The 72,089-nt window shown below is 41.1% G+C and overlaps 1 protein-coding gene across 1 annotated transcript; it reads left to right on the plus strand.

Annotated features, from left to right (window-relative positions):
- Positions 1-3,891: 3,891 nt before the first annotated feature.
- Positions 3,892-57,326, plus strand: RASSF6 (Ras association domain family member 6). Its single transcript, XM_075543558.1, has 12 exons — positions 3,892-3,914; positions 6,942-7,040; positions 40,576-40,654; positions 46,409-46,544; positions 47,241-47,244; positions 52,170-52,267; positions 54,739-54,923; positions 55,744-55,845; positions 56,314-56,365; positions 56,826-56,944; positions 57,053-57,150; positions 57,251-57,326. The coding sequence occupies exons 1-12, from the start codon at positions 3,892-3,894 to the stop codon at positions 57,324-57,326; spliced, it is 1,071 nt and encodes a 356-aa protein (XP_075399673.1).
- The last annotated feature ends 14,763 nt before the right edge of the window (positions 57,327-72,089 follow it).

Below are 72,089 nucleotides of genomic sequence, written 5' to 3' on the forward strand. Positions count from 1 at the left end.
CTTTGATTTCCTGTTCAGTACTTTTCATTATTTTTTCCATTTGTTTTAAATAATCTATGTTCAATACTAAGTTTAAGAGTCTATTCTGACACCTATCTTGGTCTTTCCTTTCTTACATCTTTTTAAATGATCTTTGCTTTCTTCACACATGATGTTCTTGATGTTATCACCCATCTCAACCAGTATTTGGTCATTAATGTTCATTGCATCAAATCTGTTCTTGAGATGTTCTTTAAATCAAATGGGATATACTCAAAGTTCTATTTGGCTCTCATGGATTCTTTCTATCTTTCAACTTGAACCTGACATACATTTAAGCAATTGATGATCTGGTCCACAGTCAGCCCCTGCCTGTGTTTTGGAAGATAATTTTCTTTATCATCTCTTTCCCCAGATGTAGTTGAGTTGATTCCTGTGTACTCATTCTGGTGAGTACCCTGTGTATAATCACCATTTGTGTTGTTGGGAAAAGGAGTTTGCAATGAAGAAGTTGTTGGTCTGTCAAAATCTTATCATGTGTACTCCAGCTTGTTTCTATCACAAAGACTGTATTTTCCAATGACTTTTTCTGCTTTTTTTCCCCCAACTTTTGCATTCTAGTCACTAGTGATTATCAATGCATCTTGATTGCATGTTTGATAAATTTCAGCCTGAGGAATTTGGTAGAATTTTTCCAGTTATTTATCACTAGCATCAGTAAATTTGACTCATAATTTTATCTATTGAACTTCCCTGTAAGTATATAGTTATTGTCCTACCACAAACAGCATTGTACTCAAGATAGTTCTTGAAATATTCTTGATGGTGAATGGGATACTATTACTCTTGAGTTTGTTATTCCCAGTATAGTATTATTGTCCAACTCAAATTGGCCAATACCTGTCCACTTCAGCTCACTAATGCCTATAATATCAATCATTCTGTATTTCCTTTAATTCCAGATAACTTCCAAATTTCCTAGATTCGTACTTTGTACGTTCCACATGTGAATTATTAATGGGTGCTGGCAGCTGTTTCTCCTCATTTTGAGGCATGCCCATTGGTAAGCGAATGTGCCACAAGCCTTACACCGTACATATCTCTGTGGTTGACTCCACTTTGGGAGGCAACTCACTCTTCCTTAGTCATATTTTGAGTGCCTTCCCATGTGAGGGGCTCACTTTCCTACACTATATCTTTTCAGTGCTCTGCTCCGTTCCATAACGTTTTCCATGGCTAATCCTTCAGAAGTCAATGGCCTCTTCCTTCTTGCCAGTCTTCCCTTCGTCTGGGAGCTTTGCTGAACCCTGTTTGCCAGGGGTGATGCTGATGTACTTGAAATGTCAGTGACGTAGCTTCCAGCATCCCAGCAATATGCAAACCACCACAGTATGACAATCTGACAGATGATTGGTAGTCTTACCCCAACCAAATTAACTGATTTTAAAATAAAAGGAGGAAATTTGATTTTTAATATAAAGCTACACTTTTCTATCCACCTCACCTATTTTTATTTAGACCTTGTTTTCTATGATTCTATAAAGCTGGATACAGGGTAATTATATACTCACTTTCTATGCAATGGACTGACTAGAAAATATTATATTTAAAATCTCTCATCATAGCCTAATGCTTTTCATATGAAAACATTAAAAAGTAAGTTATTCATGTCTGACAGAAGTTTCCAGAGCCTGAGGGAGTTTCAAACAATAAGACTTCATGATAAATATATTCTGCAAGTTAGAACTTGATTTTAGGGATTTAGAAATTCAGAATTGTGATTGCCTGACTGTGGCAGATTTCAGGCAATTTGGGTTGAGTTGCTGTAATAGAAAAATACATTCCCATGAACAAAATGATGACAATTAAATCATGCTAGAAGCACTACAAAAATAGATCTGCCCAACTGACCCATCCTCTGCTTTCCTTGGGCCACTGTCTCTGTAGCTTTCCAGCTTATATAATGCATATTTTTCTCTTTTCTGCATAGCTCCAATCATTACCCTAGGGTTTCTCTCTAACCACCTTGAATTCTCATGCTGTCTAAAAAGTTTCAGTGATTGCAAAGTGCTTTTATTGGATCATAGAAGCTTTGGGAATCTAATATCTTCTTGAAGAAAATAATACTTACCTGCTAAGTAAGCAAAACCTTAAAATGGACTGATATTTTTTCTAACTCTCTGGAAACTTTATTATAAACTATAATAATGTCAATACATCTGGGTTTTTTCCATACATTTCTGAAAATTGCACTATAAAATATAAAACCAGCAAGACCTCAGAGACATTATCCCAGCCAGGCAGGACTTCTCCCGTAGCCTCTGATTTCCTTGTAGGCTTCTCTCTCTACAAAAAGTCAGCCTTTCCCCAGGAAAGGGCAGCTGTGAGCCCCCCGAGCACATTTATGGATACATGGAACAGGAAAATGATGGTTAAATCATTAAAACTTGGCGGTGTCAGAATTGTGGATGGAATTGTAAACTAAAAAAATCCCTAGGCCGTATTCCATATCAACTGCTAAATATCCACACACGAAGTTTTGTCAGACTCTGCTTACCAGATGCATTCCTTACCAGGAATTTAGCTCACGCAGCTGTCAACCATACAGTGAGTATCAGCACAACTTTGACCCAGGATGTCACTTATAAATGTACAAGCATTTATCATGGTCAGCACTGTGACTAGGATTGTATTTTATTACAAATACGGTTTCTACTCTCTCTCTCTGCCTTTATCCATTTTTATCTCTATATCCATCTACCCGCAAATTACCAGTCTCTCAAGATAATTACCAAGAAGAAAGATATATATCAAGGTACAGATGAGGGGACTTCAAAAGATTAATGGAAAATGGAATTAAAAGATCCTGGAAATTTTCTACAAAATTTTTGGATGTCTCCTCATATTGAGGGGCCATCAGTGTTTCTCACCTTATACGTCCTCTTTCCCATCTCCTTTAGAGATTGTCAAACATTAAATACTTGTACATCAGTACTCACCGGAGCACTGTTCAAATTAGACAAAAGGTCAAATACAATAGTAATGTCTATTAAAGATGAACAATAAACAAAATGTGACATATACTCATTTGGGAATAATATTTCACCATAAAGAGAAATGAAGTTTTGATGCTTACTACAACATGCATAAACCTTCAAAATATTATACTATGTAAAATAAGTCAATCACACAAGAACAAATACTATCTGATCTTTATTGTATAAAGTAAACAAAATATAGAAACCAAAGATTATTCGTGCTTAATCAGGATAGGGAAAGGAGGAGGTTTTGTTTAGGAGACGTTGAATTTATGTTAATGGTAGTGCAATCATTTGAAAGGGGTAGCGATAATGGTAACACAACAGGAGGGACACAATTCATATCACTGAATTATATAGAGAAATTATTGAATGTTTTGTATATTTTCATTATAAATTTAAAAATTAAATTATGTCCTCCTTTCTTTGCTGTTTATTTCCCTAACTTAGAAGAAGAACATAATTTTAAGTTTAAAATACCAAATTGATGTCAAACCAGATAAAATGCATATGACTCAGAAGTTTATAAAAGGTGAGGAAAACACGCAAACATTCCCTAAAACTTCCATACGACGGTTGCTGTTGAGTTGATTCTGAGTCAGACCATTGTCATCAAGTCGACTCTGATTCATGGTGACCATATAGACCCCATACGACCTGCAGCATTTCCAAGGCTATAGTCGTCATGGAAGCAACCACCATCCCTTTCTCAAGAAGTGCTGGTGTATTTGCATCATGGACACTTTATTCCGCAGCCAAGTGTGTCAGCACGGTTCCTCCAAGGCTTCCCATAAGGCCGGAGTGGTGGTGGGGGTGGAGGAGAGAAAATGCAGCACATTAGTACTCATTTCCTAAATGAATTACCATGTAAGCCATGGATAATATTAAAAAACTCACGTAAGTGAATTGCTACACTTTGGAGTTCTAAGCTTAAGTTCTTGTTTTTGTTTTATGATCAAAGATTTACAGACGACTATTTCAATTATCCTCAATATTGATCTTCATCGCTGGGATGGAGAAGGAACTTTTCAAAGAACCTCGACACGGACCCATTTATAGACAAGCTAAAAAATTCCATTGGTATAACTCTACACTGGAAAAAAAGAGTTGAAATGAAAAAGCAGGATTTCTGAAAACATTCAGTCTTGTTTTAAATTTTATGTTCTACTACATACTGAGTACTTTGAAATAGAGGTAATATCACAGACACGGAACCAAAAGAGAGATCTGAGTGGCCAGTCCCAGTCCTGACTACATGGATAGCTCCCCCTCCCCACAGAAGAATTCATTTCAGAGAACAGCACTGAAGCTACAGCTTAGGGAAAAGGAAATGCCTGATCAGATGGAGCAAATGAAGGGGGAGGAAGAGAGAGTGGACCATATCCTGATCCAACAGGCCTGGAGGACGATATTCCTGCTCAGAGCAGCCAATGCACAGATAATATCATATAGCTGGCCCCACTATGAGACACGACATCCGTCACTGGCCCATAGCCCTACCGGGGACAACACTGGAGACACAGTGTGGAAATTCTGCCCAATCGGACCCCAACAGACTCGAACAGAAAACACTCCTAAAAGTCAAAAAATAGACCTTGAACAATTTACAGGCTTTTCTCTTTTTTTTTTGTCATTGGATTTTGTTGTTGTTTTAATTTTTTCCTTTGTTTTTTTTTTTGGTTTTTTTTTTTTGGTGCACATTATTATCTCTGCTAGTCTATCTAGATAAGATAGGCGGGATAAACAGTCCAGAAGAGAAAACAATGGTACCAATGGTTACAGGGGGACAGGGGAGAGGGAGAGGCAGGGGAAAGGAAGAGGATGTTAATGAACCCAGGGACAAGGGAACAACAAGGGATCTAAAATCAATGGTGAGGAAGGTGTAGGAGGCCTAGAAGGGCTTGATCGAGGGCAATGTCACTGAGGAATTACTGAAACCCAAATGAAGGCTGAGCATGATATGGGACAAGAGGAAAGTAAAAGGGAATAGAGGAAATAACTAGGAGGCAAAGGGGATTTATAGAGGTTTAAATACAGGCATGTACATATGTAAATATATTTTATATGATGATGGGGAAATAGATCTGTGTGCATATATTTATAAGTTTAGTGTTAGGTAGCAGATGGACATTGGGCCTCTACTCAAGTACTCCCTCAATGCAAGAACACTTTGTTCAATTGAACTGGCCTTTAATGATGCTCATCTTCCCGACATGATCACTGAAGACAAAGCGGGAGTATAAGCAAATGTGGTGAAGAAAACTGATGGTGCCCAGTTATCAAAAGATATAGCATCTGGGCTCTTAAAGGGTTGAAGATAAACAAGCAGCCAACTCAGAAGCATCAAAGCCCACATGACAGAAGCACACCAGCCTGTGATCATGAGATATTCATGGGATCAGGTATCAGGCATCAAAGAACAAACAATCATATCATTGTGAATGAGGGGGAGTGTGGGGTGGGGACCCAAAGCCCATCTATAGACAAACTGGACACCCCCTTACAGAAGGGCCATGGGGAGGAGACGAGCCAGTCAGGATGCAGGGAAGCAACAATGAAACATACAACTCTCCTCTAGTGCTTAAATGCTTCCTCCCCCACTCTATCATGATCCTAATTCTAACTTAAAATCCAGCTAGACTAGAGGATGTACACTGGTACAGATAAGAATTGGAAACACAGGGAATCCAGGGAGGTGATCCCTTCAGGACCAGTGGTGAGAATGGCGATACCGGGAGGGTGGATGGAGGGTGGGATAGAAAGGGGGAACTGATTACAAGGATCTACATATAACCTCCTCCCTGGGGGACAGACAACAGAAAAGTTGGTGAAGGGAGACACCGAACAGTGTAAGATATGACAAAATAATAATTTATGAATTATCAAGTGTTCATGAGGGAGGGGGGAGCAGAGAGGAAGGGCAAAAAATAAGGAGCTGATGCCAGGCACTTAAGTGGAGATCAAATGTTTTGAGAATGATGAGGGTAACAAATGTACAAATGTGCATTATCCAATTGCTGTATGTATGGATTGTGATAAGACTTGAATGAGCCCCTAATAAAATGATTTTTTTAAAAGAACTGGAAACACAGGGAATCCAGGACAGATAAGCCCCTCAAGACCAAGAATGAGAGTAGAGATACCAGTAGGGGAAGGGGAAGGGGAAGGTGGGGTAGAAAGGGGAAACTGATTACAAGGATCTATATATAGCCCCCTCCCTTGAGGATGGACAGCAGAAAAGTGGGTAAAGAGAGAGATCAGACAGTGTAAGGAATTAAAAAATAATAATTTATCAATTATCAAGGATTCATGAGGGTGGGGTAGTAGGGAGGGAGGGGGAAAATGAGGAGCTGATACCAAGAGCTCAAGTAGAAAGGAAATATTTTGAGAAAGATGGTGGCAACAAATGTACAAATGTGTTTGACACAATGGATGAATGTGTGGATTGTGCTAAGAGTTAAAAATGCCCCAATAAAATGATTTTTTAAATGAAAGAAAGAAAATAGAACTGTGCTAAAAAATTGAAAAATAAAATAACACCCACACCTTGCTGGAATGGTCTGAAGTAAATAAGATAATGCATGTAAAATAACTAACATTCAATGTATAGCTGTCTACTCCAGTAAAGAATTAATGTCTCAGAAACACAAAGGAGCAGTTCACCCTTACCTACAGGTTCTCTCTGAGTTGGAATCAACTCCATTGCAGTCGGTTTTTCAAAATGTAAGATTCATATGAATCATATAGAAAATACTCTTTCATTCCATACTCAGCTCTATCCTTATGGCATTTAAAAAATATTATTTAATTGGTCCCCAAAACATGTTTATAAAATATGGATACAGTGAAAATACCCATTTAAATCGGAACTGGTTGATGATCGCAGCTCAGGAAGAAATTATTGATACTGCTGTAATGTCCTAGAGCCTCCTCCGATGAGCTCCCAAAGAAGAGGGAGATGACTGCGAGCGCTCAAGGGGTCCCCTCCTGGATCTTCATCAACGAGAGAACATTCATGACCAGGTAGGCACATACTCCTATTTGATGTCCTCCGACTCACTCGTCATGTGTGGGTTTTGCCATTCAGAGTTTTCCACAGCTGATTCTCAAGACCAAAAATGTAAACCATCTCTTGAGGCAATCAGGAAGTATGCTCCCTAAGAATGCCAAACCATAGCTACTCATGGAAAAAAGAAATCACTAATTGTCCATTAATGGTGCTTGATTTTCACTAAAACTTAAATTTGTTTTTAATAGTTAACATGATTCTCAAGTGCAGCATTAAATAGTCTAAATTCCTTGTAAGTCAAACACCCAAAGAAAGAGCGTGCCCTGAATCAGGGGTGAAAAAAGTCATCTTTACCTGACCGTTCATCTTCTCGTTCCTTAGGACTTTTACTAGTTTCCTCTTGATATTAGGTTATGAAATAAAGCCAGCCTTTAGAGCTGTTTGCTTACGCACAGAATCTTATCTTGGTGTGAGAACAATGGAGCAGGGACTTGAAACTAGGAGAGTAAAGATGAGTGAGACCTGAAATCAGCCAAGGTAGGAAAGCAGCTGAGACAATGAATTAGCAAAGTGCCCCACGTCTGACAGGGGTGGGAAAAGAAGCAAAGTCAAATAAATGGCATAGGAAGGTGGATCTAAGAGATGCAGGATTGGACATTAGGAAATCAGAGACAACAAATATGGTCAAAGATTGAACTAAGGCCACAGATGGAGGATAAACTTGAAACAACAAAATCAAGAAGAAGACAGGAAGTGAGAGATTTAAAAGGTCATTTATTCGTGTATTTTTTTTTTAAAACGTATCTGTGGACAGATAGTTTCCTGGACCATAAGCATTTTAGAATGTCTTCCACATTCCAAAAGACAGATTTGGTAAGAGAAATAAGTTAAAAAATATACAATTATGTAACGAAAAGTACAAAAAATAAAGTCAGAGAGGTATTAGTCTGGGTAGACTAGAGAAAACAAATCCATAAAAACTCATATATGTATGAGAGAGTTTTATATAAAGGGTAAGTGTACATTAAGAAAACATCCCAGCCCAGTGCTGTCTAAGCCCATAAGTCCAACATTAGCCCAGGTGTCCCACACCATCTACAAAGTCCACCTCAATCTCACAAAACACACGCAATGACACTGACTATGGGAGGAAGGCCAAAATCAGTGGGCATGCAAGTATCTTGGCACTGGCAGGGGTTTCCACACAGCTGCTCCAGCACCCAGGGCTGCATCGGGGTAGGTTCAGGTGGCTTCTGCTCAGGGGTGTCTCCAGGAAATGAGCCTTGCCAGCTGAAGCGGGGAACTGGCTAAGGCAGCTGCACCCTGGTCTGACCATCAGAGAGCAAGAGGCCTGAGGTAAAGAAAAAAAGGTAAGGCTCACTGAGCCATTTATCTTTCCGCCCTTCAATTAATCCCACGTGTTTATAGGCTAGGTTGGCGCAACAAGCCTTAACTATCTCAGAGGGTAGAAATAAGTAATGGGTACAGAAAGGGTTGCAGTTTTATATAAATCACTAAGGAAGACTTCAATGAGGAGGTAGCATTGGTATTAAAACTTGAAGGAGGTGAGAGAGCTGGCATGCAAACATCTGGCTGAAAAGCATTTCAGCAGGAGCCCATGACTACAGGCCCATGAGGAGAAGGAAATGAGCAGGACAGGCGAAGGTGAGATCACAGGTAGAGGACTCGTGCGTGACTATGTAGGGAATCATAAGATTTTGTCTTTTCCAAAATATAAGATGAAAATTCATTGGAAGTTCTCTAGAGTAGTGTTATGATTTACTTACCATTTTACTAAGAGTGTTCTGGTGGTTGTTTTTTAAAAAGGTGGAAAAAGTGGAAGCAGAGCCATTTATCATCTAGGTAAAGATGCTGGTACCGTGGCAAAATGGCAGCCTGAAATTGGAAATAGACTGGATATATTTTGAAGGAATTGAAAAGGGAATTTACTGAGAAATGTATAGGATGTGAAAGAGTATAATCAATCATGATTCCGAGGTTGTTAGTCTAAACAACTAAACTAATGGAGGTAACATATCAGAGAGTGTAAAAAAATGACAAAAGAAGTGGGTTTGGCCTTTGGAGACCAACCTTGCTGTTTATTCTGACTGGTTTGAACAGTAGAAATAAACTTTAGATTGGGTTAATAAAAAGAAAAAAGAAGAAGAAGAAGAAGTGAGTTTGGGATGGATGGTTGGGAGTTCAGTCCTGGTCATGTCACATTTGAGATGCCAAGCTGAGATGTCAAGTCAGTCTACTGGGATCCAGGTAAGAGAATTACCCCAAAAACATGCTTCATGTTGGTCATAAGAATGACATGCCAGCCACAGTCGTAGCTAAGAATCATTTGGGGACTACATCGTCTGATAAAGACGATTAAAAGCCCACATTTAGCAGAATAGAATGATGTAGAAAAAGTGGGCAATGGGAAGGTCAGGCAGAGTATGTCCACTGAAATATGGCAGCTTGGATTTGAAATCTGGACAAAGAGGAAAAACAGTTATGTAATTAAAACATATACAAGAAAGACTTGTAACACTTGGAAGGGTTAAAGTCACTGAAGGGCAGATAAAGATACGAGGATAGGGGGAGGGGAATTGATGGACAGAGGTGGGAAAATGACATGAATGACTGTGAAAAGTTATTTTTAAAAATATTAAGATAGTATCCATGTAGGACCAAGTTAAGAAAGACAGAATGATCCTAGAAAAGATAAAGAGATACACCTGGTAATGAGACCAGCATTACTGAAGAGAGACCAGAGAGGTGACCATGGGCAACAGGGAAAGGGCTTTGTGTGATGCGAGAGGGGTTCGAGGTAACGAGCGTACATAGAAGCCTTGTGAATAAAAGGCCTCAGGGATCACCGAAGGGTGATAAAGATGCAGAACGGGGAAAACATCCCTGGCCATCCCCAAAGGGAAGGTCCTCTAATTTTCTCTTCCTCCCCAAGAAAATCATAAGAGCAAAAGGTGCCTTCAGAGGTAATAACCCTGGTCTCCATTAGTCATGGTCTCTTTTTGCCTATCTCCCTGTGTGCAGCATAGTGTAATAAGCCAGGCAAACGGCGGGGCCACACTGGGAAGGAATTTCAGAAAGGGACAGCTCACAGCATCAAAGAATCATGCACACACTTAGGTGCATTTGTCCTTGTGCCATAACTCTTGAAATGGTGATTTCAGTCCGGCATTCGGTAAAGACTAGCATGTGGCTAACCTTCTCCGTGGACCCCATCCAGCTGACCCAGCAATTCGCTACTTTCCAGATTCCTGGGAGAAGAAGGGCCCTTCTCTCGCAGTTCTATGGACCTTGCCCTTTGTGATCAGGCTGGAATACGCTATAAACAGGCACAAAGTATCCCGAACAGAAAGCAGTAGTCCATCTCCTGACTATCGTCATTGACAGCTTTATGAGCTGGGACCTCTCTTCTCTCGGAAAATCTCAAGACACTTCTCCGAGAGAAGCCTTGTACCCTCACTGACTCCAGTTGACTTCAGTTCAACTTCGGCACGCCTGCTATTTCTAACCTACCCAGTTTGTATGCATGTGTTACTGCATTTTCGTGAAGTTCCTAATGTTCTGATCATCCTCTTTTTAATTTTTTTTATTGACTCATACAACTCTTATCACAATCCGTACATATACATACATCAATTGTATAAAGCACATCCATACATTCCCTGCCCCAGTCATTCTCAAAGCATTTGCTCTCCACTTAAGCCCTTTGCATCAGGTCCTCTTATTTTTCCCCTCACTCCCCTCTCCCCCCTCCCTCATGTGCCCTTGGTAATTTATACATCGTTATTTTGTCATATCTTGCCCTATCCGGAGTCTCCCCCCCCCCCTTCTCTGCCGTCCCTCTCCCAGGGAAGAGGTCACATGTGGATCCTTGTAATCAGTTCCCCCTTTCCAACCCACTCACCCTCCACTCTCCCAGCATCGTCCCTCACACCCTTGGTCCTGAAGGTGTCATCCACCCTGGATTCCCTGTGTCTCCAGCCCTCATATGTACCAGTGTACAGCCTCTGCCCTATCCAGCACTGCAAGGTAGAATTCGGATCATGGTAGTTGGGGGTAGGAATCATCCAGGATCTGGGGGAAAGCTGTGTTCTTCATCGGTACTACCTCGCACCCTAATTAACCCGTCTCCTCTCCTAAACCCCTCTATGAGGGGATCTCCATTGGCCAACACTTGGGCCTTGGGTTTCCACTCTGCACTTCCTCCTTCATTCAATATGGTATATATATACATATAAACATATATACATATACATACACACACATATATCTTTTTTTTTTTTTGCATGATGCCTTATACCTGGTCCCTTGGCACCTCGTGATCGCACTGGCCGGTGTGCTTCTTCCATGTGGGCTTTTTTGCTTCTGAGCTAGATGGCCGCTTGTTCACTCTCAAGCCTTTAAGACCCCGGACACTATCTCTTTTGATAGCCGGGCACCATCAACTTTCTTCACCACATTTGCTTATGCACCCATTTGTCTTCAGCGATCCTATCATGGAGGTGTGCAGTCAATTATATGATTTTTTGTTTTTTGATGCCTGGTAACTGATCCCTTCGGGACCACTCGATCACACAGTAATTTTTGTTTTTATACAGCTTCTCTCTCACCTTCATAGAGCTACTGGTTCTGCTCTAAATGGATTCATGCTCATTTCATTTGTAGGCATGATGTGTCAATGGCAACTTTACATCCTGGGTCATTCTCTTGTTTTGCTAATTTGTGTAATGTCGACATTTTCACAGAACTAGACCTTGATTTACACACACAGGAAATCACGACCTCCTCCTGTTCTTTTTTGTAACACATTAGTTCCCCAATCTCAGTTCCTAATTTTTCTCTTGAGCTTCTCTATGAGATTTTGTTAGATTTTAATTAGTTCTTGTTTTCATTTTTGTATTTGTTCTTTAAGGATAATTCTGTCCTAATTATAAAAGCAACTACCTCCTCTTCCTTACTGAAAACTGAGAACGTATAGATACATGTAGATTGAGAATATTTTTTCAAAAATCATAAGAAAGCACAGTTTAATTTGATGTAGTCTTTAACTTCTAAGAATCCTATTTTACATATTTGAGATCATACTGTATCTTGCTGATACATCTGACATTATATTATAAAAGTTTCCTAATAACATTAAAACATCTTCCTGAAGATGATTTTAATTATTGAACTATAACATTCAATGATACATAGAAATACCATAAGAAAATAATTCTCTTATATTTTCTCTTCAAAATGACTCCAATGTTTTGAGTGTAAAAAAGCTTGTTCACAGAAATGAAAATACTGGATCAAAGTATACAAATAGATTTAATGTTATTGCTACAAATTAGCTTTATAAAAATGTTTTCTAGATTTTACCTTCTACCAACAGCTTAACGCCTCCTGATAAGCTTTTAGTGGTTCATGCTTAAAGGCTTGCTTTTCTCAGATGGAACGGAATCCTCTAAGCATTTTTGCATCAGTATGTCCTAACGTAGGGTACTTGGATGATGTTGGTACAGGAGATAATTTTAGGTAAAAGATAGATTTTTAAAATTTTAACACATAAGGAAAAGATTAGGAAATTATGACACATTATCTTTGACTTCACAAATGTTATTGCTAAGGTCGAATTTTTTAAAAAAATCAATGTGAAAAATATTAAGAAAGAACAGATGATATTTGGACTTGGACAAAAATAAAATTAATTCTAAAGTAACTCCATTTCAACATCTTTGCTCTTGTCCTGTGCCAGAATTTATGCATCATATTTTCTACAAAATAACTGAAAAGCCAGCATTCTATAATAGCTTTAATTCTGAAACCTAGTTTTAAAATACTTAAATATTAAAGATATAAAAAGAGGAGAAACTGACAAATTTTAAGAATCTTTATGCATTCGCCTTTTATTATTTGCCAAAAGTAAAATAGATCACTGTGGCACCACATTATGTGTACGTGAGGAGTCTAGGGTTCCTCACATTGTGTCATGCTTTGAATTGACAGTCACAAGAATAGAGGATGTTCAAAAATACATTCAAATATATGTACTCTATGATACTTGAGAACCAGCATTTATCTTCTATAATCCAGAACCCGTTCAGGCTCTACTAGCTATGTGCTGATAGGACCTCCAGGTAATACGACAATCTATTACAGCTGCTTAACTGCAATGCCAATGACCTTAAAGATAGTAGTTCTCCAAATATGGTCCTGGGACCACCTGCTTGTGATGCTCTGGTACATCCTGAAGCCTGAGAACCACTGCTTTTAGGAGCAAGGGACTGCACTTCTGAAATTCGAGACTTCCTGACAGATATAAAATTCCTGCAGCCTGGATCATGTAGGAAGGGCAGCTCTGGTAAAATGGGGATGCCCAAGATTCTGAAGCATCTACGCAAGAATCCTCAGATATTAAAACATCATTGACCAGCAATGCCATCGATCATACCAGGAGTCAGACTCCTGTGTGTCAGATAGAAATGTGCTTCATAAAATTTGCAATGGCTGGTTTTTCAGAAGTAGATGACCGGTCCTTTCTATCAAGGTGCCTGTGGGTGAACTTGAGCCATGGGCTTTTTAATGAACATGTTTTCATCACTTGACAAGTAGTTATCAAGCATGCCCTAGGTCTTGGCATTGTTCTAGTGAATAAGGCAGAAATGAACCACTTATTAAGGGATTTTTATTTTCCTACCCAGAAATGCATGAAAACATTGGATGTTAATAGGAAAATAGAATGTTCTTACTTTTTTAAAACATTTTATTAGGGGCTCATACAACTCTTATCACAATCCATGCATATACATACATCAATTATATAAAACATATCTGTACATTCTTTGCCCTAATCATTTTCTTTCTTTTTTTTTTTCTTTTCTTTTTTTACATTTTATTAGGGGCTCATACAACTCTTATCTCAATCCACACATATACATACATCAGTTGTATAAAGCACATCCGTATATTCTTTGCCCTAAGCACTCTCAAAGCACTTGCTCTCCACTTAAGCCCTCTGCATCAGGTCCTCTTTTTTTTCCCCCTCCCTCCTTGCTCCCCCCTCCCTCATGAGCCCTTGATAATCCACAGATTGTTATTTTGTCATATCTTTCCCTATCCGGAGTCTGCCTTCCCCCCCTTCTCTGCCGTCCATTTCCCAGGTAGGAGGTCACATGTGGATCCTTGTAATCAGTTCCCCCTTTCCAACCCACTCACCCTCCACTCTCCCAGCCTCGCCCCCTCACACCCCTGGTTCCTGAAGGTATCATCCACCCTGGATTCCCTGTACCTCCAGATCCCATATGCACCAGTGTACGACCTCTGCCCTATCCAGTCCTGCAAGGTAGAATTTGGATCATGGTAGTTGGGGGGAGGAAGCATCCAGGATCTGGGGGAAAGCTGTGTTCTTCGTTGGTACTACATCGCACCCTGACTGACCCATCTCCTCTCCAAAAGCCCTCTTTGAGGGGCTCTCCAGTGGTCGACACTTGGGCCTCAGGTCTCCACTCTGCACTTCCCCCTTCATTCACTATGGTATATCCACCCAAGGGGAGGGTATTGTTTATATCTCCACAGGGAAAGTGGGACCAGACTTTAACCCAGTGCCGCAAGGTGTGAATGCAATATCCTGGTGTGGAGTAGGGAACCAGTGGAGAGGTCTGGGAGCCTAGCCCCAGCACCAAAAATTAAGTGGATTCCTGCCCCTCCCCCGAAAAGAATGTTCTTATTTTTTTAAAGTTGGATTTTTGAAAATTTCACGAGAAATACATACAAGAGGTTATAAAAAAAACCAAGTGTTTTTTTTCAAAGCTATGTATTCAAATTTTTACAGAACAACTTTATCACCTTCAAAGTACTCTCTTTACATGTAATACATTTGTCAAATCTGTGAGTCCACTCCTGGAGACGTTGTTCAAACTCATCTGTTTGGGTGGTTGACTGCACCTCCCTCGTGTTTTTTTTTTTCTTCACCTCTTCTACGTCGTCAAATCGCTGTCCTTTCATGTCCCTCTTCATTTGAGGAAATAAAAAGGAGTAACACAGAGCTAGGTCAGGTAAGATGTGTGGGGCAAGAGAGTCATGCTGTTTTTGCCAAAAAACAACACATTGAGGGGGCTGCATTAGCAGGTGCATTGTTGTGGTGGCAAAACCAGTCACCCATCTGCCACAAATCAGGCCTTTTTGGTCGCACGCTGTTATGCAATCTTTTCAGAAGCTCTATATAGAAAGCTTGATTAACAGTCTGACCTGGTGGAACAAACTCAAAATGCACTATCCCCTTCACATGGCATCCAGTTTGGGAGGGTGGCAGTGCCCTGCGTACGATCAATTAAGTACAAAGGCAAATATTAGCAGAATTAGCAATACAGCATTTACATTTTACTGCTGCTTGAAAATTCTCTGAGTGTAGAAGCTCCCTCAACAGAGCATACGGGCCTGAGCTACCTTGGGTTGAATGACTAAGTTCTCGTTACTGCTACTTTGCCTGGCTCCATCACTGCGATCAACTTCCCAGGGACTCTGTTCCAAGCAAAAAGGGGATACAAAAAGGGATGCTCTTTGTGGCCGCTTTCCTTTGTGGCCCGAGGCCATAACCAGGGCACTTTAGAGGTGAGTGAATGCCAACTCTCTATGTAATTTTTAAAAAGAGATTCAAATGCCATTTTAGATTACAGGTCGGCTTTCACTCTAGATTTTTCTCTCTTACTTAGGAACCCAGTGCAAACTCTTTGGAGGTTGGAAACTCTTCTAACAGCGGCTCAAAAGACACATGTACCTTCCTGTTCTAAGGGAATGAATCTAATTAGCATGATGTAATCAGGTTCAGCAGAAAGTGCATTATTCCAAAGAGTTCCTCTGCACGCCTCTTGACTAGTGCACTTTGAAAAGAAAAGGGCACGCAACCACCGGCACCTCGAAGCCCAAAGTCAGCGCAAAGGGCCAGTGTACCAGAGACGGCCTCCTACCTGGCAGTCAGGTCAGAGGCAGCCTTGACCCAGGCTGTGTGTCCCGGGTCACATGGTCACAGGACAGGAGCCAACACTGCCTGCCCCAGTGCATCCTGGGGGCCATGTCTGTCTTCAACTAAGGAACAGAGACCCCATTTTGAAAGGTTTTTATAAGGAATCAGGATTCCAAGCACACCAGAAGCAAAAGACTTGGCACCTATAACCAAGCCCATCTCCTTTAAAACTAAGAAACTATTTCTATGTGGAGATTGTTCTGCAATTGTCTCAGCATTCACGTCTGCTGACCCAAGGAGAGTGAAACAAATTTCCACTAAGGAACATTGACTAGCACATCTGTTCCTCTGTCACAGGAAGATCAATATTGTCACGTCCGCATATGTGATAAAGGTTGCTTATTAAGCTATCTTTAGATGAGATGTTCTTTATTACCAACAAAAATTAACTATTTTGTCTAATTTAGTTATCCGCATTTAGTTTATCACTTCAGGTGGATAAAAAATATCAACAACAGTGAAACCATCTGTCTGCCCAAGAGCCACCCTCCATCTTTCCATGAGGAACCTGATGAAGTCAAAAGGCAAAGGCTCCAGAAAGTTATCACACACACACACACACACACACACACACACGTTACCCAGATTTCTGTCTACATTAACTCCTTTGGTGGGTCATGATTGTTTTCCTATGAATAGACCAAGAGTCAATTTTATAGATTTTGATTTCCTGAACAAATAATTATGAAGGACATATCTGTAGTCCAAGGTTGTGCTAGACGCTCGGGCATACAATTTAGAGCATAAACAGACAACATCCTGACTCTGGGAGCTGAAGGTCTGCAGCTGTGGATCTCCAGTTTGAGCCTTCAAAGCCTCACCTGTAGAGTTTATTAGAATGATGATTGCTAGACTCCATCCACAGAGTTTCTGATGCAGGAGGAGCCCTGGCCGCATAGTGTTGGGCTCCTAACCACAAGGCCAGTAGTTCAAAACCACAAACCTCTCTTCAGGAGAAAGATGAGGCTTTCTACTCTGGTAAGAAGTTATGGTCTCAGAATTCCTGCAGAGGCATTTCTAGCCTGTCCTAGAGAGCCACTAGGAATTGTTCTCTAGGCAATGGCGAGAAACTGTTTGTTTGTTTTAAAGTAGTTTGATTGGCATACACTTCACATATACAATTGAATTGTTCAATATTATAAAGAATATCTGTCATCACCACAGTCAATTTCAGAACATTTTCTTCACATACTCATTGTTAGCACCCCATTCTCTCCCATGTTTACCTGCCATGCCCGTAGGGAATGATCAACCAAGTTGCTGTCTTTTTAGATCTAGGGATCATGGATTTCCTACACAGAAAATCATATGAAACAGGCAGGAAGCAAATGAGAGAACAGACCAATGACTAGGCAAAATACAGCAAAACCTCAGTCAAAAATAAAGCAGGACACACTAAAAACTGAGAGCACTTTAGAATGGGTCAAGGAGGAGATAAACGGTGTAGAGTGTTACATTTTACCCTAGCTACGTCTACCATGATTGGAGTCACGGCACTCTGGCTGGTGACCAGGGTATTCCCATCCATGGACCATGTTCAGGGAGCATTCAGTCCATGCAAAAACCCTACAAGTGGATTTTAGGCTTTGGGATCACACTTAATTCTAGCCCCACTCTAAGAACAAGTAGCTCAATGTTCACCAATTAGTTAATGTTCACACTTCATTCTAGCCCCACTCTTGAACAATTAGTTCAAGAGTTCACGGATGATATGGGTGCTATATCAAAGTGATGTGAAGAAAATAAATGGCGCCCGGCTAGCAGATAGAATTGCATCTGAGCCCTTAAAGGCTTTTCTTAAAAAAATAAAATAAAATAATAAAGCAACCATCTAGGTAAGGGGATCGTTTAAGTCCACATGGAAGACACACACCAGCCTGTGTGGTCCTAGGCAGTGAGTTTTTGAAATCCCCAGTACACGGGCTCAGCATTTGTATTTCAAGTTCCCAGGTGGTATTGATAATGTGGGTCTGGCCATCACAACTTGAGAACAGATCTAAAGGACCAATGACAAACCTACCTTGCCTAAGGAAAGGAGTCGGTTCCTATTAAACAATAAAAATCTGGTTTGAGCCAGGGCCTCAGGAAGGTTGCTTTCTAAACATTGCGCTGAAGGAGCAAGGAGCTACCAAGTTTAAGGGGAGGGTGTGGGAGAGCATTCTTAACCCTAGAGACTGCCTGAAGGAGCACAGCTTCCCAGCCAAAGCGAAGTGGCCACTGTGTGTGCATACAGAATGCAGCAATAAATAACCCTTAGATGGAGGCTCCAAAGGGACCAAGTAGGGCTTCACCTGAAATGATAATTACTTGTGTTTCTACCCCAAAAGCAATGGGAAGATTTGATGGAAGGGGTTTTAAGCAGAGAAGTATATATTAGTCTCTAAATGTAGTGTGGAGAATAGATAGAGGATACTCTGAGGAAAATGAGATAACTGCTTAACCTTTTTTTCTTACATAGAAGGAGAATCAAGCTCTTTAGTGGCTCCAAGGATGCCAGGGCTCAAATAAATTCATTAAGACCATGGATAGATTTCTCCCCTCCCCAAGAGAACAAGGGCATCAATTGGAAAGAAGATAGGCATCCTCAATATCACAAAAGCTTGTAGCTGTTGATAGGCAACGGGTGTTATGTTACCACCAGCCTGCGGTAGCTCCAATTATGACCTTTATTGCATGGCACACCTGTGTTTACTTTTCAGCTGACTTAAAAAAATCACTCAGCCTTGTATTAGAAATATGTAAAACGAAAGACTACTTACCAGCGGCTCCCAGGGAGCTGAGGCTGTCTATTCTCATAACAACAGCCATGACTGGTAATAATGTAAATGAGATTCCTGGCACCTTTAGGGCATGGGATCACCCCAATAAAGTGCAAGCAATCCTAACATGGGGATTGGTTAGTTTTGCCATCCTGCTGGACTTACAACGAGCCATCCAGAGACAGAAGGAAGGACCTCCTGCTCATCAATAAAAATGGATCAAGTTCTTGTGCTGGGAACCTCCGCAATCCAGGAGACAGAGAGCTCTTCCACCAGAGATGGCAAGAGACAAGAGACAGCAAGGAGCAGCAGCAGAAGAGGCAGCAAAACCAAGAGGGCAACATGAGACTGAATCGTGGGGAAGGAAGCAGCGTGGCAAGCGCAGCGGAGGCTTGCGAACCGAGGGGCATGCCTCTGGGCACTCAATCATCCAACTCAAGAGAGCTCGGCAACACTTGTCCAAGCAGGGCAGAGGCAAGGGGCTGGGAATCTGAAAGGGACAGAGAGGTGTGCCTGTGGACATGACTGAGGAGAGAGGCTGGCCTAATTGAAGGACTGCATCCTGGGCATTCCTGAACTTGAATCGTAACCTGTCCTTTCCTAATACAACCCATCATTGTGAGTATAAAGGGTTTGTTTTTTTGGTTTTTTGTTTTAGATTTACAGCCTTGAAAAGCCTATATCGATTTGCTGTGAGTCAGAATAGACTCAAGGGCAGTGGATTTGGTTCGGTTTGGTTTAGACTAGAAGCTAAGAAAGACACAGAACCAGATTCTCCTTTAGAGTCACCAGATAGACCACAGATTTCACACTGTAATTTAGTCTAGTGATACGCACATCAGATTTCTGATCTGCAAAACTGGTTTGTTCGGTTTTTTAAAAAGAAAAATGAGTATTTTTGGAATCCTCTACATTATTTTCCAGCAATACGAAACTAAAACATACAACGTAATCCTTGAACAGTTTTTACAGGACACTAGTTTTCAGTGGTGTATGCTTATGCATTGGGCTGTTAACCACAACGTGAGTGAGCCGCTCTGGAGAGCCAGAGGCTCTCCATTCTCATGAACAGTTGCAGTCTCAGACGCTCACTGGGGCAGTTCCACCTGGTCCTACAGGGTCTCCATGAGTCAGAATCAGCCTGATGGCAGTGAGCTTGGATTATTGGATTACTTAAACAATATTCAAGAAGAAAGAAAATGTTTTGAAACTGATGGTGGCAGCAATTGTACAATTATGCTTGATCTAATTGAATTATGGATTGTTATCATATCTGTAAGCTCTTCCAATAAAACGATTAATATAATAATATTATTCAGAGAGAAGAGGAGCAGGCACGTTGATTGGCTGTGTATATGGTATCATTTTAGCTCTAATTGGAATGATCAGCTGCTTCAACCAGCAGCCTGCCAGTCGAGAAAATTCTCTTCCTCTAAAAGGATAATATCATTGCTTACACTTCGCATTCTAAAATCTGAAAGAATGGTTCTCAGAGGGTGATCTTTGAACTGAATGAGAAGCATGTCAGAACACGTCAGAACTCAGCACACTCGGGTTTCATGCCAGAACTACTGAATATGAGGAAGTCTCAGGGTGCAGCCCTCAACACGCAGCAAGAAGTCCTTCAGGTAATTCTACTGTGCACTCACGTTTAAAAATCACAGATAGCAAGTGCTGCGCTTCAAAACCTCCCGGGAACGAATACATTGTAATAACACACAATATCAGGGCACCCAATAAACAAGGAAGCTCAGGCATACTGGTGCTTCCTTACTAATCTGTAGTGAAAAATTTCACTTTTTTTCCCACATCTGTAACATCAACAAAAAACTCCCAAAATTTCTATTTCCAAACAGGATCACATCCACAGGAGCAAGGACCAGGAATTCAACAAATATTGAATGGTGGATGGAACACCATTCAATCCGTATCACTGATACTTATCCTCTGGAGAAAAAAAGCCTCTTTTAAAAATACTCTCATCTAAATCATATCCTTGCTTTCTTCACAAGCACCATCATTGGAGAGGAAAAAGAAGTTTGTTGTGCATTTTTCCTCTCTTTATTTTCCTACATGTCTATCTAGAGATAATCTTTTGAGCTATTAAGATTTCTATCATAGAGGGGGAAACTTTCATAGTTAAGAAAAATATTGCAGGTAAATTTCCTTATATCTGCAGAATAATTGTCACTTCAAGGTTCATTTAACATTGTAAAATTAATATTACTCTTTTTTTCTAATCTAAGTCCAATGAGGCACTGAGTTAAGTAGTACCTCTATTGTTTACAGCAGTGGTTCTCAACCTTCCTCATGCCATGACCCTTTCATACAGGTCCTCATGTTGTGATGACCCCCAACCATAACATTATTTTCATTTCTATTTCATAACTGTAGTTTTGCTACTGTAATGAATCAGGTAACCCCTGTGAAAGGGTCGTTTGACCACCACAGGGTTCACGACCCACAGGCTGAGAACCACTGCTTTGGGGTCTAACCAGTCCTCCAATATCATCAGTTTAGAGCCAGATTTGAGAAATTAAATGGCCTAGAAAATATGAAAGTTACAAAATGACCAAAATGTGTTGCTGCGGTGGTGGCTGGGTGCCATCAAGCAGGTTCAGATCCATAGCCATCTTAAGAACAACAAAATGAAGACCTCACCTTGCTCATCCTTCCAGCTGTTGCCGACCATTGCTGGAGCCACCGTGCCAGTCCATTTCATGGAGAGGCTGCCTCTTTGCCGCTGAACTCCTACTTCTCCAAGCGGTGTATCCTTCTGCAAGGTCTGGCCCATCCTGATAACTTGCGCAGATCAGTACTGTCCATCCTTGTTCGTATGCTATTTCCCAAAATGAGGGGACGTTTTGGTTTCGTGACTGTGTTCGATAGTCATCACCTGGCCTTGTTCTGACTGATGATGGTTTCTTTTTGCAGATGTAATTGATCCGATGCTTGTGTAGTCCATCTGGTATGATCCAAATGTCTAGCTGCTATTTACATTATTGGGAAATTTTTTTCTTTGAAAAACCTAGCAAACCTTTATCATGTGATCTCCACAGGCATTTCTATCACTATGGACATATTTTTCAGATACTGAAGTTGCTTGGTCTCTAATTTTTCATCCCAATCATCACTAATTATCAGTACACCCTGGGTGCATGCTTGATCAATTTCAGACTATAGATAGGGATTAAAAATCTTTTAGGTTTTTGCATCTTCAGCGCTAGTGGCTGGTGTATAAATGTGAGGAATCAACAGATTAAGTTGTCTTCTGTGTGAGCATATGGATGTTATCCACCACTGATACAGCCATACACCAGGATACATCATGAAAGGCTCCATTTTCTTTGTGGTGACCATGATGCTACTCCACTGCATGGTGTCACTCCTGGCAGAGTAGACCTCATGGTCTGTTCAAGTTAAAGTAGCCGATACCATTCTCTCAGTGTACTCATGCCTGGAAGATTGATCGTCACATGTTTTATTTCTCTTTGACAACTTCCAATTTTCCTATATCCATCTTAGCACATTCCTCACCCCCTCTACTAATAGGTGTTTTCAGTATCTTCTCACTTTCAGGCATGTCCTACCAGCAAGTGAAGGTCCCATAAGTTTTACTCCCTCCGGGTCAGTAAGAGCAACTCTATTTGGAGGAAACAGCTTCTCCCTAGTTGTATTTTGAGTACCTTTCAACCTGAGAGAATTATCTTTCAGCACTATCCCACTGGTATTCCTAAGTTTCTTTTCATTGACTAATTTTTTAAAAATCATTTTATTAGGGACACATACAACTGTTATCACTATCCATACATGCATCAATTGTGTAAAGCACATTTGTACATTCATTGTCCTCATCATTCTCAAACATTTGCTCTCCACTTAAGCCCCTGGCATCAGCTCTTCAATTTCCCCCTCCCTCCTCGCTCCCCGCTCCCTCATGAACCCTTGATAATTTATAAATTATTATTTTGCATTGACCAATTTTTTTAAAGAAATAGATCATCATGTTCTCCTTCCTGTCTTAATCTAGAAACTCCACTGAAGCCTGTCCCTTGTCGGTGGCCTGGCTAGTATTTGAAATCCTAGTGGCATAGCCCCCACCCAGCATTATAACAACACCCAGCTACTATGGGTGACAAACTGACAGACAAGTGGTCCTAGGAAATATGACCACAAGCAATGGGATAGTGGTAATAGACTAGAAAGTAAAAATATGTGGTCATGTTGGCTTATTAATTAAATCCTTGTGGGTTGTATGAAAGTCCAAGGTTCTCTTTTATGGTTAGTTCATAGCACTGGACCCAGAATTGGGTTCTAAAGATAGATTTACTTGAAAGGGTGGAGAAAAAATATAGGCATCCCCTCCCAATAGCATCAGCTGTGCCCCAAGCAGGCCCTGATTCTCTAGCACAGTAGCTTGCCGTCCACCTTTTCTCTTCACAAAGGGCAGTCTCTCGTGGACATGGGTTCCTCCGGAGAATTCTGAAATCAGAACAGTTAAACAATATTCAAAGCTCCCTGACAACTTAGGGTTTGCTTTCTCTTTTACCCACCCCCTTTAAAGATAACTCTCTCCTCCCCCACTTCTCCATTTTCAAATGTAGGAAACCAATCCCTTCATTTGCAATGGAAATGTTGATAACCTACTTTCCTGGCTAAGAAAAGTCTGTAGGCAAAGGTTGAAAAGTGTTCCACCCCCCCCCCCCCCCCCCCCGCATAGTTTTAACTGAGTTAGGTTGTCTAGATAGGAGAGGCTGGCGATTTTCATTCCAGGATCCAAGTTCATAGTTGTTAGGAACCGAGTGTGGTAAAAGAATTCTCCTATTCCTTGCTGACATCTGGAATGTGGAATGTTGGTTTGTCCTGAGTTACACTTCTAAAATGTCCTTATTTGTCCTTTGCTACTTTTCTCAATGCATATACCCTGCTGTTATCTTTCCAGACACAAGAATTCAGGTTTTATTATTTTTGAATTTGTAAAATTATGAAAAATTATTAGGAACATATTACGCAATCATGTTGTTGTTGTTGTTGGATGCTGCCCAGGTGGTTTCAAACCATTGTGAAAATGCTTGGAACATGATGATGGCAACATAGGCACAGATGTGGCTGATCTCATTGAAGTCAGAGTGGCTTGTTGTGAGAGTGGTCAGAGTCCCCAATAAAGTATTTTTTTAATTATTATGTTAGAGCCCATTGTTGCAGCCGCTGTCCAGTCCATCTCATTGAGGGTCTGCTTCTTTGTCCATGGACCCTTCACACCCATATCGAGTTCAGAAAATATACAAAATCGCAACATAGATGACTAACCACTTGTAACCTTACTTCTTGGGAAATAACTAATTTATGCCATCCTTACACATTCAAGTCACTGTTATTTTACAAAATCAGCACACGCCTAAAGCATTTCAGTTTAGACTTTTAAATGTAACGTGTAAAACTGCTAAATGAACTCAATGCTTAAATTCAGCAAATCTGAACCAAAATCTGTGAAAAAGAAACTAGCTCCATGCAAGAGCAAGCTACCTTTTTTTTAATATCGCCTAGTTTTCGATTTCCTTGCAAAGACTGTTCAATACTTAGGCTCTTGCATGTGGCAGTGCACCCAGAGCCCTGTTCCGGTCGTCACTGTCAAGGTGGCGTTCCCTGGTGGCCTGATCTGCACCCTACGTGTTCTGCAGGAGGTCTCCAAGCATGAGCAGTAACAGTCTCAGAAAGCATCGCTTTGGCCAAACATTCCTTTGCCAACATCTTTGGCTTGTGTTTCCCCTGAAGGTCATTGTGTGTCGCGTGGCAGGCGCTAGAGTCGATGTTGGGTACGGTTTCAACAATTGCCCTGCTTTGTTCTCGGTGAGCTCTAATTGCAAGAATCACTCAATAGTTTAGTGAGCCAGCGTTCCGATATCCCTTTAATGCTGTAGATCATTATAAGAACAATAGAGCTCACTCACCCACTGGCATCGAGTTGTTCTGACTCACAGTAACCCCATGTAAGGTTACTTATGGCAACGGAGAGCTTCAACTTTCTCCTGTGGATGGGCTGGTGGTTTCAAACAACCGGCCCTGGAATTACCAGTCTAGTGCATATCTGACAGTGCCACCCAGGCACCTTAAGACAATGGGACACTCTTATATCATCTAATATGGACAGGCATGCTATCTGTAAGTGTCCGTTTAAAATTGCTTTTTTCTGGACAGCTAAGTTGACTGATAAGATGAAGGAACTAATTTCCTACTAAATTCATTCTTCACAGCAGATATCAGAATGTGGATAACTCTCATCCGCTGTGCTAATGGAATTCACCTCAGAAAATGAAAAGTGCATCTAAGTGTTTCATGATGAACTCCGCCTCCTCTATTAGAGTCTGTAAGCAAACTGGGGCTTCAAGGGGCAGAAGCCGAATCTCCTCAGCACCTCTTCCCCATACCTGGCACCCCATGTTGATGTTCTCTGGCTGGCACTCTGCCCCTCTCTTGAGGCCTGTAAGAAGAATCCTGGCATCCAGCAGTCACTGTCAGGATCCGCCCCTTACCTTGCCACAGGCACCGTTTCTATGTTGCAGAAGCTTCTGTTACTAAACCTCGTTTCTTTAGAAGTTCCAATCATGTGAGAGTTCGTCATTTCTCGGTTTAGTAGAAACCTCATTGTCTTCTGGTAATGTGGGATGTGACCTAGGATTTCATATTCTGGGGAAGAGGGAATCAAACAAGTGTTTTCCTTAGAAAAATCACTTTGATATGAGCACACAATAAGCACAAGTAAACAGTGTTGATTCCTTGAGCATTTTTGTGGTTTCTTGACATCAGTTATTTTAAACTAAGAACGGATGTAGAACTCATTTCTTTGTTGAAGCAATCAGGTCTAGCCTGGATGGGGAGAGATTCACTGATTTTTTTTCTTTTTTCCCATATGTCACAAATATGTCACCAAGATACCATTGGCAGGCACAGTGTGTAGATTAGCCTAGGGGAGGTCCACATGGCAGGTGGCATTATCAGGTAAATATTGGATTGCTAGTTCAAACCTACCAACCACTCCTTGGAAGAAAGTTGAAGCTGTCCGCTCCCATAAAGATTTACAGAATTTAGAACCCTGGCGGCCAGTGGTTCTTATCCTTCCTATTGTCACAACCCTTAAATACAGTTCCCATGTGGTGGTGACCCTCCAACGATAAAATTATTTTCCGTGCTACTTCATCACTGTAATTTTGTTACTGTTATGAATCGGGCGACCCTTGTGAAAGGGTCGTTCAACCCCCAAAGGGGTCATGACCCACAAGTTGAGAACTGCTGCTATGTAGGTTCAACTGTGAGTCAGAATCAACCTATGGCAGCAGGTTTGATTTGGGTTTATTGGATTCCTTGGTGGGTTACGCATTGACTGCTAACCACAGATCAGGGGTTCAAAGCCACCAGCTAACTGCCCTGGTAACAATTTATAGCCTAGAAAACCCTATATAGAATCAAAATGACTTGGATTCAAATCAACTCGATAGCAGTTGGTTTGGTTAGGGATGGGATTCCCTAAATCATATACACTTTATCCTTAGACCTCTTAGAGTATTTAGACTCTCTGCATATGTAGAAGACTTTTCACCTTTCCATGGGTCATCAGCCTGACTTCGGTACCTCTAGTCAGAAAGTGTTGCAAACTCTTGCTGCTCAGCTCTTGCCTTGTTCTGCAATCTAGCCACCAGACTGTCCCTCATATCCTTTGTACATCATGTATTTCTCTTGCTCAGAACTACAGTGATTGTTCATTGCCTGTAAAATTCAATCTATGGTTCTTAAAATGTCTCAGAAGGCTCTTTGCCTTTCCTCATTTGACTTGCTGTTGTTGTTAGTAACTGTCAGAGATGCTGATTCATAGTGGTCATGTCCTACACCATCTTCATGATCATTGGTTGCCCTTAAATCCAGGGTTGTAACCAGTGTGTCTTCCAAGCCTTATCCTGGACAATGGCCTGTTTGGATTCACAAGGTTGTCACTGGCCGATTAGTCTGCTTTTGTCTGGGAGCGCGGCTGCATCTTGCCCACCATGGATAAGATGACCCTGCTGAAGTTGAAATCCCGTGACAGACCTTCCAGCATCAGAGCCACATGCAGGCCACAGTACACCTGACAGAGAGGCGCTGTATCTTGGACATGATGTTCTTTGTGTTTCGTCACAACAGCAGAATTAGCTGCCCGCACTTGTTAAATCTTCTTTTGCCAAATCAACTCTTCACACCTTCTTCTCTTGTTTAATTTCTACCTTTGAAGGCTCATTGGAAGATCCTTAGTGGCATGGTGGGATACACATGGGGTGCACTGCTAATCTCAAGGTCAACTCTTTAAAACCACCAGTCACACCTCTGGAGAAAGCTAGGGGTTTCTACGCCCGCAATAAGTTCCCATCTCAGAAACCCACAGGGGCCGTTCTGCTGTCCTGTAAGCTTGCCAGGAATCAGAATCAACTAGGGCAGTGTACGTTTATAGGATTCATTATAGTAACGTGTTCCTTGACACTTTCATTAATGCCCAGACTGGCTGAGGTTCCTTGACTGTACTCACTCAGCCAAGGGCTCTTGTGAACACCTGCTCCCTGTGCAGACCTGCTAGACGACGTGATTCGAATCAGTCAGCTGAACCAGGCGAGTTAGAGCCACGGCACTCAGTTTCTTGTCAAATCAACCACAAAAGTTGTCATTTGTGCTTTGTAATGGTATCCACCTAAATACCTGGGAAATATAAAGACATTTAAAAAATCATTTTATTGGGGGTTCATACAACTTTTATCACAATCCATGCATACATCCATCGTGTCAAGCACATTTGTACATTTATTGGCCTCATCCTTCTCAAAATATTTGCTTTCTACTTGAGCCCTTGGTATGAGCTCCTCATTTTTCCCCTCCCTCCCTGCCACCACTCCCTCATGAACCCTTGATAAGTTATAAATTATTATTACTTTGTCATATTTTACACTCTCCAATGTCTCCCTTTGTCCACTTTTCTGTTGTCCATCCCCCAGGGAGGAGGTTATATGTAGATCCTTGTAATCAGTTCCCCCTTTCTACCCCAGCTTCCCTCCACCCTCCCGGTATCACCACTCTCACCACTGGTCCTGAGGGGTTCATCTGTCCTGGATTCCCTGTGTTTCCAGTGCCTATCTGTACCAATGTACATCCTCTGGTCTAGCCAGATTTTTAGGGTAGAATTAGGATCATGATAGTGGGGTGGGGGTGGGGCAGGGGTGGAGGCATTTAAGAACTAGAGGAAATTTGTATGTTTCATTTTTGCTACACTGCACCCTGACTGTCTCGTCTCCTCCCCTAGACCATTCTGTAAGAGGATGTCCAGTTGCCTGCAGATAGGCTTTGAGTCCCCATTCTACACTCCCCCTTGTTCAAAATGATATGATTGTTGTAATTTGATTCCTGATTCCTGATCCCTTCAACACCTCATGATCACACAGGCTGGTGTGCTTCTTCCATGTGGGCTTTGTTGCTTCTGAGATAGGTGGCCGCTTGTTTTCCGTCAAGCCTTTAAGATCCCAGATGCTATATCTTTTGATAGCCGGGCACCATCAGCTTTCTTCATTGCATTTGCTTATGCACCTGCTTTGTCTTCAGCAATCCTGTGGAGAAGGTGAGCATCATTGAATGCCAGTTTAATAGAACAAAGTGTTCTTGCATTGAAGGAGTACTTGAGTGGAGGCCTGATGAAAGGAAATTTCATGTTTTCACTCCATCGCTCATTATAATAACTGCCAGTACACAACTTTTGGTGCCTGAAAATGTTGCATTGCACTTTCTATATCTTTACTTTGCCATGTTAAAACAAACTACAAAACTGAACTCACTGCTATCGACTCATAGTGACCCTATAGGACAGGATAGAGCTGCCCATTTGAATTTCCAAGACTGTAATTCTTTATAGACGTAGAAAGCACCATCTTTCTCTGGAACAGTGATTTTGAACTGCTGGCCTTTCAGTTAGCAGCCCAACACACAACCACTACGCTACCAGAGCTCCTTGTTATAACAAAAATAGGATAAATTTACTCATGTTCATTCTCTGCAAAAAGAGTTAAAGATGAGAAATGTGTTGATATATTTTTTAGCTGGTATCTTTTCACATAGAATAATCAAAACGCTGACCCTTTTAAGAATAATGCTTTAAGTATCTCTTTACATTGATGTTCTCACATGGTCTAATGCTTTTTTCCATACCTTTCTAACCATGATATTTAGAAGTTATCTCATAATGCTTTCTTTCATAATCTCTCTCCTATTTCAGAATGGGTATTTTTAAAATAATATCAATTGGCATCTAATTAATTATTAGCTTATTACCAATGAAGTCCCAGATGTCTACTTTTGGACTACATGTATACATTTCTGTCTGGGCACTTTATTTTCCCACCTCAAATATAGTATCCTCAAATTATTCTTCCTGAGCTGCATTTCGGATCAGAGCTCCAGTTTTCCAAAAGCATTTGGAATTCTAATCTTCCATCTCAGATGTGATATAGTAGAACATAAAACTTAAACCTTTGAATGGAGGAGACAGACTACCTTGGCTATATGACCTGGGGTGTCTTGATTTCTCTAACCCCAGTTTTCATGTCTGTAATTGAGAATAGGATTGCTATGAGTCAGAATTGACTTAATGGTAGTGAGGTTATTTGAGTCTTTTAAATTGAGAATTAGGCCTACATTATAGCATTATCAAGAATATTTAGATGGACAGAACAATTAACAGCGCTTACAACACTTGATATAACGTGGAAGCTTAATACATTTTAGCTATTATTTCTTTCGGCCCCAGATCATAAACTAAAACTCTCCATTTAGGGATATCATCTTAAATATCATCTTAAGAATCCTACTTTGTTTTGCATCCCCCCTACTATGCCCCAAATCTTATTGAATCACTGATGGTCAATTTAAGAATGATGCTCTAGCTCCCCACAGCCAACAAGTCAAATAAGAATGTTATAGGGTAACATTTTATTTCCAATGCCATAAGAGATCTATAGTTTCATCAAGTGCAAAAATGTATAATCTTCAAAAATTCCTCCAGTAAGGTACAGACAATGAATCAGTGAAATTCATTCACCATTATTATGGATATTTACTTAACTTCTGAATATTTCCCCTATTCTAATATGCCATTAATTTAACTTATTTTATGTCAACACCTTATTCTACTGTTTTAATCTTCTAACCATGATATTTCCGCACTCCAATATTCATAAAAATGCCATTAATAATCAGAACCCCTCTGCCTATAGGTAAGAAAAAATATGGAAGATTTTTGTAGTAACCAGCTGCTATGTGTTACACTGAAGTCAACAAGCTTTCTCCTGAAGCAAAGATAGCAAATATCTTAGGCCTGATAGGGAATGTGTCCTTTGGTGGTATAAAGGTTAAACACTGGATTACTCATCCAGAGGTGCCTCCAAAGAAAAGCCTGGCCACTCTTTCTAAAAGGTCACAGCATAAAACCCCTATAGAAGTCTACTCGGCAAAACATGAGGTCGCCAGGATCTGAAACTTTCTCAAACATCATTTGTGTCATTTGTGTTTTGCAAGTCTATAGTGTCTGTTGCAATAACTCCATTCTGTGGATATAGCAAGAAAGTCCCCATGGTACATGAATGAGTTAGTAACCATGGTACATGAATGAGTTAGTATGCCTGTGTTTCAACAAAATGTACAGACGCATGTGGCCCTGGGCCCAGCGGGCAAATGCTGGAGGTCACATGGACATTTACTGCAGTTAAGATGATTTAGTCAGGAGCTGTTCACATGCAGGAACATTTTCCCAGTTGCTTGTTTCTATGGACTAACCTTTCTGAGTGACCAAGGACCCAAGGTAAATCCTTTCCAACGGTATTTGTACCATAGTTTGTAACGAAGCTTCATCAGAAACAGGAGCTGAGGGGCTGAGTTTATATAAAGCTTCATTTGGTTTCATAACAACTCTCATTGCTCAGCATATCCAGAGTTGCATCCCAAGTGAACCTGGAATTTCTGTGTGCTGCTCTGGCTTTCAGTAATGAGAGCTACATAATTTACCAATATTATAATTTTTAGAAAACACCCCCCACAACAATGGCCCCAAGGGGAAAATATCAGAGTACACAAAGATATTTAGAGCAGAAATATTCATTAACATTCAAATTTTAAAGTAAGTCAGTTAGGAATGATAACATGGGGGAATTCTACAAAATCATTTTGTCATCGTGTGGAGTGTCATGATACTTGGGAACATGCACATTTAAAATTTAGAACTGAGAAAAAGGCAATATGAAACACTTAAGTATGTAATAATCAAGATGCATGAACTCTCGTTCAATTTTCAGAAAGTATTTATTTAATAAGTGCCTACACACAGTAAGTCTCTAAGTTAGCAGTGAAAAAACAGACTCAAATCTCTTTCTTAATGATATCGATATTCATATATGAGGGAAACAAGAATTAGGATCAGAGAGATCTTAGCTAGTAAAGTTATTTATATTTTAATATCATTAAGTTTTTCTCATAAAATTGCTCATGTAACAAAAGCTTTTTCCCCTTTGTTTGCTATGTTACATTTTGAGGGTTAAGAATTTTACTGATGAATTCCTTTGATAAATATTTGTTAAATTTGTTAATATTTGTTAAGTGAGCCAGCCACTCTTCCAGAAAATAAAAACATAACATAATTGCCGCCAAGTTGATTCCGACTCACAGCCCCCACGTGTGTGAGAGCAGATGAGTGAGCCACCAGCTGTTCAGTGGTTGACTTTTCTGGAAGTAGATCGCCAGGCTTTTGCCAAGGCACCTCCAGGTCGACCCACGCCCCTTTTAGTAAACAGTCAACACAGTAACAGTTTTCACCACCCAGGGACTTCATGTGGAATGTCGTGCCAACAGAACCCAGAAACGTTCCATTCCGGGAGCCGATATTCTAGTGCAGGAGACACGATAGGCAAGTAAAATACATATTATTTAAGAGAAACTGTGAAAGGTTGAAAATGAGGACCTGGAAATGTTCAGATAAAGCAAAATTGAATGTTGGGTGGTTGACTAGGACTACCTGAGACAGTCACTTTTTGTGTAAGTAATTGAAGAAAATAAGTTATCTAGCATTACCATAGGGGAAGACCATAGGAGAAGCAGGATCAGTGAACGTGGAGGCCCAGGGATAAGAGTGTGCTTGGAGTTTTGAAGGAACATCCAGGAGGCTATTTCGCTGGAGAGTGATGAGTGAAGAAAGGAGCAGTAGGAAATGAAATTGAAGAGGTGACAGAAGATCAGATCATGCCCCTCTTTTTAAGTCACTGTAAGGGTTAACTTTTCTTCTGAGTAATGAGAGGGCATTGGAAAGCTTTGAGGAATTGAGACAGTGATCAAGTTTCCACTAAAAGATTCCATGCTGTTTGGAGGGTAGAGGATAAAGGACAAATACAGGAAGCATTTTAAAAGGCTACAGCAACCATCTAGGGGAGAAATATTGGTGGCTTAGACCAAGACGGTACTGACAACAAACCAAGTCTTGGAGATATTTTTTATGTCAGCCAAAAGGTTTGATGAACTATACAAAGAATGCAAGAGAAGAAGGTATGTCATGTTGTTGTTGTTAGGTCTCATAGAGTCAGCTTCTAAACTAGTGATCATATGCACAACAGAACAAGACACTGCACAGTCCTGCAGCATACTCACAATTGTTCCTCAGCCTGAGTCCAGTGATGCAGCCACTGTGTCATGTCAATCCATCTCATGCAGGGCCTTCCACTTTTTCAGCACCCCTCCACTTTACCAAACATGATGTCCTCCTCCAGGGACTGGTCTCTCCTGATGATATACCAACGTATGTAAGACAAAATCAGCATCCTTGCCTCAAAGGAGCACTCTGGACTTACTTATTCCAATACAGATTGGTCTGTCCTTTTAGTAATCCATGGTGCTTTCAATATTCTTCTCTAGCACCACAATTCAAATGTCTATTCTTCCACACTCTACCTTATTCAATGTCAAACTTTCACATGCATATCATGCGAAGAATATTATGGATTGGATCAGGCATACCTTAAAGTAGTATTCTTGCTCTTCAATTCTCTGAAGGAGTCTTATGCAACAGATTTACCTAATGCAATTTGTCCTTTGATCTCTTGACTGTTTCTTTCATGAGCATTGATTGTGGATCCAAGCAAGACAAAATCATTGAAAACTTCAACCCCTTCTCCATTTATCATGATGCTACCTATTGGTCAAGTTGTGAGGGTTTGGGTCTTCCTTATATTGAGTTATAATCCGTATTAAAGATTACAATCCTCGATCTTCATCAGCACAGGCTTCAATTCCTCCTCACTTTCAGCAAGCAAGGTTGTGTGAGCTGCGCACCATGGGTTGTTAGTAAGCCTTCCTCCAATCCTGGTGCCTCACTCTTCTTTATATAATTCAGCTTCTCTGATTTTCTCAGTGTATAGATTTATCAAGCATGATGAGAGGCTACAATGATGACACGCACCTTTCCTGGCTTTAAACAATTCCGTATTCCCTTGTTTACTTCGCACAATGGTTTCTTGATCCACCTACAAGTTCCAAATGAGCACAATGGAGTGTTCTGGAATTCCCATTCTTCTCCAAGTTAGCTACAGTTCATAATGGTCCACACATTCAAATGTCTGCTTACTCACTGAAGCACAAGCAAACATCATTCAGTTATTCTCTACGTTGAGCCAAGATCCATGTGATCGCAGCAATGATATACCTTGTTCTATGTCCAGCCTGAACTTCTGGCAGAATGATATAGAATGATATCATTGATATCACACACAATATAAAATTTTGTTAAGAATGGCATGAAGACATTTGGCACAGCACTGAAAAGAATGAAGCTTCTATGAACTGAAATTGGAAAGCCTGGCAGAGGAACTGGTTGGAGGTGATGAAAGAGACTCAGTTTAGAACAGAAGTCATTTGGGATGCCTATTGTCCTCTGAGTGCAGGCGTAGGCTGTTGAATGGATGAGTCTAACATTAGGAAAAGACATCTGAGCTAGAGGTATTGAAGTCATCAATATAGTCCCAAAACTAAGGAGATAAATTAATGGAGAGTCCAGACAGGAAAGACAGGTGATCTAAGGGTTGAGCCCAACATATGTCAATAATTATAAGTCAGGAAAAAGTTTAAAAAGGGAGTAAGAAATAAGGTGCAGAAAATTGGAAAGAAAGGGATACCAGCGATCAACCTCATGAATAGTTAACTGAAAGTATGGGTGCTATAACAAAGCATGGTGAAGAAACTAGATGATACCTAGCTATCGGGGGCGGGGGGAAACTTCTGGGGTTTTAAAGACTTGTTTTCAAACAAACACACATCTAAGTGAGGTGTCAACTAAGTCCATGTGGAAGAACCACACCAGCTATGTGATCCAAGGATTGTATATAATATAATCCAGATTTGAAGGAGGGAATGGCATCAGAGCTTAAATTGTGGTTTGCAGAAGGTTATGAATGACAGTAGAAGCCCCAAATCCATTTGTATGGTTCACAAATGAATCCCTGAGAATCCCTTCCAATCATCATTAAGGGGTATGAATAGTCCTGTTATCAGACAGAGAACATTGTATTGATTATGGCAGACATAGGTCAAATGTAATATCTTATCATTTAATCTCCCTTTAGACCCATTTTAATGCTATTTCATTTTTTTAAGTGATGAGGAAATACATGTGGATTAAGCCCATGGTGAATATCCTTTGACAATGGACCAGGGATGCTAAAATGCAGAATGAATTGGAAAGTGGATTGTTTCAGATGCAGTTAGGTTAAAATTCAGTACCCTATAATTTGATCTTCCTTATGATTTATTTAAATTTGTCCTAGTTTTTCTTTCATATCTTCTACTTTATTTTCTAATGAGGTCTTTATCTGTTTTACTTTGTTATTATGGTTTATTTGTTGTTATTGTTTGCTTTTTCATGTTTTTCTGTATATGAAATCCAAGATTAGCCATTCTATGGAGTCAGTACCTGGATTATCCTTTAGGTATATGGCAGTCAAGGGTGGGAGGAAATGGGTAGCTAATTATAATGAGAACAATATTAAAGAATATGTTCTAAAAGAATATGTTCTATGGTGTTAATTGTACAGCTCTTCTTGGTGTGATTCAACTATTGAATTGTACGATATATGATTTCTATGCCAATAAAACTGTTGGGAAAAATGGACATCAGTGTAGTATTTTGCCTAATAGGTGAAGATATTTTAAATATGAAAGAAAAATCAACTGGACCAGATTCTGCTGATTTATCAGCACATGAGGACTGGTAAAGAAAGTCGCTGATTGAACATCACATCCTCAATTTCATGATACCCATGAATCCAGACTCTGTTAATCATGATACCCATGTTCCAGGTATCTAGTCTTATTTTCTCCACGTATTTGATTTTCACACAATATAAGTAAAGGAAAATCAATCAAGTATCATGATTATAACATCAACAGAAATGTTCAATGACAATGAATGCGATGGGATAGAAATTGGAATAAGTTCAAGAGATAATGTAGGGAGTGGATGTAAGACTCAGTTCAATTTTTTTAAATCAGTGCTTCAGTGAGAGTTCAGAAGTGGAATATTTGCCTTCTATGAGGGAAACCCAAGTTTGATTCCAAGCGAATGCATCGCCCTTTCCACAGTGGAGGCTTTTATGTTGCTAAGTTCTGAGCAGGTTTCAGGGGAGCTTCCAGACTAGGACAGACTAAGCAGAGCGGTTTAGGGATCTACTGAAAATCATCCTGTGAAAGCCCTGGGAATCATCATGTTTTGATCCTGTTATTTTTGGAATCACCAAAAGCTGTACGCTAACTTGATGGTCTAGCAACAATGTGCTGGCAGGAACACTACGAAAAAGAGGAAATTTTATGATTCAGAATTGAGAAGAGGGAATTCCCTTGAGGGAAAAAAATAGGATTTAGTAAGCAAGTGAATGAATCTGCCTTAGCTCTGGAAGACGCAGATAGGTACAGTTATGGCTTAGGAGGTAGATGTGGAGGTGAGAGGGAGATAGTGGAAATTCTATTGTGATTACTGCTAGAAAATTGCCCCTATTCTCATCTCTTTTTCCTTATCTTCATCACCACAACTAGTAATACCTTAACCCTTTCTTTTTCTCCATAGGACATGCTGCTGTCCCTCCCATGACTGCTCACTCCTCCTCCATTATCTTCACTATCCATACCCCCCTTTGGAACCTAGAGGAAGCCCCGCCCTCCTATGATTCCCTTGATTCATCCAGCTCACCAATACTTAGTATGCCAATGTAGCCTTTCTGCTAACTGTCCTACTTTCTGGACTTGGATCTGTACTGTCTCCTGGGATTCTCCTAAGCTAGTAACAGTGAACATAAAAACTTCTAATATTAACTAGAGTTTTGGATGATGATGTGGTCAGATCTTAACTGTGTCCATCAGGGAAGTGTAATAGCTTTGACTCAGCTTCATTTCTTTATTAAACAATAGTTCTTGGGTGCAATTTTACCCAAGGTCAGGCATGGAGCTGACCAATCGAATTTTGCAGACGCATTTCATGAGAAATAGCATTAATACAATTGTTCAGCTTGGCAAATGATTCTACTCTCTGAGATCAACAAAATTACTTTCTTTCCCTGTACCCAACATGCCAAAATCAGCTATCAGTGTATTACTGTCAGCACACCCTCCGTTGGTCATCAATAAACCTTTGTCCTTGCGATCTCACAATTTAAAATGGTACCTTTACCAAATATCAGAATAGAGAGAGTAATTTACTTTACCCAAGTCTGTTTTAATTCAAACTCTGGCCCACTAAAGAGTTCAGATGCTGCTTCTGTGTTCTCGGGGGTCATTTATCATCTGTAGATTTTCAAGCACCTTATTTACCTACCAGGACCTGGGAGCTAAGTGAAATGAAGGAACTGCATAGTGGATTGCGCATTGGGCTGCTAACTGCAAAGGTAGACACATCTGACCCACCAGCCTCCCCACAGCCAACACAGGGGTGGTTCTACTTCATCCTCCACTGTCCCTATACGTCACAATCAACTCAATGGCAGGGAGTTTGGTGAGTTTTATATTAGCTCTTGTGAACCATTAGTTCCTGGGTGTCTCCATCCAATTCTCTACCCCAGTTTGCCTAAGCACTATGAATCCCTTATAAAAGAAAAATTATAATTGGACAGACATAGACTGTGGTGGCAGGTAAATTATATCTTCAGAGGAAGAGCCTACCCTCTTTCCTCAGAAAGAAACTTAGCATAGTGGTTAAGATCATGGGTTCTGGACTTTGCGTTTCTTTAAGTATCATACAAGTCTAAGCAGTTTCCATGAGTATTAAATGAGGCCATATGTAAAAAGTGCATAGGTGTTCCTAAGACACATACCTGGAACTCAGTATCTAAATTGCCTTGATGTCTTTGTGTCCTCTAGAATGATACAAAGGGTGGGTCCCTAAAGGCTAGGAAAGAAGACGTCAGTGTAGAGTTTCTTAGCAGGAGAGGAAACGTGTTTTGGAGTTTCATTATATGGTATTTCCTGCAAGCATAAAGCCATGATTAAAATTTCTATGAGAATTGCTGAATAATTCTTGACTGATTTTCCTTTACTTATATTGTGTGAAAATCAAATACGTGGAGAAAATAAGACTAGATACCTGGAACAATCCAGACTCTGTTAATCTGTGGGGCCTAAACAGCGGTGATTTCCTTGAACATCACATCCTCAATTTCATGATACCCAAACCCACTGCAGTCCAATCTCTCTGACTCATAATGACTCCATAGGTCAGATTAGACATGCCGCCAGAGGGTTTTCAAGCCTGTAATTTTTTCCCATTTTTAAAAACAGATTTTTTTTTTTTCTCTCAGAGTTCTGGAGACTAAAAGTCTAGATCAGGGTCCCCACTGTGTTTAACTCTTCCTTGTCAAGAGCCTCAGGCCATCCCTCAGTTCTTTGGGGTTCGTTGCCATTCATTACCATTCATTGAATTATAAACAATCCATCTTCTTAAGCATGGGTTTGTGTCTGACGTAATTAGTTTATTGTGCCAAACTGGCCGATGAACACATGTGGGGTTAATTGAAAGACAGAGGGATAAATGACTCAGTGAGCCTCACCTTTCTAGTTCTCGAATTTCTTGCTTTCTGATGGTCGGACCAGGGAGCAGCTGCCTTAGCCAGTTCCCTGCTTCCACTGGCAAAGCTCACTTCCTGCAAGACATCCCTGAGGAGAAGCCACTTGGACCTACCCAGATGCAGCCCTGGGTGCTGGAGCAGCCGTGTGGAGACCCCTGCCAGCGCTGAGATGCTTACACACTCACTGACTTGGCTTTTCTCCTGCAGTTGGCATCATAGTGTGTGTTTTGTGAGATGGAGGGTGACTTTGTGGACTGGTGTTGGACATATAGGTTAAGGTGGTAATGTTGGACTATGGCCTTGGGCAGCACTGGGTTGGGATGTTTTCTGGTGTGCACTTAACCTTTATATAAAACTCTCTCTTATACATGAGTTTCTATGGATTTGTTTCTCTGAAGTACTCAGACTAACACAATGTCTATGATAATTGTGTGTGTGTGTGTTTGGCTTGGGTTTTGGGTTTTTTGGGGTAATTTGGGTTAAGTGTTCAGAGCAAATTGGATTTCCATTCAATCCTTTCTCATATTTTAATTTGTGATATTTTTAGCACAATCCCCACAATGTAAAAGCACATTGACTGTGCCCTCCCTGTGTTTGCCATCCCCATTTGTACTTCCTTGCTAGTCCTTCTTCCCTTTTAAGCTTTCCCCCCTGGCTATAGCCTGCCCTTGGATCTTGGACTGTTGTTTGTTCTGGGATGTGTATTCCTCTGGAGTCTGATTCGCTTTATAAACCTATTATTTGGCTGGAAGTTGAGTCACAGGCATGGCTTAAAAAGTTAAACGGTGACTGAGGGTCACAGTCTCAGTGGTTCCACCAGTCTCCATCAGAACTATAATCCTGATCTTTTTGTAAATTATCATTTCGGCTGTGCTGTCTGGCCACCATCTAGTTCCTGTGGGCTCAGGATCATGAAAACTGGGGTTCCTTTGGACTAAGTGCTTGCATGTGCAGGACAATGACGATTCTGGAAGCAGACATCTCCATCTTTCTCCTGAAGAGCAGTGGACAGGTTCAGATTCCTGACCCTTTGTTGGCAGCCGCGTGATTGACTCACCATGCCACAAAGTTTTCGTCATTGTACAATGAAAGAATTGTATTTTAATATAATATTTTCTGGCTTTGAATTTGGGGGCGTGATTCTGTGACTGTCTTGACAGGCATTTTCTACAAGAACTAAAAAGTGTTTTAAGAGTGAGAATTATTCTAAGTAGAAGCATAAATGTATAAAATGTATTTCCAAAGAAGTAGAGAAACTCTAGATGACTAACTGTATGTAAGAGAGCCTGCTATCTATACGCTATGGCTCCTCTGTGTAAGTAAGTGTACCATGTACTTACAATTACTCCATTCAAGAACAGAGGACTTGTTTTCTAAAGACCTGTGGTGTGGAGATGTCAGGAAGGATGAGTATAATGTGAAGATGCCGGGAAGGATACTGTAACGAGCTGTGCTGTCACCGAGAGAAGGGTAGAAGAGAGGTAGATGCCAGAATTCCAAGCCCAGTCGTTCTCCTGCCACATGGAGTGATGTCCTCAAGAGCAGTCACCGGTCCTTAGTGATTGCTGCAGCCTCAGAGAGAACAAATTGTGGGGTGGGTAATAAGTACTTAATTTCAACTAAAAAACCAGAATCCACTGCCCTCCAGTAAATTCCAATTCAAAGAAACCCTATAGTACAGAGTAGAGCTGGTCCTATGGAATTTTGAGACTATAAATCTTTGAAGGGAGTAGAATGTCTCATCTTTCCCGCATAGAGGGGCTGGTGGGTTTAAACTATGCCACCAGGGTTCAAGTGCTTAATTTAGATTTGTTAAATTATTGAAGAAAATAAAAAAGAACAAGCAACTAAATTTTGAATGCCTAATGCCTTTCACATAATATTTTCCTCAACATGTTTGTCTTCAGTTGTCCCTTCTTTGTTATCTATTTCCCAAGTAGCACCTTCAACATTTATTGATCTTCCAAGAATATTGCAATTGTCGATGATGCGTGTTAAGATAAAGTGACAGAGATTCCATCGAGTCATGTTAGCTTCTCCCTTTATGAACTGTGTGGCAGTTTGATTGTATGTCAACTTGCACCTGTGCGAATGTATCGGGGTGGATTCCAACCTATCAACCCTGTCACAGTCTGATGATGTCTCCATGTGGAGATGGCCTTTTCCTAAGAGAGACACCGGTCATTCCTCTGCTCTTTGTACCTTCCTTGTTGCCGGGACTCTGTGTTCTGCCTCCTGGGTTGGCCGTATGTGGACCAACAACCTGAAGAGTTATTGGCACCCTACCATGTGTCCACCGACCTTGGAGCCGCCCCCCTCTGCACTGCTGCCCTGTGACCAGCCTGTGTCCTGCTGCACCCTTCTGGTCACCAATCTGCAGCTCTCGGAGCCAGAAGAGCTCCGGCCAGCACCTGACCCATGGACTTACACTGGACTGGCCTGGGATGCCTTCTTGATATAAAATTACTTGCTGATATTTAAAAATTCTTTCTTATCCACTTGAGAGATTTTGTTTCCCTTGACAACACAGCTTGACCCAACTGAAAGCACTATTATTGCCTTTTGCCATTAAAGAGCCTAAAACCAATTGTAATAGAATTCTTTTTTTTTTCTTTAGAGACCAACTTAATTCCTTATTGAAGACATATAACATTTTTTATGGGAACCAGAAAAATCTTCATATTTTATGCACACAGGTAAGTACATCAAAAATGAAATTATAGTTTGCTTCACATTAAAAATTCTATAAATGTAAAGGGGAGTAATTGGGTCGCACAATTCAGCTGAGAAAAGCAATGGGGAGAGGTCCTTTAACTTGATTGTGATTTTTGGTTTTAGGATGTATAACAAAGCATCAGCCTTTTTACATCTATGATTTTCTGAGCACATTTTGGAATAAGGAAACATTTAAAAAGTATTTTTGTGGTATATGTGCTTTCTATTTTTAGAACAGAGTATGAATAGTTCACAAACAAGTTCATCAAAAAACTATCCTAGATGTTTCCTTACAAAAATGCACCAAGTAGATCACCCACTTGAAGTTGTGATATATGATGTTCTGATTTTCAGTGTCTGCAGCTCGGCACTGGAGAACCTACGGGACAGCAAGTAAAGCAAGGGCTACAGGGTGGGGCACAGTGGTGGTGGTGAGGGGAGAAGGGAGGTAAAAGGGAGATGATGTCAAGGAGTCCAGAAAGAAAGAGAATGTTTGGAACCTGACTGTGGTAGAGATTATACAATACTGCTTGATATGAATAAATGATGTAAGTAAATGATGACATATGTATTAACTCTGAAATGATACACATTTTTAAACATAAAAAATTCACCAAGATTCATGATAATTGTAGAAGGATATTAATTATGATATCATCTGCAATAGAGAAAATATGAAAATGTTACTTTCAGTTCATTGTTATGTTTCCGAAGTAGCATTTTCAACATTTATTGATCTTCCAAAAATACTGCAATTGTCAATGACCCACATTAAGATAAAATGACAGAGATTCTGTTAAGACATTTCTGTCTCATACCTTTATGAACTGTGATGGTTAGGTTTTTATGTCAATTTGCACCTGTGTGAAACTGTAGGGTGGAGTCCAACCTATCAGCCTGATGATGCCTATCTAGGGGTGTGCCCTTGTTGTAGGAGCGACACTGGGAGGAATTCCCTCTCTCTCGCTGGGAATTCCCTTTCTCTTCCCCTTCCTCTTCCTCCTCACTGGGACTCTTGTTTCAGCCTACAGAAAGCCCCCATTTTTGGGGATGTAACACCCTACTGGTAGTTAAATAAACTTTAGATTTTTTTTTCTTCTTTTATTTCTTACTTTGCATTTGGTCTTGTTGTCAATATAGGGTATTCTGTTTGTGTTTTGTTTCTTGTTTTTAATTTGAACACCATTTAAATGTCACGTTCTCCATAGGGCTCTTTACTTTGCTTGGTATCTAATGGCACTCGCTTTTCATAGGTACATAATATTCCTGAACCCAGGATACATTAAAATCTTCAACTCCTGTTTAAATTTTCAGATTTTCTGGCCCACCACTGAATTTAGGCAACTGTGCTTTGACTCGAATTTCCAATTAGAGCAGAAGAGTATTTACGGAGTTCTCCAGCATATATTCTACCATCTCGTGATGATCCCATGAGTAGACCTATGCTCCATAGGGTTCTCAAGGATAATTTCTTACAAGTAGATTTCCAGGCCTTTTTTCTGAGTTCCTTCTGGGTAAATTTGAAACTCCAACTTTTCAATTATTAGCCACTCATGCTAGCCCTTTGCACCTGCCTCTTACTAGTAAACTTAAAGTATTTAGTTCAATTAGGTATTTTAACTACCTTCCTAAATGTAATAACACTTAAGAAGAGAATATTACTAATTCAGTTTTAAAAGAAATTATCCATTTTTTTACTTTAATATAATCCTGCACATAGATCTTTATAACATGCATACTTGTAAGGTTCTAAGACTTAAGGGAAGATGAAACTTGAAGAAACTGGTGATTTATATTTTACTTTAATCATTTCTACAAAACTCACGATGTTAAGAAGTTTTGTTTTCTATATTAAATGTTTTTTATGTGATTGTGAATACTTAGGTTGAGGCATCTCCTTTCCAATTAAATAATTCACACCAGCCTTTGTGATCATGAGGTGTTGATGGGATCAGGCATCAGAAAACCCAAAACAAAAAATCTTATCAATGTGAATATGGGGGAGTGTGGAGTGGAGACCCACAGTCCATCTGTAGACAATTGGACATCCCCTTACAGAAGGATCACAGAAAGAGATGATCCAGTCAGAGTGCGGTATAGCACAGATGAAACATACAACATTCCTCTAGTTCTTTAAAGCTTCATCCCCCCTCCTCCACCCCTCTATCATGACCCCGATTCTACCTTACAAATTCAGCTAGACCAGAGCATATACACAGATACAGATAAGAGCTGGAAATAGGGAATCCAGGACAGAAAAACACCTCGGGGTCAACTGTGAGAGTGGCAAGGGGAAGGAGAAGGTGGAGGAAGTAAGGGGGAACCGATCATAATGATCAACATATAGCCATGCCCCCCACCCCTAATGGGGACGAACAACAGAAATGTGGGTGAAGGGAGACAGCGGTTGGTGTAAGACATAAAAATGATAATGATTTATAAATTATCAAGGGTTCATGTGGGAGGGAGGGTGGAAGAGGGGGGGGGAATGAGGAACTGATACCAAGGGCTCAAGTAGTAAGAAAATGTTTTAAAAAGAATGATGGCAACAAATGTGCTTGACATCATGGATGTATGGATTGTGATAAGGGCCGTAAGAGCCCCCAATAAAATGATTAAAAGAGAAAGAAAGAAATGAAAAGTCCTAGGCCATAACAACTGGAAGGATGAGGGGGCTACTTGCCAAGATGGGAGAGCCTGAGAGACTGGGAGAGGAAAGTATTTATGGGAGGATGATCGAGGTATTCAGTTGGCTGAGTAGCAAGCAGTTCGATAGCTGGAGTTGCTGTGGGAAGTGTGGGCTGGAGGTAAAATACTGGAAGCCGCTAGTATAGAGATAGTTGTTAATTTTTGATGTGTGCAAGGTTGAAAAGATGGACACTGTCAGCTGCTAACCCAAATGTGGGTTGCTTGAGTCAACCAGAAGCACCTTTGAGGCAAAGCCTGATCATCGACTTCTACAACAATCAGTGATTGTATTCCGTTCAAGGGAGCAGACTTCCCTGACCCTCAGGGGCTCTCCAACTGGTTTCAAGACTGCTTGGGACCATCAAGGATGAGGGCGTAGATCGAAAAGGGAAGAGCTCCAGGGATTGAGATGATGATGTCATCTCAATTGAGATGATGATGATATGAAAAAGCCTTCAAGTACACCTTATTTCACTGATCTCTAAAGAAATGTTTCTTATAATAGGGAATATTCTGGCATTCTTTTATGATAAACAGTCATCTGAAAATAATTGGAATATTTCTTCTTGAAGGCAAGAATTAGATAACCCCAGAATATCAGTTTTTGTATAAAGTGAGTTTTTATATGATGGATTAGCTGGATCTCATTCTGCAAAGAAAGGATGCTATATGTCAATAACTAAACCTGAGAATCTGCATTCCGCCCTGCCATTTCAAAGAATAAATTCTGTTTCATTGCTGGAATCGCCTGACTGGTAACCTGAATTCTCAGTAATCTGAGCTACAAGTTCAAAAATGTGAGAAAACAATACTTTGTTTTAAGAGAAACCGCAAGTAATAATCAGAATGTATTGACTGGTAATGCTACTCTATTGAATTAGGAACCAGTACAATGCTCATTATTCAGAATAAGAATCCCGGGTTTAAAGGCATTCAGTCAGTTGTCACACAGTTGGAAAGTGCCAGAGTCAAAGTTTGAACACACGTTTATCTAATTCCAGAGTCTGAAGATTAATATGAATTGAGTCATGTTGGTGGTTTAATCATTGATTTTTCATAGGCATTAGGTTTGGATGTTCAGAATACACTTCTTCGTTTCCACATTTTAAAAATGTTCTATAATGATAGCATATCACGTTAGTAACAGCAAAATACACTTAGTAGCAAAAGTTAACTAGGACATCAATTCCATGCAGCTATGGTGAAGCGTGGCGCTCAGGCTCTCACACACAGGCAAGCTCCACGCCCATGGGGTTTGTGAGCATCCAGAGATGTGCCCAGCTCACACACACTCGCCCACAGCAGAAAGGAGTGAAGCCACAGGTTTATGAAAGCAAAGACTCACTTCAAAAGAAAAGGGGGTCCCCTCACCAGGTGGGAGGGCACGTCGTGTAGGGGAAAGCTTCTAGTTTTTAAACGGCAGTTTCAAATGTGAGATGGTTGCGGCTCTGCAGATGGTCAAGCAACTTTCTAGTTACTCAGTTCATGCTCGGGTCTCATACATGGTCTCTATTGGTTTTATCTGGGCTGCAGCTCTAAGTAATGGGTTTCAAAATGATCCTCAAGTGCAGTCCTGAGTCAGGGTTTTCCTGGGCTTCAAGGTTAAGGTGCTACCTAAGCCAGTTCTCAGAGTGCTTTGTTTATTACGTCTTCCCACGGGGTGCTTCGTTTTTCCCTTAGCAGGCAGGACAGAGACCCCTGTTCTATGCTTGTCAGATATGTTTGTTCTTAATATAGTTCCTTATGTCTAAAGTGTAAGTAACTGTTCAATCTATTTTAGCTCATTTTTCTTTGTCTCTATTGATCCTGCCCTTGCTTATAATATTTCTAATCTAAAATAAATTCTCCAAAATCTATTGATTTCAAGAATATCACATTTCAATACCACTTGCAGCATATAGGTGTTTTCCTGTGCACTATTTCTTTTAAGTTATGCCTGTCCAGAGAAAATGAGGCAACTAACAGTAGGTTTTTCAATAGTTTCTTCTGATTCCTAGTTCTGGACAGTGTATAATCCCCTATAATTAAAAATTAAACAGAATTTGAGAGTTAGACCTCCATTTGATTGGTGATCACAGACTTCAAAAAGCATTTTAACGTACTATCCCCCTAGGAAGGAGTACTGGAGAGGCATATTGGACTGCGAATCACAAGATGAGGCTTTCTGCTCTGGTCAAGACTTACAGCCGCAGAAATCTTTTATTTGGTGGAGCGACCAGTCCTAATAAACAACGTCATGCTTAGAGAGTGGTTGATCATCAAAAAAGAGGAAGGCCCTGGACAAGATAGACTGGCACAGTGGCTGCAACAATGGGCTCAAACCCCAGAGCATTGTGAGGATGGCCCAGGATGGGGCAGGGTTTCATGTGTTTGTACACAGGGTTGCTATGAGTCAGGATTGACACGAAGGTCCCTAGGTCTGTAACAACAACAACAAGGTGAAAGGGAGACAGACAGTTCAGAAACCCGCTGGGCAGATCTACCCCGCCCTAGAGAGTCCACAGGAGTCAGAATAGACTTGTTGACAGTGAATTTGGGTTTGTTTTTGTTTGGGGAGTCAACTGGATTGGCACTGCGTTGGGTGGTGCCCCTGGTGGGCATTCCATGTCATTGTGATTTTGTTGGCTACAGCTCCAGTTTCAAAAGCACTTCTTACTTTGCTCACTGTCATCAAATCGATACCGACGCAGAGTGACCTCTAGAGGACAGGGTAGAACTTGCCCCTTTGAGTTTCTGAGGCTGTAACTCTTTATGTGAGTGAGTAGAAAGTTCCGTCTTTCTCCCGCGAAGCGGCTGGTGGTTTCGAATTGCCCATCTTGAGGATCGCACCCCACAGCGTAACCGCTACGCCACCAGGGACCCTTTTCGAAAGCACAAAAAAGTTCAAAATATATACAGAGGATTATTTTATAAATTCAGAAACCAAACAATTCTTTCTGGAATTAAAAAAATATCTGCTAAGATTTCTTACAAATGTGATGTCAATATCTTAAAACATTTACCATCTATAAATAATGCTAAAACAATATTTGGGGTTTCTTCCCTAGACTGAGGATGGCCAACTCATTGTTGAAGGAATACTGGACATTTTCTGGGGCGTAAAACGACCTATACAGCTGAAAATACAAGATGAGAAGCAAGTCCCTTCTTTCACTACAATGAAGCCAGCAGACAGTTTCACCTGCACAGGGTAAGCTAACTAGTGCTCATGCGTTCATCCGGCTTCTTTGAAGATTACCTTAGTACTTAGTGTTTGCATGTGCTCTGAAAAAGGCGGATTCTGCCAGATGTTCATCCTCCAGCAACTCTACTAGGTAGGCATTTCGAGACCAAGGCTCTGCGAGATTAAGTAACTTGTGCAAGCTGGTCAGTTATCATGGCAAACACCTAGAATGGACTCAAGGTCTGTGGTCTCCATCCCTTCTGCTCACCCTCTCCTAGTTATGTGGTTTCTCCTCTGGAAGAATTAACCTGTTAATTAAAAATGGAAAAGGAAAACTTGATTAACCCTGGCTCGGTCACCAAAAAAAAAACCAGTAAGTTTTAAATTTGCCTTCTTATAGGGGGGAGAGGGGGTAAGGGAGGGGTCCCCTCCAATTCCTAAGATCCCATTTGGTCAAAGAAGAACTGTCCTTCGAGGGTTCCCCATGACTGGCGAGGTCACCAGGCCCTTCTGCTGAGGTGCCTCTGGTGGCTTTGACCCGCCCACATGGTGATTGACATGAGCACACTACGACGTGCACCATCCAGGCACTCGACGTTCAAGGAGAGAGATTTCTTTATACTTCACTTGTTTGTCCTGCTCCTGCAGAAATACATGTGCAAAGCTCTCCCCTTGTGGGATTTTTATGCCACTGGACTTTGAAAATGGAAATTAAGCTAAGTTGATCCCTCCTATAATTTTCAGGAAAATTAACAAATATTTCAGTAAGAACCACACCTGTCACCACGTTTATTCTCCCTTTGTCTTCCCTCTTTTCCCTGCTCCCTTCCTTCCCCTCTCCCTTCTAATCCTGACTTCCTGACTGATCTCTATTTCATTTCTAAGTGCACTACCTGGAGACAAGCCCCCTTTTTCTGTGGCGACAATACCATGATGTGCACCTTTCCAAATCATAATGTTTCTCAAATATTTTGCTTCAGCAATATCAAAAATTTTGTAATTCCCTACATATGCCATGCTGTTCCTTGCTTTATGCCTGAAAGTCTCTCCACTTCTCCTCTGGGGTGGCTTGAGTCAGGTTACCTCTCCAGAAAGGTTCAGCTGACCTTCTCCACGGTTACCTAGGTGCATGGAGATGTGTATATCACTTTTAGAGCATGCAGGTAATTGTAGAGTTATGAATTTACTTTCACCTCCAAACGACAAGCCCCTCAACAGTAGGGACATGTCGTATTCATCTTTGACTCCAGGGTACCTGGTGCAATGAGAGGGCTCAAAAGTAAGTGGAGCCCTCAGAGACCTCTGACTCAATTACCTGATCAGTGTAGTGAGAACTGTATCACTCTGATTAGCGCCCCACCCAAGTTAAAATTTGCCAATGTGCATAGAATCGAGTGTTTATGGAGGAAGACAAGGGAGGCCATGGTGTCCCATGCCCTTCACTTCAGGGAGCTGATGATTCTAAATTACTAGGAAACATAGGAAAAAATTACCTGTGAGGGCCTTGCTTTTAGATCACTGTGTAGCATGTGACCTCACAAAATAGCCATCAATCTTCCATTACCTAAGAACTCACTGCAAGTTTCTCTTAGCAGTAAGTTGCTGCTGGTATATTTTAATTGATTTATGAACGCTTGATAAACAGGGAAAGATGTCAAAGGGATGCATCAGTGTACTGACAAAGCACATTAAACCATCACTTATTTAGAATGACTGTCCCAATCTACTTTTTAATTTCTCAAGTTCAAAAGACTTGTTCATGAAAATCTGATATTATGAATGGGTTTGGGGAGCTTTGGAGGATGAGATACCATAGATGTCCCTCTGTGCTCTGTCTCAAACCACATCCTTTACTTTTTCATCTAGAGTCTAAACTTCATTGCAGTGGCCACACAGAACCCACAGACAATGCTCATGGATAGACTTATTAAGGAAGTTAATAGGTCACAGAGTTCATTCAGGGCTGCTAGTAAGTCTCCAAAGGGCATGCCACTACACTGCAGGCCTCATCCTGTAGGCATTTAACTCTGAGAGTCAGCGAACCCCATTCCCAGAGGTGCCCTGCTGCAGTAAGCCTCCACCTGAAGGCACTCAGCCCCAGCTCTAAGGGTCAGCATGCTCAGCTCCACCAAATGAGTGCCAGAGGCTGGCTCTCACTCAGCCAGCCTCCTGACCCCACACACTCAGCTTTACTTGCTCTGTGGGCTGGGAAGTCCACCACTCCTGAGTCTGCTGCTGCTCCTCTGATGTCACAGCTGTCTTTTGGACCAAGGAGATTCACTGCACAGAGATCTCAGAATCCAGAGGATTCACTCCACTCTTGCCTCTTGATGGTAGTGAGATTCCCCATTCCTTATGAGAGAGCTTGCTTCATACCCAGCAGATGGGCCATCACAATGTGTCCTGTTGAAAAGTTATGTCAGTGTTTCCCCCACTTTCTTCCCCATGCAGGAAAGTCATTGGTGGGAGTTAGAGAGACTTTGGTTAGTTGAGCCACATTCCATAATTCACTGCTCCTCGCCCCTCCATAGATGGCATCAGACAGAAATAATATGTTTATCACAAACCGTCTGTAGAACCCATTGGGAGTCTTAGGTGGTGCACACAATGCTCTCTCTGCTAATCAGCAACACCTAGAAAGAAATATCTAGCAATTTCCTTCTGAAGCAGCAGCCATGCGAAACCCCAGGGAGCACAGTCCTGCTCTGATACATCTGGGGTCACCATGAGTCAACCTGGTGGCAACTGGTTTGGATAGACCCCTTCTCCATCTGTCACTACTTACCAGACCATGGCTGTGCAGCAAACAGGATGTAGAAGTGTGTGTCCTAAATTGAGAAAGAGCTATCTAGGAAATGTCACCAGTTGATCCTTTACCACAGTGACAAGATTTACTGGGAGAATATTTGAGTGCATGCTTGCAGTATATCCGGTTTTTCTGAAGTCTAAGAATTGGTGGGGGAGTGCGGGGGTGGGGGAAGCTCCTGCCCTCACAAATACACAGTCACACATTCAAGGGTAAGATTAGATTCTGCTCAGATTAATTAATGAGCCAGTTATCCCAAATACAGCCAAGTCGCCATTGTAATACTGGCGGTCGGAAGGTGCAATGTAATTTGGAATGCCAACTTCCTAGCCTCGAATCATCTAAAGGAATGTCCATCTAAGGGACAACTCTTGGGTTTAGTCCATTCCTAGGCACTCTTGCTGTGGTCGTCACCCTTAAGGTGACATTCATTTAAAGATTGAGCGTCACAATTAACTATGTAGAGGACTAGACTAGTCTCTGACTCTATAAAGCTTACCCTGGGTTTCCTTCCCAGACTGGTTTCCAGTGGGCAAGTTTCCAGTAACAATTAGACAGGATCACAGAGCTAATATCTCCAGTGGGTAGATGTGGACTAAAAACTTATGGGAATTGTGGATTCAGCTGCAGGCAAGGCTGTTAGTTCATTAAATGAAAGAAGCATCCATCTTGTCTTGATAGCTTATTTTAATTATGTTCAAATGAGACATGCTCAGGAATTGTCGGTTTAATGGGCGAGGTAGAAGCTTAAAAATACATCAGCTTGTTTAAACTGTGACCACCTGTGATGCTTTATAGAACTCACTCAAAGGAAAGTACATTAATCTCTCCTATCTAGTCAAAGTGTTCTTTCAGGTATTTTTTTTATTAAAAGAAAGAACATCTTTGCTGCGGGCATGTTTGCTTTCTCCATGTTAGTTTTTGTTATTAATGTCTTTTCAAAATCAGCTCTGACACACTTTGGGCAAGTAACGGCATAAGGACACAAAGAGCAGAAACTGGACAGGTGTTCACTTAAATCACATCAGTAATGTGGTTTTCCTTTTTTTTTCTGACAATACAGGCAGGCAAATGACTATGTTCTCCTTGTCTATCTAATGTTTACCTACTTTATATTTCTTCACTCATTAAAAAAATTTTCCACCATCGAAGTTTTTAAATAACATAACACCCTGAACTTCGGTCAGAGCGATGCAAATAACCCTATTTGGGCATTAACCATTTGTTGCACAGAAACTTCTATCCAGTTTCTTTGGAAACCTCTGCATAGTGGTCCTCCAGTCTAATCACTTGTGCAGTCCATGGTGCTGCACTTGGAACGAGGCAGACGCAGGCCTGAGAGCGGGTGTGTTCTGCTGGAGGTGGTAGGGGGGAAGAGGGATTTAACCCTGCCTGTGACCACTCGTGTTTGTGCTGAATCTGTGGGGAGGACAGGTGTGGAGTTTTATAATCACATCTACCAGAAGATTAATTCAATTCTGTGTCAGAACCTGAAGAGTTCTCCTCCTCCTCCTCCTCCTCCTCCTCCTCCTCCTCCTCCTCCTCCTCCTCCTCCTCCTCCTTCTTTTGGTAATAGTTTAGTTCTCCTTTGACTTAAATTCACTACCTGTCATTCATGAACTTTATGACATTTGGCTTTCACTGACTATATCTAGGAGAGTAGAGATTGATAGAAAATTAACAGGCAAATATTAGACCATTTCCTTATCTACCTCATAAGGTTATTGTGAAGCTCGAATGGAATATGTATGGGATGGGTAATATTTTCTTTTAAAAAATACTTTAAACAAAGCCAGTGGCTGAGGGGAAAGGATCACATTTATTCATATTCACCACTGAGTGTTATAAACCTGTCTGTTCAGAAGGAAAACAAATATTGTGGGAGATGTCCTCAGAGAGACAAGAAATACCGTTTCCATTGAATGTCTGTCTGCCTGACAGACAGCTTTCGCTTTCTCATAATGCCCGACTCATCATGAAACAGATGCAGACGACTGGACATTTTGGTGAAGACGCTCGGGATCATTTTAAACACATATTGAGTGATTGCTGACTGATGTGGAATCCCATGCCGAGAATTCCACAACTGTGAGCTCGTTCAGCCCTCTCCTACCTCGTGCTCATATGAGCCTCACGTCCACAATGAAGACACGGAGGTGTGAAGAAGAAACATAGCCTGTGGAAGGCCAATGGGTCAAATAACTGTTTTCTCTGATGTAAAAATTTTTTTTTACAAATGCAGCTGCCCAGTTTCATTTTTCTGGGCACTAGATCGTGTGCTTGGCCAATTATCAATATCCTACAGAGTCATAATTTGCAGCCAAGAAGTTTCTCCGACATTTGTCTCCTCTGTGAATGGCCTTATTCACAGCCCTCGGGACCTTGAAAGATGGGCACCACATCTTGCTAGTTGAGCTCTACTCTGTAAGCAATGCCTTGAGCATGACACATGCAAGACACGCGTTCCAATAGTCTGTACTTTGTACCTTCAGGCAATAGGACTGTGAGATACCTTTACAAGGATGGGTCATATTGGTTTCTACTAATTCCATTTGCACGCAGGTGTTACAGGATCTATACAAACTGTGTTTCAGTCTGAATCTGAGTTATTGTGGTCAGATACGAAAATAGGTTCAACAAAAGCATAGGAAGTGTTTAAAGTGCGTTCTATCTACTCCGATGTATGTGCCACTTTAATACCAAAAATTACTATTAGCTTTGTATACGGTGTCTAACGATGAAGACTCAAAATTACTCTATTAATAGTATGAACCTAAGAACCACCGTGGACCTCAATGCAGATGGAAGGGTGTCACTCACCTGACTAAACACTTTCCAGGGGAATGACACGCTGGGGAGAGTTTGATGATCTTTACCACATCAGTGAGCTGCACAGAAGCCAGGCTCCCAGGACAGAAGCAAAGAGCTCAATGGAAGGTCAGTATCAGATACTTATGAGTTGGGAGGGCGTTTTTGAAAAACTACAATGAAACAATAGGTCTAGACGTTTTTCTGAAATTCAACATTTTACACACCACTCTTCAATAAACTCTTGTTCTATATGTATGTATGTATATACATGTACATATTTTGAGTGTGGATTGTATTATTAAGTCTCTTAGAAGCATACTACTTAAGTCACTGTAGGGCTCATATGATGTTTAAGAACCTTACTTTGCTATAGAAAAATATAACTAAAAAATTACAGCAAGTCATGTATATTTGTCAGCTAAGAGAGATAATGACTTGAGTAATACTTGTGTACATAAAATTGTTCAATATTTTCTACAAGGATTAGGATCCTTTATCATATTCAGCACCTTTTAATGTTAGACAAAAGTCCTAAGACCTAATCCTACGTCTTTTAAAAAATTAAATATTTTACTTAATAAACTATCTAACATTGCCCCTCTCAATGAGACAGGTATTCTCGGGTCACTTTTGTATTTCATGGAGTCATTTCCAGCATTTATTTTAAAAGGAGAAAGATAAATTTGGCATCAAGTGGGCTAAAACCAAGCTTGCCACGCTAATGAAAACTGCCAGCTGGCAAAGCAGCTCTCACCATAAGGATGGAAATGTGATACCAATCACAAGAGTGGACGCTGTCACTTGATGAGACTCTGCTGCATATCAGGCATGTGTTTTATATGTCATTTGTAAATATGCAAACCAATCCCACTGTCATAGATCGGTTCCAACTCATAGCATAGGGGTTCTTAGACTGCAAATCTTTCTGGGAGGAGAGAGCCTCCTCTTGATCCAGTGGAATGGGCTGGTGGATTTGAAACTCACCTTGCAATCACCAGTCCTATAGCACTACTAATTCTTAAATACATGTAACTATGCAGAGTGAAATCCAAGGAGAAGCTGACAGCTGGGGCTTAGGGTTGGTATATTTTCCAGTGATGATGATATAGCAAAGTCAGATTTGGTCTTCACAGGAGAGCCTGCTAGAATTATCTTCTAATTTTCAGTCATCTTTTCTTTTCCATTCCTCCTCTGCTCTTTCATTTCAAATCACATTTTATAACAAACATGATCTCCCACCGGGAGTGCATTTTCAATCTTTTCAGATCCTTGAAGTTGTGTGATATAAATCCTCTGCCAGCTAGCCCTTTGAATTCCAAAGACACCCAATATTTTGGCATTAAAGAAAACAGTAAAATCTGCTTCTATCCTCACACATCATAATCAGAGAAAAATGAAGGATCTATTTGATAATACTCTACTTATACTAGATATTTATTTAAAAGTCCAAAGTGAAATAGAGCAAAAAAATGTCTTGTTATTAGATGCTGACATGCATAGTTGAGGAAACTAGCAAAGATGTTAGCTTGAAGTACACGAGGGAGCAGAAAGCAGGTTTAAGTTGTCTGCTTCTTTACCTTGGAATATATTGGAGGTGAACCCAATACCATTTAGACACTGATGCGCACCTAAATGATAGGTAAGTTCAGTGGTAGAGAGTCAGTGAGAAAGAGGAAGACCCTCCACACAGTGACTGCAACAATGACTCACACATGGCAATGACGGTGGGGATGACACAAGACGAGGCCGTGTTTCATTCTGCTGACGGACACAGGGCCCGCTGTGCATGAGAACTGATTTTGTGGTACCTAACAACAGTAACAGCAATGCTACTCTACAGTCTTGTGTTCCAAAATATGCTACAGAAATGGAACTAACTCAATAACCTAATTATTACTGGCAGATTATGGATGCTTGTTGTGTATACATGGCCTGATAAAAACGAATGAGACATTGGGTAATTGGGGTGGGGAAAGTCATTTAGATCATAATTCTGAGTTAAAATATGAGAATAAACTGAAACATGTTACTATTAAGCACTAGAACCAAATATTGTTTTCCTTTTGCCTTTATTCAAGTTGGAAATAAGTTCTTTGATGCTTCCCCGAGAGCACGACTGCCTTCTCAAGTGTCTTTCAGAAATATTTTAAGGGAAATAATGGCCTATATTCAGTAAATTTTGAGTGATGGAAAAATAGGGGTCCAATTCTGAATCTGTCATTTATAAGTCCATAGGAAAGTGGGTCAGCTCACTGTACATTTAACTCTGGTCTCAGAATTAATTAGGAAGTTTCTTCCAGCTATATCACTGCAGATTCCATATAACATACCAAACTCACCACTCCCACTCCCCAAAAAGTAAGATGGAAAAAGTGCTGCAACTCTGGTCATATGGTAATGTCCTTTGATATAAAATTCATTATAAGAATTTTTCAGAAATAATCCAAGATTGCATTTAAAAGTCAATATGTAGGTAATTGGTAGATGAAAATGGTCTGTGTGTTTTTTAAACTTAATGAAAACGCATTCAATTTTGCCTAGGATACAAGGAAAGGGTGTGCTAAATGGTCTGGCTGTATCATCTTTATTCTTCCTAGAATACTTATCTCATCATAGTAGAACACTGAAGTCTCATGCAGAAGAAGAACCAGAATCCCCACTGCTCTACAGAACCATGAGTGATGCAGCCTTGGTGAGAAAAAGGATGAGGCCTCTCATGATGGAGAGAAAAGGCAGGTGCAACGAGAGGGCCTCCATTAATGGTCATTTCTACGACCATGAGGTAAGTTACATTTCCATCAACTCAGTGTCACCGAGGCTTATCTGTTGAACTAACAATACTACTCAATTCAACTTAAAATTACATATAGCGGTAATAACAATAGCATGTTGCCTGTGTACTCCATCTCTGTCTTTTGTGAAGTTAGATCACTAGGTCTTTTGTTCTGAGGTGACTCTGGGTGGACTTGAACCACCAATATCTCTGTTAGTTTCTGTGGGAGATTATTAATGGTTGGTACCACCCAGGCCCTCCCAAATAATGACTGTAGTTATAGTGTATCTAACATTTGGGGGCATTCCCATTGTGTTAAGTATTAAATGATCTATTTTACATATGTGCTTTAAGTAACCAGGAGAACAGCCTTTGTTATCTCCACTTTACAAATGAGTTCACAGAAATGAACTAATTTGTCTTAGTTCACAGTGGTTTTACGTTCCAACCATACACTTGAACTCGGGGTTATCTGATTTCAAAAGCTAGGTTCTTAACACTACGAAGGGTGAACCCATCTGTATGGGGACAAATTAGTATCTCCCAAAATGTCATGACCACCTAGGACTTGTGAATGTGACCTTATGTGGATATAGAATGTTTGCAGGTATAATCACTTCGAGAGGTCCTTGATCCAGTGTGATTGGTGTTCTTATCAGGTGAGGGAAACTTGGCCACAGGGGGAAAGGAGCCATGTGAAGATGGAGTCAGAGATTGAAGTGATATATCTGTGAGACCAAAACTGTTCTGTGAAATGGCAAGATTCAAAGCATTGGCTCTTATTGTTAATATGATTTAAGGACAACCACCTACTTTTTATGTTTTGTAGACATCAATTTTCATTCCAGCCTTTGAATCAGAAACTAAAGTCAGGGTAAACAGTAACATGAGAACTGAAGAAGTAATAAAGCAACTTCTCCAAAAATTCAAGGTACTCTTCATCACTAAACAGCTATAAATGTCATATCTGATGTAACTGTAGACACTCTTCTAAACACATTCTCCTGAGAAAGACCTTGAACTTGTTAACCCAAACCAAGCCCACAGCCAACAAGTCCATTCTGAGTCAAAGGGATCCTGTACAGCAATTCTGAGACTAGAAATCTTGAGACGAGCAGACAGCCTCGTTGTCTCCTATGCCGTGCCTGTTGGTAGGCTTGAACTCCCTACCAGGTGGCTAGCAGCCCAAAGTCTACCGTATTGGGCTGTTCAATTCTGAAAGATTTTCTCTTACTTATAGTAATCATGCACCAAAAGAAATCATCTTTTTTCCAGTGAAACAGAAATCTGATTGTCTGAAAATAAAGAAGCAAATAGATAAATTGAGTCGAGCTGGATTAGATAAGATCATAGGACAACAAAGATTCATGTTGGTTTATGTATATTTTCCTTTTGGCAGATTGAAAACAGCCCCCAGGATTTCGCTCTCTACGTCATTTTTTCAACGGGAGGTAAGGAAGCTTGATCATGTAAAGCATACCCTTCTCACAGGATTCCAGCATATTGTCATTTTCTGGCGTGGGGAAGGTAGAAAGGACGGAAGTAGGAGACAAAGAAAGGGTAAAGTAAAAGGATGGAGAAAGGATAATTATGTTTGAGTACTTGAATGAATGAGAAATTACTTGTAGCATATAATTTTTGAGCCAGTGGTTAATATCGATATTAGGTATATACATAGATATCTATACATAGATATCTATATGGATATCAATATGAGCTAACTCTATTTTTAGCTCATTGAAAACTTCTCCTTTCAGTTTGCTGTTTTGAGTGAGTGTCTCCTGGCGTGTGTCCTCTCTAGTCCTGTTTATTTCCAAGCGAGGTACAGAAAGAAAGAAGGGGCCAACGGTCTTCCTTCTTTTTTACCTGTCATGAACTCCTGCTGAGGGGGATTCTTGTTTTCCTCGGCAGAGCAGAGACGGCTTAAGAAGACAGACATCCCTCTACTGCAGAGGCTCCTCCACGGACCGTCCGAGAAGCATGCTCGCATTTTCCTCATGGATAAAGATGCAGAAGAAATCAGCAGTGATGTATGGAAGACATAGCAACCCTGATTCCTGTCTTTGGTGCCCATCTGAACCAGCACTTCCAACACAAATATTTTATTTTATTTGCTTTCCTCTTTTTTCCCTCTGCAGGTGGCTCAGTACATTAACTTTCATTTTTCTCTCTTGGAATCCATTCTTCAAAGATTACATGAAGAAGAAAAAAGAGAGATTCAAAGAACAATAACAAAGTAAGTCAAGCGTAAGCACCCTGGGTGCTTGGCCCCTTAATCACTTTCAAGGCACACAATACTTTCTATTTTCAATCTTTCTCTCTCTCTCTGTTTTCAGATTCAGGGCAGAAAAGAATATTATTCGAAGATATCTTCAAAGTAAACGGGGAGTAAAAACAGAGACGACAGTCTAGCTTCGCAGGCCACGGTGGCCATTGTGGGGATGGAACAGGACGACGCGGTGCTTTCTCTGAGGTGCACAGAGTTACTGTGAGCTGTAACTGACTTGACTGCACAGAACAACAACACACAATTGCCAAACACACGTCACCACGGTAGAGAGCTGTTGCTATTTGACAAGTACACAAAGGCCATGCCTATATTCATACAAATATATGTATCCATCCTTGAGTCTGTAGAAAACTGAATAGCCACAAAGCTTGCCTCGTAGAAGTAAGTGGTGGGACTAACTAAGGTGCCAACTGGATGAAAATGAGCTAGAATTTAGTTGCGGTGACTGACATCAGCTCGAATACCGTGTATTCCAAGTGCTGTGGGAGGGGAGACTACCCAATGACCTTGAGCATAAATGGCATTTTCAGGCCTGATGCAATTTAAGTTGCTTTTAGCAGGAACTCTCAAGAAAACAGAAATACCACAACCTGACCTTCAGAAATGGCTCAGAAGTAAAAAGTACCAGTTCTTGAAATTTAAAAAGCACATTCTTTTTCTCTTGCAGGAAATTGCTTTATTAAAGGTTGTTTGTTTGTCTGTTTATTTGTTTTTGCAGTCATACCTGTCCTTCCCAGCACACAGCAACCTTTTTTAAAAATCACTTTATTGGGGCTTGTAAAGCTCTTATCACAACCTATCCATCCATCTATTGTATCAAGCACATTTGTACATATGTTGCCATCATCGTTTTCAAAATATTTTCTTTCTACTTGAGCCCTTGGTATCAGCTCCTCAAGAAGCACATTCTTATACCACCACCATGATAGTATTTTATAGTTCCTTGAAAATTCTGTCGTGATCACAGAATGTAGGGCTATCTTTACCCGAGTAGATGAGTTTGGTTGTCTATCTTGTCAGAGCAGCTGGTAGTTTAGAACTGCTGACCTTTTGGTTAGCAGCCCAATTTGTAACCACAATTGGGCAAGTATGTAGAAGGAGTGAGGGTATGTCACTACAGGCATAAGCCCTAGAGGGCGCAATACCTGTATCGAAATGTTCATAGGAAACAGACATTGAAGGAACATGTGAGCCAAGGTTGCTAAGACTGATGGGTGGGGACACAGTTGCCAGGTCCACACAGGGAGCTGGGGTACCGCTACGGGAGCTGCTGCCACTAGCAGCTGAGGAAGGTGTGCATTTCTGAGTGGGACTCAGGCCTGAGCAGCTTGAAGAGGCTGCACCGGACCAAGGTTGGGCTGCCAGTTAGACGGGCAGCCACACAGGCGCTCTGCAAGTTTACGCGCAGGGTTGTGGAAAGGCTGTGGAAAACACTGGGTTGAGTTACAATACAGGGCTGCATTGAGGCTCTGGGCTACCCTTGAAAACACAGTAGATATTGAGTCAACGCAAACACCCGGCAACCCCATCTGTGTCAAGAGTAGCACAGCGCCAAATTGTTGTTGTTAGGTGCCATCATGATGATTCCGACCCATAGCGATCTTCTGACCCACAACAGAATGAAACACAGCCAGGTCTTGCCCCATCCTCACAATTGTCCCTAGGCCTGAGCCCATTCTGTGCAAAATAGTACTCTTTGATGGCTAATTTTATATTAGGTCACCAGACCAAGCCTTTCCTCTGAGGTGCTCTGGTAGTCTCGAACCTGCAACCTTTCAAAGGTTAGCAGCCTTTTGTGCCAATCAGGGACTCCCTTGGTCATAGTCACTCACTGCCATAGCATAGATTTTACTCTAACCACCTCATAAAACAGAGAAGACCTGCCCCATTTGGGTTTCTGAGGCTGAACAGAAAGCCTCATCTTTCTCCTGGAGAGTACCGACTGGTTTTGAACTATTGACCTTGCAGTTAGCAGTCCAAGATGTTCTGCACGAAGCCTGCCCAAATCTAGAGCTAGAGGAAGAATGGGGTACCCCTAAGAGCAAGTACCACTTGAGAAAACCCACTGGCAGAACACTGGAGAAAACCTGCTCGCCAGGGAGAAGCAAGAAAAACTCTCTTCTCCTAAAAAGTTTTTCTACCACCCTCTACTGACAAAGCAAAGTTCCATGCCAGCTACAAAGCAAAATACAACAAAACAGAAAAGCCAAACTCACTGCCATCAAGTTGACTCTGAACCATAGCGACTGCATGGGTTCCAAGACTAACTCTTTTATAGAAGTAGAAAGCCTCATCTTTCTTCCGAGGAGCAACTGGTGGTTTTGAACTGTGGACCATGTAACTCAACCCACCAGGTAACCCAACCCAACATGTGACCAAACATGTAGACACTATCACTGTTCGTAGAACAGGCAACAAGGAGGAAATCTGCAGCTGACAAGCAATGATAACTGGCACATCAAAAAGACGAAGGAAATTGAGAAACATTTTTATCTATTAAATTGTATGAACCCCAAATAAAATGATTTTTAAAAACCCTTATGGATAATTGTTTTCTATATAATGATTATAAATGCTTAAGAAAGGATGCTAAACAGTAAATTACAATGAGATGGGCATTCATAACTTTGGAGAGAAATGCAAAGGGATAGAGCCTGCATTACACAAGATTGAAGAGTCAGTGATAAGATTAGCCTGTCGTACTTTTAAGACATCATCATATGGAAATAATCATAGATAGAAAGATGTTCTGCAAGGATATTTATTGTAATATTTATTCTGATGAAAGGAAAATTTCAAACATAGGGCAAAGGAAGAAACCCTCTAGAATCTTACAGAACCATTGGAATTATGTTTCCTAATAAATATTAATTATAGGGGTAATTTCTACTTCTATATGTAAATAAGATTATGACACAAACATACACACAATAGAATATATGTGTTATCCCCAAGGCATGACACAGATTGAATTGTGTCTCCATAAACAAACAAAAAAACCTCACTGCCATCAATTCAATGCAGACTGGCAGCGACCCTATAGGACAAGGCAGAACTACCCTGTGGGTTTCCAAGACTGTAACTATTCATGGGAGTAGAAAGCCCTGTCTTTCTCCCTCAGCAAGGTTGGTTGTTCCAAACTGCTGGTCTGGTGAGTGCTGGGTATGCATTGACTGTGACCCTCAAGGTCAGCAGTCCGAATGACCAGCTGCTCTGAGGGAGATAGGCAAGGCTTTCTGCTCCGGTAAAAAGGTAATAGTCTGTATCGTTCCAATTTTACAAAATGGGCATAAGCAAATGTGATGAAGAAGGTGGATGGTGCCCGGCTATGAAAAGATACCGCATCTGGGGTCGTAAAGCTTGAGGTTACACAGCCCCCACTGAGCAGAGAAGCAACAGGTCTAGATGGAAGAAGCACACCACCAGTGTGATCATGAGGAGTCCTAGGGAACAAGTAATAGACATCGGCAGACACAGAACAAACAAACAAAATCATATTGTTGAGAATGAGGGAGAACTTGGAGCAGAGATCCAAAGCCCATCTGTAGACAATGGAACAATCTCCCCACAGAGGGGCCACAGGGAAGTGATGAGTCAACCAGGGTGAAGTACGTATCAATGAAATACATTATATTCTTCTGGTTCCTTGATGCTTCCTCACTCCCCACTACACTGGAACATGTAAACATGTATAGATAAGAGATGGAAGCTCCTCCACACCGAGGCAAAACACTAAAGGCATGCAACAGAACAGCAAGGGGAACAGAGCAATGAAGTCCCCAGGAAATAACAAAAATAGACTGTGGGCCAGGGGGTGGCACCCGATCAGACTCCACCAGAAAACATTCCTAGATGTCAACAAACAGACCTTGAACTATTTACAGGCTTTTCTTTCTTTTGTCCTTGTTTTGTTGTTGTTGTTGATGAATTGTTTTCTTTTGTTGCTTTGTTTTGCTCTGTCTTGTTTTTTGTGCATATTATTATCTCTGCAGGTCTATCTAGAGAAGATAGGCTGGATAAACTATCTGGAGGAGAAAACAACGGGACTGACCTATCGGGGGTGGGGGGCAGAGACATGGGAGAGAGGGAGGCAGGGGAAAGGAAGTGGGTGTTAGCAATGCCAGGGACAAGGGAACAACAAGCGATGCAAAATAGATGGCAAGGAGGGTGTAGGAAGCCTGGTAGAGCTTGATCAAGGGTAATGTAACTGAGAGGAATTACTGAAACCCAAATGAAGGCTGAGCATGATAGAGGGACAAGAGGAAAGTAAAAGTTAATAGAGGAAGGAACTAAGAGACAAAGGGCATTTATACAGATGTAAGTATAGGCATGTACATATGTAAATATATTTATATATGACAATGGGGAAATAGAGCTATGTACATATATTTATGGGTATAGTTTTAAGGTAGCAGATAGACACTGGGCCTCTACTCAAGTACTCCCTCGATGTAAGAGCATTTTGTTCTACTAAACATTCCATGATGCTCACCTTCCCAACATGATCACTGAAGACATATGTGTGCATAAGCAAATGTGGTGAAGAAAGCAGATGGTGCCTGGCTATCAAAAGATACAGTATCTGGGGTCTTAAAGGCTTGAAGATAAACAAGCAGCCATCTAGCTGAGAAGCAACAAAGCCCACATGGAGGAAGTACACTAGCCTGTGTGATCATGAGGTGTTGAAGGGAACAGGTAGCAGGCATCAAAGAACAAAAACCCATAACATGTGGATGAGAGGGAATGAGGAGTGGAGACCCAAAGCCCATCTGTAGGCAACTGGACATCCCCATACAGAAGGGTCGCAGTAGGAGAAGAGCCAGTCAGGGTGCAGTGTAGCACCGATGAAACATATAACTTTCCTCTAGTTCTTTAATGCTTCCTCCTCTACCCCCCACCCCACTATCACGATCTCAATTCCACCTTAAAAATACAGCTAGACCAGAGGATGTACACTGGCACAGATAAGAGCTCTCAACACAGGGAATCCAGGACAGATAAACCCTCAGGACCAATAATGAGAATAGAGATACCAAGAGGGGAAGGGGAAGAGGGGAAGAGAAAGGGAGAAAGCAGGAACCGATAGCAATGATCAATACATAACCATGTACCCCTCCCCTGGGGGAAGGGAGACAGCGGTCAGTGGGAGATATGAAAATAATAACAATGTACAATCTATCAAGGGGTTATGGGGGTGGGGTGGGGGAGGGGGAAAAGGGGAGCTGCTACCAAGAGCTCAATAGAAAGTAAATGTCTAGAAAAGAATGAGGGCAACATATATACAAATCTGCCTGATGCAAGAGATGTATGGATTGTGACAAGAGTTGTAAGAGTCCCCAGTGAAATGATCTTTTAATTTAAAAAATAAAATAAAAATTAAATGTTCTCATATGATAAACATTGTATAGCTAACAAACAAAATGACAGGTTTAGTAACAAGGTTAATATTTCACTTCTGTTAGTTAGGTAATACTATGTGTACTTGATGATGTATGAAAAGTCTAGAATCTAACCTGTCAATCAGATCATAACCTGATGCCTACTTGGGAGTGTGGCCTTTTTTTTTAATCATTTTATTGAGGACTCATACAATTCTTATCATAATCCATACATATATCCTTGTGTCAAGCACATTTGTGTATTTGTTGCCCTCATCATTCTCAAAACATTTGCTTTCTGCTTGAGCCCTTGATATCTGCTTCTCATTTCCCCCTCCCTCCCAACTCCCCCATCCCTCATGAACCCTACATAATTCATAAATTATTATTATTTTTTCATATCTTAGGCTGTCTGACATCTCCCTTCACCCACTTTTCTGTTGTCTATCTCCCAGGGAGGAGGTTATATATAGATTCTTATAATCGGTTCCCCCTTTGTACGCCACCTTCCCTCCACCCTCCAGGTATCACTACTCTCATCACTGGTCCTGAAGGGATCATCTGTCCTGGATTCCCTGTGTTTCCAGTGCCTATCTGTACCAATGTACATTCTCTGGTCTAGCAGATTTGTAAGGTAGAATTGGGATCATGATAGTGGGGGGTGGAAGCATTTAAGAACTAGAGGAAAGTTGTATGTTTCCTCGTTGCTACCCTCCACCCTGACTGGCTTTTTCTTCCCCATGACCCTTCTGTAAGGGGATGTCCAGTGGCCTACAGATGGGTCTTGGGTGTCCACTCTGTACTCACCCTCACTTACAATATGATTTTTTGTTGTTTGGTGCCTGATACCTGATCCTCTTGACACCTCGAGATCACACAGGCTGGTGTGCTTCTTCCATGTGGGCTTTGTTGCTTCTGACCTAGATGACCACTTGTTTAAATTCAAGTCATTAAGACCCCAGATGCTATATCTTTTGATAGTCGGGCACTATCAGCTTCCTCACCATGTTTGTTTATGCACACATTTGTCTTCGGAGATAATGTTGGGAAGGTGTGCATCATGGAATGGGGTCTGTGGCCTTCTTATGAAAGGAAAATTGGGAACCTCTCTCTCCCTCTCTCTGCCACTTTGCCTTCCTGCTTTCTGAGCCTGTGCCACTGACCCTGCGAGCTGCAGTTGCCCTGCCCTGGCTCCGCCAGCCTTGGATCCACCCAATTCTGCACCCACTGGCCTGAGATCTTCCTGCATTCTGCATCATCGTGCGTGGCTAAGTAAGGAGGGACTTATGGACTAGTATCGGAATTAAGGATGTGAGTGGGCTTAGGCTGTGATGCTCTCTTCCTGTATAATTACGTCTTGATATAAAGATCTTGGATGTACATAGATGAAAGTCTCTGGATGTATTTCTCTAGACAAACCAGCCTAACACACTATTTTGAAACGTAAGCATTGTATTATAAAAAAGATTTCCTAGGGGGGAGGTGGGGATTAACAGTCTCTGCAACTCACAGGGGCAGTTCCACCTTGTCCTCCAGGGTGGCTCAGAGTCAGTCAGCATCAACTCCTTGGCAGTGAATGGAGGTATCTAGTAGTTGAAGAATGCACATTTCCAGTGCTCTCATATCTATCGTGGAGTCCCGTTGGCTTCAGTTCCACTGAGTTCCATTAGTGAGTCCATTAGCAAGGTCATCGCTGGGGAGGAGGAGCAGGGAGGGGTAATTAGATCCAAGTGAAAGGGAAGAAAGGCAAAGGAAGCAATTGTAGTTCCTGTGAGCTGGCAAGGAATTGACTCCCCGCTGAGGGCAACCCCAGGAGTTACCAAGCACAACTGCTCTACAGGCTTTTCTTGGTTTCACCTGCCCTTCCCTCTAGTGGCGCCACTGGGCAGGTTCTAATTGCCAGCCTTCAGGTTAGCACCAGGTCACCAGCCTCCTGCACTAGCCCTTCCATGACATACACCTGCCTGCTAAACTTAGTCATAATTGCCAAAGTTTGGCCAAAAGAGAAGCTTCCTATTACTCAAACTCTTAATCGTGAAGTTGCCCTCCGCTCGATTTAGGCTCCTGATAGTGTCAGGTGTGTCTGAGTAGAATTGTGCTCCATTGGTGTTTTACTTTCCCAAATGGCTATGACCTTTTAGAAGCTGCTCTTCAGGCTTCTCCTTTTAGACAGGCGGGTTCAAAACACCAATCTTTTAGTTAGTTGGAACTTAACCAGCACCAAAGGGCTCCTGCAAGCTCAGAGCACTTACCATTTACCAGGTACTATTTTAAGGGTTTTTACATGCTGCAACGCATTTAATGATTATTAAAATCCTCAAAGGAAATTACTATTTCAACCCTACTTATAGCTACAGAAATGAAGCCAAGGAGAGCTTAAGAGATCTGCCTCTGATACAAGAGCTAGGCAGATTTGAACCCCTGCTCCAGAGTTCACACTTGTAGCCCCGAACTGTGATCTCACCCTCAACTATGCTTGCTTTGCCTGGCATCCTGTTGTCTGTCCTTATTGTAAATTGGGAATAAAAGCACCACCATGTCTGGATGATCACAGGAGTTACATGAGACAATACACATGAAGCCAGCAGAGAGGCAGCGCATCAGACGTGCTGGATAGTATTAGCTAATGTTATCATAAAACTACAATGCATCCCCGTCCATCAGTATATCCTTATCTTCTGCTGTCCCATTGCCTCAAACTCCTCGTCCTTGTCTTAAGACAAACAAAATGAAATCGCTCACCATTTCCCTGAAACACCTCACCCTTCTGTAAATCTGTATCTATTGAAACCATACCCATTTCCATTTTCCATTCCTTGGTCAGAGTCACACCTTCCCACCCTTTCCTGGTCTTTGTGACAACATTGGCCTCAAACCACTTACATATTACCAAACCAACGATCGCTGCTCTTGTGAAACCAGAAATGTGAAACTTGCTTCCATGAAAGTTTCTTTCATGTTCATTCATATACTGTGTCTTGAATTCATATTCATTAATGTTCCAATCTCCTCATCTTTATTCTGGGCAGTATCACGGTGTATTGAATGCAAAATGTACCCGACAGATATTTATTGTGCTGAATTTACTAATGTATGAGTATATGAACAGGTGGAAATCACTGTTGTTAGAAGAAGCCATGGATAATTTAAAAATAAATGAACAGTCTTGACAGAGGCTTGAATGTTTTCTCCATAGCGCCCTGATTAAATAGGTCACTTGGTGGCGCTGTTGCACAAGTATTGGATGACTAACCACTGTGTTGGCGGCCAGTCATTCCCATAAGTATGGAGAGCCTTAGAAATACGCTAGGAATCAGAATCAACACTAGTACTGCTTATTTTTGCTTTGTGTATTAAACAAAATAATGGAACGATGATAAATCCAAATTATCAACAAAAAGTATAGCAGAATTTCAGGGGCAAAAACTGCAATAAGACATCATCATTAAAAGTTCAAATTAACATAAAATGCTATGAAATCTTGATTCCCAACAGCATCACATTTGTCAGTATAGTGTCTATGTTCTCCGGCTCATTAAACACACTTTCAGGAGAAGTTGCACGGGTCTTGTTCTCTGGAAACCTGAGGCTAGTTCCTGGCTACATGTGGCAGCTCATGACATGTTCTGGAGGGTTTGGGAAAGCCCTTGTGATTTTGTGTTGCTAATGCTGCTCCTGAAATGCAGCTCTTGGAAGTGGGGATGGGGAAAGAGGGGTTATCCGAAGGTTTGAGAAGTAGATGCCTCTGCTGAAGAGGAAGAGGAAGATTAAGTGTAGACTCACCAGTGTTTATGGAAGCACTGTGAGTAAATGAATAGTGGACTTGAAGACCAAGCTTACAGGTGGGATAGGAACTGGTCGGATCCCAAGACTACGTGGCTCTCAGTCACTGTGTTAGTCTGGGTAGACTAGAGAAACAAATTAATTGACACTAATATATGTGTAAGAGAACTTCATATCAAGGAGCAATTGTATATTAAGAAAACATCCCAACTCAGTCCAGATCAAGTCCATAAGTCCACTATTAGCCCAAATAACCAATGCCAATCTATTAATTCCCCTTCAGACTCACAGAACACATGCAATGATGCCAAATGCAGGAAGATTACAGGCAAACGGATGGAAAGTTTTGTGGATCCAGTAGCAGTGGAAGAATCTCAGGCCTGGCAGGGGTCTCCACATGGCTCCTCCTGCTTCAGGGCTCTGATTGCATCAGCATAGCTCCATGTGTCTTGTCAGCAGGAAGACCAAGCAGAGAGTACGGGTTTGGCCTCCAATGAGCTATTATCTCTGTGGTACCTCCAAATGATGTCATCAAGCTGCAACCTGATTGACACCTGTGCCCTCTTAATAGTCTCAAGTTGACACTAGATTATGTAACTCCCACAGGCACCCTTCAGGTCTGGAAATGAACTTACTCCCCTCGCCACCCTCCCCTTCACTCTCTCTCTCTTACACACTCACATACATACACATCTCCCATCCCTCTCTCCACCCCAGTAGGTCCATAAATGGAATAATAGCCCAAGGACAACTTTCAGGAGGACCAGGAAAGGTGGAGGAAGAGAAACAGAGAATGCACCACACCAGGAGGAAAAATCATAAATGTTATTACATCATGGAGACTGTGATCAATGATATGAAATAATAAAACAAAAATATTTTCAAAAAGACAGTTTTTCCTTTTAAAATATTGTTATTATTTTTTAATTATTTAATTTTTTAAAAAAGACTTGCCTGTTATGTATTGGAGGCAGGCTCTGGGTGTCGTCATCTCACAGCTTCATCACAGAGCCTGAACCTCATGGACTTCATAAACTGCCATTCGTCTCGATCTGTCATGACCCAAACCTGAACTACGTAAACATGTGCTTCTTTTTCACAAAATGTTAGACTATTTCTTTCAGGGTTTAAAAATAAAACAATACCTTCTGCATCACTTTTCACAGAATTTTTTAATAATCATTTTACTGGGGGCTCATATAGCTCTTATCACAATCCATACATCCATCCATTGTGTCAAGCGCATTTGTACATTTGTTGCCATCATCATTCTCAAAACATTTGCTTTCTACTTGAGCCCTTGGTATCAGTTCCTAATTTTCCCCTCCCTCCCCACCCCCACTCCCTCAATTACCCTTGATAATTTATAAATTATTAGTCATGTCCTACATGGTCTGACATCTCCCTTCACCTATTTTTCTGTTGTCCATTCCCCAGGGAGGAGGTTATAATGTAGATCCTTGTAATTGATTTCCCCTTTCTACCCCACCCTTCCTCCACCCTCCAGGTATCACCACTCTCACCACTGGTCCTGAGGGGTTCATTTGTCCTGGATTCCCTGTGTTTCCAGTTCCTTTATGCACCAATGTACATCCTTTGGTCTAGCCAGATTTTAAAGGTAGAATTGGGATCATGATAATGAGGGGAGTGGGCAGGAAGCATTAAAGAACTAGAGGAAAATTATATGTTTCATCAGTGCTATATTGCACCCTGACTGGTTCATCTCTTCCCCTTGACCCTTCTGTAAAGGGATGTCCAGTTGTCTACAGATGGGTCTTGGGTCCCCGCTCCACACTCCCCTTCATTCACAATGCTATGATTTTTTTATCTTTGATACCTGATATTTGATCCTATGGACACCTCGTGATCACATAGGCTGGTGTACTTCTTCCATGTGGGCTTTGTTGATTCTGAGCTACATGGCCATTTGTTTACCTGCAAGCCTTTAAGACCCCAGATGCTATCTCTTTTGATAGCCAGGCACCATCAGCTTTCTTCACCACATTTGCTTATGCACCCGCTTTGTCTTCAGCGATTGCGTTGTAAAATTGAGCATCATGGAATGCCATTTAATAGAACAAAATATTCTTGCATTGAGGGAGTACTTGAGTGGAGATTTTTTAGGTTTAGTATTAAGGTAGCAGATGGATATTGGGACTTCACTGGATTTTAAAACTACTCTAGGCAAAGCCATGCTAAATCACTATGTAGTTCAAGAACAGGGCAGGGGGCAGGGAATGTTAGCTCTGAAACAAAGTATTTCATACCCTACAGAAAAAGCTGGTATCTCACTCACTCACTGCCATCGTATCCATTCCACCTCATAGTGATTCTATAAGACAAAGCTGAACTGCCCCTGTGGATTTCTGAAGCTGTCAGTCAGCATGGGAGCAAAAAACCTCCTCTTTGTCCCACAGAGCACCTGGCATGTTTGAACTGCTGGCCCACCACACCTCCTTAAAAAAAAGAAACAAACAAAAAGGTCCCTTACTACCATGGAGTCAATGCAGACTTTCAGTGACCCTACAGGAAGAACCAGAACTGCCCCTGTGGGTTTCCAAGACTGCAAATCTTTACAGGAACAGAAATTGTTATTTTCTCCCATGGAGTTGCTGGTGGTTTTGAACTGCTGACCTATGGTTGGCAGCCCAATGCATAACCCACTATGCCACTGGGGCTCCTACTCTATCACCAGGACTCTCTATATGCTGGTATATACCTCTCATATTAAGACCAGCAGCTTCCCCAAATTCTCAACTAGGTAGCTTTTATTCAGATTATCAAGGGCTCATGAGGAGGAGGGAGCCTGGAAGGAGGGGCAAAAAGAGGACTTGATGCAAATGGCTCAAGTGGAGAGCAAATGCTTTGAAAATGATTGGGGCAGGGAATGTACAGATGTGCTTTATACAATTGATGTATGTATATGTATGGAGTGTGATAAGAGTTGTATGAGCCCCTAATAAAATGTTAAAAGAAAAAAAAAAGAAAAGAAAACCAAACTCAAAAAAAAAAAAAACCAGTCACTGAGTGTAGAATACATGTGTGGTGGAGTGAAATTTCTTAATGTGGCTCTTCTACCCAATTCTTTGTTCCAAACGACTAGGGGGAACTATGCATATAGGATGAATGCAACAGTAATAGGGTACTGGTTGGTCTTCTCAACCATCACTCTGCCTATAAGGATGAGCCATTGTTGAAGGAGCACATCAAAATCTGAGGACCTTGGGGGAGCACTTTCAGGCTCACTGTCTGAAGTGGCAGAGGCCACAGCGACCAAGTGCACTACAGACTGTAGCAGAGAGGCTTGGGGGAGCAGTGTTGAAACTATGGGGTACCTTCTCCCTATCTGGTCTGAAACTGTGGGCTGCTGGGACAGAGTGGCAGGCAGAAAGACCGAGGACCATGTGGCTGAAAGACTAAGAATCTGGGAGAGGCTTGGCTACCATGTTACTGAGAGCCTGAGAGAGATGAGACATGGCTGATGGTGGAGGAGACCACTGTCTGTATCCTTTCTGTTTGCAGATACTGACTCAGGGTCACCTACTTACTTCTCTACTGAACGCCATTCATTGTGAGTCTTGTCTGTGAGTTCTTTGTGAGCATAGAAATGATTTATCAAACCCAGCAAGGGTATGGGAGGAAGGGCTGCTGTCAGAATAAGTAAAGAAGGATGGAGCTTGGAGGCTTGTCTAACCCTGCCTTGTGGCAATAGGGAAGACCGAGGAGGTCAGATATGCCCACCTCCATTGTCAGTTACTGAACATGATAGGACAAGGTGACATCATCCGTGACTAAAGGAGGAGGGGAGCCCCTAAAACTGCAATGCTGAGTTCTCTCTCTCTCTCTCTCTCCTCTCTCTCTCAACTATTTTGTAATCTTAAGAGTTCCCCAGGATTCTGCAAAAGATGGCTGGAAGTCCGTTTATTAATTTAATTCTTTCTCCTAATTTTAAATACTCACACACCTAAATCATTCAGACATGTTAACATAGCTTTGTTATGAAATCTTCATGGAAATTTTTCTCATAAACTTAACTAAATTTATAATATATATATATATATATATATGTTCCTTAGTTTTATATATTACTATATATAGTTCTGTATATATGTGACCTCATTTTATTATTTATTTTCTCTGAATCTAACAGTAAGTGAAAGGAACTATCTTTCTTGATACAAGTCCTACCTGACATTATTCATTCTATAACTCCTTTGAAATGTACCGTTATGACAAGTAATCCTTTAAAAGAAAACTATTTTGGAAAAATTAAAGCAAGAGAAGACCTCTGAGAAGAATGCTTTCACTGGGAGTAATTCCCAGTACAAAACAGTAATAAACCCAAACCAAACTCACAGGAATAAACCCAAACCAAATGATTCCCAGCCCTGGTGGCTTACACATTGAGCTGCTAAATGCAAGATCAGCAGTTTGAAGCTAACCACTGCTCTTTGGGACAAAGATGACGCTTTCTACTCTCATAAAGAGATACAGCCTCAAAACGGCACAGGGCAGGAGCAGGTCTACCCTGTCCTTCAGGGTCTCTGTGAAATGAAAATAGGAACAATAGTGCTAAGCCTTGAGAAATCGCAGATTGAGATAAACGCCTAAGCAGAATGTTGCTATATAAATAAAACAACATCCAGAATGAGGTTTGTCATCAAGCGACATGTCACCTTTTTTTGAAATGAGAAAGCCACTTGTACATGTGAGATTTTCCCAGAGCTTTATCCTTGTAAGCTGTGTTCAACATCGCAACAGTTTCTGCAGCATTTTTCCCCCAAGCAGGAAACAAAATTTCATAGCCGCACACTGTTCTCTGAAATCAGCCATCACAAAAAAGAAGTTCAGGTGAGACTGCTCTCATGAAAAAACTCACAGTGACCAGAGAGAACATCCCCAGATGATGCCACTAGATGCACCAACTCAGTAAGTTTCAGATGCTTACCTAGCAAACAGGAAAAATGTGTACTCTGAAAGCTCTTCCCAAGGAGGTTTCGCCATTTTTGAGGGGTTACTCCCTCGTATGCCCCAATCTATAGTAACCATTCCTCAATGGCATAGAAGAGAGAAATTCTTGTAGTAGAGCCTTCTCTTTGAACTTACTGTCTACAATTTATCATTAACATTCTATAGAATGTGAAATACCTCTTCTTTGGAGGGTCAAAATCACCATGAGGGGTTGAGTTTCCCATCTTTTTCCTTCATTCTGTTTCAACATTTCAGACTTGGCTTTCGTTCCACTTTTTCTCCTTGTAGTTTTCTTTATTCTGGCTTACTTTTGAAATGGTTTCCCATCTTGTTTTCAGAATAGTTTATCCACATAATGGACGTAGTTAGAAAGGCAGTCTTCAAATCTGTCCTCTTCCTCTTTTAACAGGCATAACAGGTTTGCATAATTGACTATTATTATCTTAGCAAAGAAACCAAAGAAACAGCCTTGCTGATTTTTAAAAATCATTTTACTGGGGGCTCATATAGTTCTTATCACAATCCACATATCCTTCCATGTGTCAAGCACATTTGTACATTTGTTGCCATCATCATTTTCAAAGCATTTTCTTTCTACTTAAGCATTTGGTATCAGTTCCTCATTTTTTCCCTCCCTCCCTAACCCTCCCTCCTTCATTTTCATGTCTTACGCTGACCAATGTCTTCCTTCACTCACTTTTCTGTTGTCCGACCCCCAGGGAGGGGGGTTTATGTAGATCATTGTGATCAGTT

The sequence above is a fragment of the Tenrec ecaudatus genome, chromosome 3 (genome assembly GCF_050624435.1).
Source record: "Tenrec ecaudatus isolate mTenEca1 chromosome 3, mTenEca1.hap1, whole genome shotgun sequence".
In the NCBI taxonomy this organism is placed as follows: domain Eukaryota; kingdom Metazoa; phylum Chordata; class Mammalia; order Afrosoricida; family Tenrecidae; genus Tenrec; species Tenrec ecaudatus.

Bases quoted from the DNA above. Each gene is read 5' to 3' on its own strand.
- RASSF6 (XM_075543558.1), top strand. From the start codon at position 3,892: ATGGATAATATTAAAAAACTCAC. The intron at 40,655-46,408 runs GTAAGTACATCA...TTTCTTCCCTAG, and splicing joins TTCATATTTTATGCACACAG to ACTGAGGATGGCCAACTCAT. The intron at 56,366-56,825 runs GTAAGGAAGCTT...TTTCCTCGGCAG, and splicing joins CGTCATTTTTTCAACGGGAG to AGCAGAGACGGCTTAAGAAG.